This window comes from Gossypium hirsutum, chromosome A04, assembly GCF_007990345.1.
Source record: "Gossypium hirsutum isolate 1008001.06 chromosome A04, Gossypium_hirsutum_v2.1, whole genome shotgun sequence".
Taxonomy (NCBI): Eukaryota; Viridiplantae; Streptophyta; class Magnoliopsida; order Malvales; family Malvaceae; genus Gossypium; species Gossypium hirsutum.
Window position 1 is genome coordinate 86,707,442 of NC_053427.1, and position 59,526 is coordinate 86,766,967.

At 33.0% G+C, this 59,526-nt stretch overlaps 9 protein-coding genes, 1 long non-coding RNA gene and 1 pseudogene across 15 annotated transcripts; 8 read left to right on the forward strand and 3 right to left on the reverse strand.

The window, feature by feature from the left end:
• The first annotated feature begins 7,093 nt into the window (after positions 1 to 7,093).
• On the forward strand, positions 7,094 to 9,621 carry LOC107924423 (isocitrate dehydrogenase [NAD] regulatory subunit 1, mitochondrial). Of its 2 annotated transcripts, XM_016854869.2 has the most exons (5): positions 7,094 to 7,750; positions 7,850 to 8,089; positions 8,648 to 8,726; positions 8,869 to 9,178; positions 9,473 to 9,621. In XM_016854869.2, exons 1-4 carry the CDS (start codon positions 7,247 to 7,249, stop codon positions 9,141 to 9,143), a joined length of 1,098 nt encoding a protein of 365 aa, XP_016710358.1. In that variant the 5' UTR covers positions 7,094 to 7,246; the 3' UTR covers positions 9,144 to 9,178; positions 9,473 to 9,621. The 2 variants fall into 2 exon arrangements, with proteins under 2 accessions (XP_016710358.1, XP_016710357.1); XM_016854868.2 differs by lacking the exon at positions 9,473 to 9,621 and having other exon boundaries at positions 8,869 to 9,358.
• Positions 9,622 to 11,805: 2,184 nt separating this feature from the next.
• Positions 11,806 to 16,755, forward strand: LOC107923886 (ubiquitin domain-containing protein DSK2a). The gene is made up of 8 exons (XM_016854060.2): positions 11,806 to 12,354; positions 12,635 to 13,408; positions 14,704 to 14,915; positions 14,996 to 15,109; positions 15,702 to 15,757; positions 16,037 to 16,065; positions 16,229 to 16,318; positions 16,406 to 16,755. The coding sequence occupies exons 1-8, from the start codon at positions 12,114 to 12,116 to the stop codon at positions 16,555 to 16,557; spliced, it is 1,668 nt and encodes a 555-aa protein (XP_016709549.2). The 5' UTR covers positions 11,806 to 12,113; the 3' UTR covers positions 16,558 to 16,755.
• Positions 16,756 to 17,320: 565 nt separating this feature from the next.
• Positions 17,321 to 18,510, forward strand: LOC107923887 (short-chain dehydrogenase reductase ATA1-like; annotated as a pseudogene).
• Positions 18,511 to 18,821: 311 nt separating this feature from the next.
• On the reverse strand, positions 18,822 to 24,644 carry LOC107923885 (protein NRT1/ PTR FAMILY 8.3). 2 transcript variants are annotated; one of them, XM_016854058.2, is made up of 7 exons: positions 24,481 to 24,644; positions 24,228 to 24,297; positions 22,084 to 22,163; positions 21,809 to 21,914; positions 21,486 to 21,703; positions 20,128 to 20,684; positions 18,822 to 19,798 (listed from the first exon to the last, which is right to left on the reverse strand). In XM_016854058.2, exons 3-7 carry the CDS (start codon positions 22,132 to 22,134, stop codon positions 18,976 to 18,978), a joined length of 1,755 nt encoding a protein of 584 aa, XP_016709547.2. In that variant the 5' UTR covers positions 22,135 to 22,163; positions 24,228 to 24,297; positions 24,481 to 24,644; the 3' UTR covers positions 18,822 to 18,975. The 2 variants fall into 2 exon arrangements, with proteins under 2 accessions (XP_016709547.2, XP_016709548.2); XM_016854059.2 differs by lacking the exons at positions 24,228 to 24,297; positions 24,481 to 24,644 and adding an exon at positions 22,273 to 22,543.
• Positions 24,645 to 26,385: 1,741 nt separating this feature from the next.
• On the reverse strand, positions 26,386 to 30,314 carry LOC107922858 (pentatricopeptide repeat-containing protein At2g17140). Of its 2 annotated transcripts, none has more exons than XM_016853061.2 (4): positions 27,594 to 30,314; positions 27,008 to 27,292; positions 26,801 to 26,918; positions 26,386 to 26,691 (listed from the first exon to the last, which is right to left on the reverse strand). In XM_016853061.2, exons 1-2 carry the CDS (start codon positions 30,083 to 30,085, stop codon positions 27,178 to 27,180), a joined length of 2,607 nt encoding a protein of 868 aa, XP_016708550.2. In that variant the 5' UTR covers positions 30,086 to 30,314; the 3' UTR covers positions 26,386 to 26,691; positions 26,801 to 26,918; positions 27,008 to 27,177. The 2 variants fall into 2 exon arrangements, with proteins under 2 accessions (XP_016708550.2, XP_016708551.2); XM_016853062.2 differs by having other exon boundaries at positions 27,004 to 27,292.
• Positions 30,315 to 34,245: 3,931 nt separating this feature from the next.
• LOC107924622 (fructose-1,6-bisphosphatase, cytosolic) lies at positions 34,246 to 36,956 on the forward strand. Its single transcript, XM_016855150.2, has 11 exons — positions 34,246 to 34,702; positions 34,799 to 34,846; positions 34,961 to 35,035; positions 35,124 to 35,185; positions 35,332 to 35,398; positions 35,681 to 35,794; positions 35,907 to 35,993; positions 36,065 to 36,201; positions 36,356 to 36,442; positions 36,522 to 36,597; positions 36,684 to 36,956. Exons 1-11 carry the CDS (start codon positions 34,544 to 34,546, stop codon positions 36,795 to 36,797), a joined length of 1,026 nt encoding a protein of 341 aa, XP_016710639.2. The 5' UTR covers positions 34,246 to 34,543; the 3' UTR covers positions 36,798 to 36,956.
• Positions 36,957 to 38,085: 1,129 nt separating this feature from the next.
• Positions 38,086 to 39,241, forward strand: LOC107924623 (uncharacterized). The gene has a single exon (XM_041111671.1). It carries the CDS (start codon positions 38,086 to 38,088, stop codon positions 39,085 to 39,087), a length of 1,002 nt encoding a protein of 333 aa, XP_040967605.1. The 3' UTR covers positions 39,088 to 39,241.
• Positions 39,242 to 39,423: 182 nt separating this feature from the next.
• On the forward strand, positions 39,424 to 41,316 carry LOC107924621 (uncharacterized). Its single transcript, XM_016855149.2, has one exon. It carries the CDS (start codon positions 39,936 to 39,938, stop codon positions 41,184 to 41,186), a length of 1,251 nt encoding a protein of 416 aa, XP_016710638.2. The 5' UTR covers positions 39,424 to 39,935; the 3' UTR covers positions 41,187 to 41,316.
• Positions 41,317 to 43,386: 2,070 nt separating this feature from the next.
• LOC107923726 (protein TonB) lies at positions 43,387 to 44,392 on the forward strand. Of its 3 annotated transcripts, none has more exons than XM_041111673.1 (3): positions 43,464 to 43,780; positions 43,852 to 44,007; positions 44,050 to 44,392. In XM_041111673.1, exons 1-3 carry the CDS (start codon positions 43,601 to 43,603, stop codon positions 44,203 to 44,205), a joined length of 492 nt encoding a protein of 163 aa, XP_040967607.1. In that variant the 5' UTR covers positions 43,464 to 43,600; the 3' UTR covers positions 44,206 to 44,392. The 3 variants fall into 3 exon arrangements, with proteins under 3 accessions (XP_040967606.1, XP_040967607.1, XP_016709385.1); XM_016853896.2 differs by having other exon boundaries at positions 43,852 to 43,965; positions 44,008 to 44,392; XM_041111672.1 differs by having other exon boundaries at positions 43,387 to 43,780; positions 43,852 to 44,392.
• A 1,479-nt stretch (positions 44,393 to 45,871) lies between these two features.
• LOC107923758 (WAT1-related protein At1g25270) lies at positions 45,872 to 49,266 on the forward strand. Its single transcript, XM_016853923.2, has 7 exons — positions 45,872 to 46,213; positions 46,291 to 46,353; positions 46,432 to 46,548; positions 46,918 to 47,179; positions 47,271 to 47,429; positions 47,511 to 47,662; positions 48,892 to 49,266. The coding sequence occupies exons 1-7, from the start codon at positions 46,020 to 46,022 to the stop codon at positions 49,103 to 49,105; spliced, it is 1,161 nt and encodes a 386-aa protein (XP_016709412.1). The 5' UTR covers positions 45,872 to 46,019; the 3' UTR covers positions 49,106 to 49,266.
• A 422-nt stretch (positions 49,267 to 49,688) lies between these two features.
• LOC121228271 (uncharacterized) lies at positions 49,689 to 50,629 on the reverse strand. The gene is made up of 2 exons (XR_005925825.1): positions 50,454 to 50,629; positions 49,689 to 50,004 (listed from the first exon to the last, which is right to left on the reverse strand). It is a non-coding gene; the product is annotated as an uncharacterized lncRNA (long non-coding RNA).
• Between the last annotated feature and the right edge of the window lie 8,897 nt (positions 50,630 to 59,526).

The window sequence follows — 59,526 nt, forward strand, 5'->3', positions numbered from 1 at the left end:
TGAATTATTCTTGTCTCCAGTGCCATATATAATATGGACTTACATGGCTCAATCCTGTCTCCAAAGCCATATTTCTAATATGGACTTACATGGCTCATTTTTGTTCTGTCTTGTCAACCCTAATATCCTAATATTCCTAGGGTTCAACCGGGGCTTTTTAACACTTTTCCTCTGTCACTTCACCTTAAATTCGACTTTAAATATTTTCATAACATAAATATATAAATGCTGGAAATTGACAATAATAATGTAAAATAAAAGAATATTGCATTTATTTATTGTAACTTACCTTGATACAAAATGTGACTAAACTTTACAATTTAGTCCTTTACTTTTTCTTTTCCCTGATCTACTCCCGAATTTCGTTCTTCTTGATCTATAATAGCAAATTTAACTTATTTAATATTCACATTTATTAAAACAGTCCGTGACCCAAACTTTGGCAAAATTATATTTTTACCCCTAAACTTTCACATATTTGCACTTTTGCCCCAAGGCTCGTAAATTAAACTTCATCCTATTTTCTTATGTTTTATGACATGCTGATCATTTTCCCCTTCTATGGCAATATCAAAATCACACCCTAACATATACTTATGACTATTGGTATTTTTTCCCGATTTAAGCCCTTTTACTCGTTTTCACTTAAAACCGAGTAGCATAAATTGTTTAACATAATTTAAAACCTCATATTCTATCATAAAACACCAAAATACACAAATTTCAGCTATGGGTATTTTTCCAAATATGAACCCTAGGTTGAATTATTGCTAGAATAAGCTTAATCAAGTTACCGGGACTCCAAAAACGTAAAGATCATTAAAAACGGGGCTTAGAATCACTTACTATGAGGCTTGAAAGTTGAAGAAACCCCAGCTATGGAGGAGAGCAAAAATCGGCAGAAACTAATTGAGAAGATGACCATTTTTGTGTTATTTTTCCCTTTTTAATTCATTTAATATCCAAATGACCAAATTGCCCCTCGTTACTAAACTTTCAAAAATTCCTTCCATGTTCTAATTTTTGTCCATGAACTTAAAATTGGTCAAATTTTATTTAAACCCTCCTAATTAATATTCCAAAGCAATTTCATACAAAAAACTTCTAGAATGCAAGTTTTGCAAATTATTCGATTTAGTCCCTAACCTCAACTTAAGCACTTTATGCATAGAATTTCATCACGAAATTTTCACACAATCATGCAATCATACCATGAACCTCAAAATAATAATAAAATAAAATTTTCTACCTCGAATTTGTGGTTTCGCAACCACTATTCCGTTTAGGCCCTATTTTGGGATGTTACAGACTGGGTCTCAACTATTGATAAAGCAGCCATACTTCCTTCACCTTATTAAGAACTTGATTTAGCGGCTATTTCTAAAAGGCGCGAACAAGCTTCAGGACTCGGCGGTTTTCATAATAGAAAAGACATTTGGCAATAAGCCTATGCTTGCTTGGAAAGATCATCATAAATTATTAAGGTGTGTCGTTCACGATACATAAATTATTCAGCTAAAGCAGCACCTTATTTATCTATTTATTTTTTTGAACAATTTTATTATATGTTCTGATCATATTTGCTCTTTTTAATATAAAATCTAGAACTACTCATAAGATAATAATATAATGCATTTTAGCGCACTCAAATCCACGTCCTTTTGTATTGACAATAATGTCCATACCAATCGAGATAATACTCAATCCAACATTTATCTATTTATTTTTAAATTAATGCATATTAAGTTTAAAACTAATTGTGGGTAAAACTTTTATGTATGTAGTTTTTTAAATAATATAATTTTTTTTAATTTTATTTGTTTAATTAGCTATTGAAAGACTCAATTAACCAATAAAATGGTGTTAATTAGATAAGAATTATTTATCACTTAGGTAGAGTTTGGTATGATGGAAAGTGGAACGTTTAGTTTGTCGAATTTTATTTACTTTCCTTAGAACCTAACACTCCCTTAGGAGTTATTTTTCCATAAACATGACAATGTGATTCTCATGATAAAAAGTGAGAAAGTTACTTTCCCATGTAAATTAAAAAGTTAAAAAGAAATATTAAGATAAAATTAATCGTATTTTATATTGGGCTCTTCCAAGCTACAAATTTATATGAAATAGCACCTTAATTAGTTAATAAATTATTGATAACATCAATTACAAACTATTAATGCATTTATTAAAATATCATATATTCTCTGTTAAAATACATGCACTAACGCTACTAGCAAGTGGTTGAAAGAAGCGGTCATGGATTTCTTTGTCGGGCATTTGGAATGAATTCAAATCTTGAAATATTCGTTGTTAGAAGGGTTTTACTTAAATATTACTTTTCTCAAACATTGATTCCGGACAAAAAGTTATTATTGTTGGAAGATTTTTACCTAAATGCCACTTAGATACTACTGATGATACATTTAGTTATTTAAGAAAAACATTGATATTTTACCAAGCTTCTTAAAAATTGAACACGAATGATACCAAATTAGAAGTGTTTATAAGTTGAGTTGAATCGAACCGAAGTTCAGTTCAAAATAAAATTACCTCGAGCTCGAGTTAAGCATGCCCAAACTTGTTTTATCATTAAAAAATAATAAAATATTTTTTATTTGAATTTAATTATAAAAATTAGACTATGGAATAATCATGATGTAGGTGAAAGCGTTTATGCAATAGATTTATTAGAAATTGACACAAAAATTAAATGTAGCTTTGGTTAAAATAGTAAACTTGAGAGAGCGAACATTAAGGTGACTTGGGTTCAAATCTTACCATATCTATACTATTTATCAAGTGTTTTATTGAGTTTGTGTCACCCACAATCGGATCACCAATTCAATTAGGAAAATTACGAAAATATCATTACATAATTAAAATGAGTTAGGATTTGAACCCAAGTGAATTGGATTAGTAAAATTTTTAATTTACCACTTAATTAAAGCTTTATTTTAATTTTTTTATATACATTTCAGTTTTTATTAGGCACACTTATTATCTCCATCAATTATATATATTAATATATTTAATTAATTCTAAATAGTAAAATGAATTGAGTTAAACTGGGACGAGCTATCTCTCAAACCCGTAAATACTACCTTAAATCTTAAACCAGTGTTAATATATCATTTCCCTATCAATAACGCAGTAATTTCACAACAAGTAATCTCTCTTCCTTGCTCTAAAAGGAAAGTCAATCTACAACGTAATGAAAGATTGATATGTAAATCCAGGCCAAGAGGCCAAAGACAAGATTTTATTCCCACCGATCATAGAACTCTTAATGGGTTGAATTATCCTCTAACCATAAAGGTTTGACTCGAATTTTGAGAGGTTTTGAAAATAAATATTAGATTCAAAAAATTAAATAAAATATTAGATTTATTTAAAATACGAGCTAGACTTGAGTTTATAAATTCAAGGCTCTAGTTTGGCTCGGCCCATTTTCTATATTTTTTTAATTTATTGAAAGAGAATTTTTTAATATATTATAAGATGTTATTTTTATATATTATGTAATTTATAAAACAAAAAATTAAACCTATAGTAATATATAATATTATAAATATTAAAAAAATGTTTAAGATGTCTATATATAATATTTTAATAAATGAAAAATGTATGTAAATATTAAATTAAAAATAATATAAATAATTTTAAAAATTTTAAATGTGCAGGCTTAATATGGACTTGGGTTAGCCATTTACAAATATGCGTTGGTTTGGATAAAATTTTAAACCTATATTTCAGGCTTAGCCGGGTTAGGACAAGCATAAAATTTATTAAGATCGTCCTTAAACTCAAGCTGGCTCACGAACATCTCTACTGTCCTAAACTCTCTCGTATGTAGTGTGAACTTTCGATGTTGAGACAAAATAGAATGGATTCTAATAGCTTCATCTCTCAATGCTATCTCTCTGCAACTTGATTCCAATTTGTTTTTCGACTGTATCGAGTATGGTTTTGCAGGATTTGCAAGGGATCACCATGGCTGAAAACCAGGATCAAATATCTGTTTCAGGAGCGAAGTTAGAAATCTTTTTAGAGCGAACGAGATTAAATTATATATTTTTAAGAGAGTTAAAATGTAATTTCACCCTTACATTGGCTTATATCTTTACGATTTTAAAAAAAGACTAAATCAAATTTCTAACACTTTTATAAGAGGTAAACTATAATTTTACCATATATTAACTTATAATTTTATGGATTCTAAGAGATCCAAAGCAGAAATATCTCATTTTAGGAGGGTGATGGCCACTTTCCACTATCCACCCCCTCTCCCTTCGCTCCTGATTTGCTTCGAGAAAGAAATGATATTAACCTCAGATTAGGCTCGACATCGACATGATATCTATGATTATGTGAATATTGTTTACCTTTTTTATTTACCCTACACAAAACCTCATATGTGACAATTCCACCTTAGTTTGAGTAACATATCATTAGAATAACACTTTCACCACCTTGTGGCCTTTTGAATGGATCTGTTTTTCTTACATTTCCCACATTTCTTGATTCCGTCTATAAATTTCCTTCCTTTTTGGGCCCTTTTCCAGTTGCAACTGTAGGCATCCTATTCCTCTCCTTTTGCACTTTGCCTTTGATGCTAGATCCTATTATTTTGTAATATTTGGATAGTTATCGAGTCGAGTCAATTCAAATAGTAATAAATTTGATGTCTTTTGAGTAAAATTTTGAGTACAAACATTACAGACGAAAAGACAATATTAAAAAGGTATTATCTTTCGTTTAGATGTTTAATCCAACTTGATTAAACTAAATTTAGTGAATTTTATGTTTGTCCAGATTCGATTTACACTCATTTATATTATTTTTTAATATATATATTTTTTAATTTAATATTCTTAAATGATTTTTTAAAATTTTACATTTAGTCAACTTAATATATTCTTCCATGTTTACGTAGTATTATATTATTATATATTTAATTTAATTTAATATAAATTACATAATATATAAAAATAAAATAAAAATAAATTACAAGAGTATAAATCGAGCTAGGTTAAATTTGGGCCAGGCCAAGCTCGGGTTTAAATATTGAAGTCTAAGCTTAATTCATATTTTAAACAAGTCTAATTATTTACACAAACTAATTTTTCAGGCAACGTACTTTTGTCCAAATTATATCATATTTTGGACGGGCCTTTAGTTAGATAATCATATGATAAATGGGTCTAGCATGTTCTTGTTAATGATGTGTGTGGTAGTGATTTGCTCTTGCTAGTGATGATGTGTAATGATTTTTAAACCAAACAGATGGTCGAACTAGTTAGGTCATCGATTTATCGATCCGATCGGTTTAATTAAAAATCATTAAAGATCTCAATAAAATAAAATAAAATAACCCAATTTAACCATTGATTCAACCGATTTGTACCGATTCTCAATCTAATTGATTCAAAATCATTCTCTAAACCAATATCCGATGAATCTAATCCGGTTAAAACATTATGAAATTATAAATAAAAAAAACACACACATCTCATAAAAAAAATGATAGGTGATCAAATCAGTAGTATACTTTATTAGGAAAAAGAACAATTGCATATTATATGCACAATGTATTTCTAGGCAGTGGCGTATCTAGCACTGGCCTACCCCTCTAAATTTTTATTATTATTTAAATTAATAAATATAAAATTGTACTTTACTCTTCTAAATTGATAAAAAAATTAATTTATTATTTTAAAAATTATAAAAATATATGCTATTAAAATTATAAAATTATATTTTTATTATCATAAAAAATATAATTTAATTTCAACCACTAAAATAATTTTTTTTTGACTTCTTCCTGTGTTTAGGTTCAGTTGCATAATATATAAAAACGAGTTATTAAATTAATTAAAAAATTTGTAGAATATAAATGCAATGATAAACCTTTTTATTTTCGTGTTCTTAGCATAAAAGAAAAACAAATGAAGCGCCGACATTTTTTGTAGTAGATTTTATTGTTTGTAAAAAATTGGTGTAAAAACATAGAATCTTTAAAATAGAAGGGTCAGTTTGCAAAATTACCATTTCTCTTCCGTTACTTTCTCATCTTGTCGTCAATGGCATTTTCTGGCTGCCACCTTTTTTTTCTTTCTTTTCTCGAACATTAAAATCCTATTTGACTGTCAATAATAACTAAATATTTAAATAAAATCTATATCGGATTGGGTCGAGTCGGATCCAAATTTATGTATGATGTGAGAATATTTTATAATTATTCATATTTGATTTAGTCCGAAATATGAGTTTAAAGTTTTGTTCAAATTCACACATATTTGTAATAATTAACCTAAATTCATTTTATGTTCGTCCATACAAATATACATATTATTTTTAAGGAAGAGGTCTACTCACACCGGTATAAAACTTAAGTGATTTTATATTATTTCGTAATTTTTTATATGATTAATATTTTAACAATCTAATCATAATATTTCAACTCCATTCATACAGATTATGCACGTCAAGTTTGACATAAATTAAATTTTTTTAACTATTCGTTTTATATAAAAAACTTTCAATTGTTAAATATATATTAATATAGACAATATTTTATATTGATATAATAAAAATATCGAATCGACTAAAAATTTTACATAATATTTTAATAAATTCAACAATTGAATTGTTAAAATATTAATTGCATAAAATGATATCAAAAAGTGTATAACTACTTAAAGTTTATGCCGGTCAATTCGATTTGATAATAAAAAATCAACAAATGAAATCAATCCAACTCGAACTATAAACTAAACTAGAAATAAGTTGAACCTCAAACGAACCAAATTCAAAATGACTAAAATAGATATATCGAAATAACTTGAAACCAAAATTATTTAATCTAAAAACCTAAAAGAAAAAACCGAATGAGTTGACCCTAAAATGGCTCCAACTCGAAATAACTTAAAAAAATTTAATACATAATTAATTATATCCAAATTAATCAAGTCCAAAACCAACCCCAGCCATTTGAGAAGCAATTGTACATTAGTATTTTGTTTTGGTCATAATTAGACAGCCCACAAAATAAGGGATTTAAAAAAGATAAAATCTTCAAAATAGAAGGGCTACTTTGCAAAATTATAACTTTTGCTCCCTTTACCTTTTCCCCTGCTTGTCGTCAATGGCATTCTCTGCAACTTCTTTTTCTTTCCTTTTCCTCTCTAAAACCCTAATTTGATCTCCAAATACCTTCGAGATCTCCAAGCTTCGTCACCCCAAAATGGCCACGACACGCAGGTCCCTTCCTCTTCTGAGAACCCTCATAGCCGGAAAAACCCAAACCCGAAACGTGACGTACATGCCCCGACCAGGAGATGGAGCCCCAAGACCCGTAACGTTAATCCCCGGAGACGGGATCGGACCTTTGGTGACGAACGCGGTGGAACAAGTGATGGAAGCGATGCACGCTCCGGTTTACTTCGAGAAGTACGATGTTCACGGTGACATGAAACGGGTACCACAAGAAGTGTTGGATTCGATAAAGAAGAACAAGGTTTGTTTGAAAGGAGGGTTAAGAACACCCATGGGAGGTGGAGTCAGTTCATTGAATATGCAATTGAGGAAAGAACTGGATCTATACGCTTCATTGGTCAACTGTTGTAACTTACCCGGATTGCCGACCCGCCATGAAAACGTGGATATCGTCGTAATTAGAGAGAACACTGAAGGGGAATACTCGGGTCTTGAACATGAGGTGGTGCCTGGTGTTGTTGAAAGCCTTAAGGTAAGTAAAAACCCAATGTAATTCAATTGTTTTTGTTATGAAAAGTTTATGATTTTGGTATTGGGTAATTTATATTCTTTTTGGGTTGATTTTTGTTAGGTTATAACGAAGTTTTGTTCTGAGCGGATTGCGAAATATGCTTTCGAGTATGCTTATTTGAACAACCGAAAGAAGGTTACTGCTGTTCATAAGGCCAACATTATGAAACTTGCTGATGGATTGTTCTTAGAGTCTTGCCGTGAAGTTGCAACTAAGTATCCAAGTATCAAGTATAATGAAATCATTGTGGACAATTGTTGTATGCAACTCGTTTCTAAGCCCGAGCAATTCGATGTCATGGTATTGAAATTTTATATCCGAACTGGACTAGCTAGCTTTGTATATTAAGGGTGCTGCTTTGCTTGAATGATCTTTCTAGACTAGCTAGCTTACTCTCCTGCGTACTAAACTTGCTTCATAATTGAACTTGCAGCAGAGTCAGGACATCAGGGTGGGATATAATTAGATTGACTGTTGAAGCTCTCAATAACTTTTAGCTTTTAGCAGTTGATCAACTTAGGGTTTATCATGCTATTAACTTTAAAGATCGGTAATCTTCGAGTTAGCAGTTGACCAACTTAGGTTTTATAATGCTACTAACTTCTAAAAATGGGTTGGCTATGTATTCTTGTTGTGGTGATATATATATAATATCTTGAACTAGTTCAATATGAAGATATAAATAGTCATATATTTTGAACTGTTATCAATGTCAACCATAGTTTGTATGATTCAGAAAATGAGATAATATGGTTAACCATATGCTAGGAGAGATTGTTAATTCAGAAATTTCTTTTAATTTTTTTATGTTGCATTTTGATCTATGTTTTTAACCACTGAAGTCTGGTTTTTCTTTAGGTTACCCCTAATCTTTATGGAAATCTGGTTGCAAATACAGCGGCCGGTATTGCTGGAGGCACCGGTGTCATGCCTGGAGGTACCAATCAGTAATCTATGCATTCTTACTGATATTCAGTTCTTAATTATTTTTTTACAGAATTAATAAAATCTGGAAAATCCAGAAACTGTTGCGATTATGCTAGCTTTAATTAAACAATTTTTCTTTCTCTTACTCGTAGGCAATGTGGGAGCTGAATATGCCGTGTTCGAGCAAGGTGCTTCAGCGGGAAATGTTGGAAAAGAAAAGATAGTAGAGCAAAAGACGGCAAATCCCGTGGCATTGCTTCTCTCCTCTGCCATGATGTTGAGACATCTCCAGTTTCCTTCATTTGCCGATCGACTCGAAAGTGCAGTGAAACGTGTAATCTTAGAGGGCCAGTATCGAACTAAAGATCTCGGTGGGCAAAGCACTACCCAGGAAGTTGTTGATGCTGTTATTGCTAAACTAGATTGATTGCTAGTCTTCTTCTTCACTATGGGTTCTCCACGGTAAGATTTTCTTAAGTTGGTATATCTCATTCTTACATTTTCAGAATAATATTTTTTTTCGAAATACTCGAAAATCGAACTTATAACAAACAACAAACAACTGTTGAGTTGTGAACCTTTTTACATTTTTTGTTTTTGTTATGATTTTGAGGTGAATATAATATTGTTACCTGCCTCTGATATTTTTTTCTACAATTTAGTTTCTTATTTTAATTTGTTCATTTATTTTTAATTACATGTGTCCCTAAATATATTTTAATATTTTTTTTATATATTTTCATGTCTATTTTACAGTTCATGTTCGGGGTTCGTAGTTGTTCCACTCAATAGTATCGTCTCTAAGATTTGAATCTGGGTCCTCTCTTTGGGAGTACAATATATCTGACCATTAAAAAAAACTTGAATCAAAGATAATAACGAGGTAGAATGGATGTTTTTTTTTTTTATCACTTGATCTCGATTAAGTATACTCGATTTTGAAAGAAAAGACTATAACCAAAGATGGTAACGAGTTAGATTGGACTATTAATTATTTTCTAGCTATAATACAACCATGTTTGCTTGTATAGATAGCCTCATTAGAGACAACACATTTATTCACAAAATCAACTAATTTAAAATAAAATCAAAAAATTTTTTTTTGTTAGATTTACGTCTAGGACTGGGCAAAATTTATTTGTCTTATTGCTTGAAACATTTAAAAGAATAAGAATTTATTTGTTTTTCAAGGTTTATTATGAAAATCTGATGAGATTGTTAAAGTTTTTATTACTTGAACGAGATAATTTTGATCACACATAAGGGTGAGATAATTTGATGAGATTGTTTTTGTATCGATGATGTACTTCTATTCTGGGGGATCCTTTACTCAATAAATAGGTTCATTTACATATTGATCGGGCAATTAATTTGAATATAAGATTTAAATTTGCTGGGGGAGTGATGCGAAATTATCTAGGGGAATAGATTACGGGTTTTAATCACCTTTTAGGGGTGTGCTTAGTTTTTTAACGATATTTTTTTTAACTTATAAAAGTGTCAATTTTTTTAGGATACATATTTTCTTGTCGAACAAATCAATTTAATTATATTTTAAAAAGTATAAACAATTTAACAGTTAACAAAATTAAAAGCAAAAAAAAAAAATAAACTATATAGAATTAATTATTTCTTTCTAATATGCCAAAAATAAAAACTAATACTATACTAAAAATTTCATAAATTCTATTATAATTCCAAAAAAAAAAAAAAAACTTGGCATCAAACACCTTTCTTTTGCCTAAGGAGTCAAGAGGAAAATAATTTTTATTTTTTTACTCTGTTCTTTTAGTTTCGGCATCAAAATCTTTTTTTTTCTCGACAGTGTCGACACCTTAGTAGAGGAAGATAATTCCTTAGCAAACATACAAATCAAATACAAGAAACTCAATAACCTAATATGTATGGGTATGGGTCAAATCAATTAATTATGTAATTTAGTTTTAAAATTCATATTGAGCCTCTAAGTTTAGTCTTTTAAGGCCCATCATACATTAATATTTGATTATTATTATTAAAGTTATATAATTAAAAACTGAACAATACTTTGTTAATAAAAAGTATAATCTTATGACTTAAGGAGAGCGAATTATATGAAATACAATTTGATCAAGAAAGTGAATATTTTACACGTGTACACCAAAATTAAAGTACATAACAATTTATATTTCAAAAGTCTAAAAAATTCAAATGGGTGATCGCCCTTGTGCCCTTGGATCTATCCCTAGTCCAAGTCTATTCCCTTGAGCTAGAAGAGCTAAGAAGTCAGTGGCTCCCCATTCTAATAAGAGAGGAACATATCATTAAAATAAATATTAATGTCAGTTTCTGCAACACAAGACATGAATTATCGACAAGCATTGAAGTCAGAAACCAAAATAGATTGGTGATGGATGTATGAACTTATTTTAACTAGAATCAAAACCCAGCACTGTTAAGTCCCTAGCGGGTCTTCAAACTCTTCATTTTGCTAATGACATGAATCATAGTGTATTTGGTCGGGCTAAAACTCAATCCTATTTTTTTTTTTTGCCATCCCTAATTATGGTTATAATTTTGATTTAAAAATTACCCGATGCAAAAATCTTATCATATTTTAGTATATACACTTATTCGAGACAAAATTGACCAAACAGGGCCGAATCAGAACAAAGTCGGAGCCCATTTTCGAGACTTAAGTCTACATTTTTTGTGAAACGTGGCAAAATATTATTGGTTTACATGACAAACCTGTTGTTTTGAAAATGTTATAATATGATGTTAGTCCCTGTAGTTCTCCAAAAATTAAAATTTAATTTATATACTTTAATAGTTAAAATTTAATTTTCTTATTTTTTTAATTTAAAAATTTTAATTCAATCATTATTATTAGTATTTTTCATCAAAATTTATCAACTTAACATGTTCATTTTTGGAAAATTTACTCAACGTACTAAGTTGACAGGTTTTGATAGGTAATACTACAAGTCGTCTACTACTAATAATAATATTATTGAAATTTTCAGAGACAAAAATAAGAGGACTTAATTTTTAATATTTTAAATAAAGGGATTAAATTTATAATTATAAAAAGTATAGGGACTAAAAACATATTTTGACATGTTGAAAAAAAAAAGGAGAAAGGAAATAAACAATATCGCCTCTCACACAAACCCGAACAAAGCTCTGGTCTGTTAGAATCCCCAATTTTCTCCTCTGAAGAAATCCCCTTTTAATTTTTTTACAATTCTTTTTTACAAATTTCTCCGATTCTTTAATTTTTCGATTTTTTTAAAAATAATTTCGAATCCAAATAAAAATTACAAATTTTAAGGAAAAAAAGGTAAAAAAAGTGTTTTTTTTTGTTATTTGTTTAATTTTCTAGGGTTTTTTTGATCGATCTGAGAGAGGAAGGAATATGGGTGCGGGAGGCGATTCAAGTGAGTCACGACTCGGTGGAAATGGAGGAGGTGAAGAAGGAGTGACGGTTAATATACGCTGCTCGAACGGTACGAAATTTACGGCGAGGACCAATCTCGAATCCACCGTTGGATCTTTCAAAGCTCTTTTGGCTGAAAATTGCGATATCCCAGCTGATCAGCAACGGTTGATTTATAAAGGGCGAATCCTGAAAGACGACCAAACCCTTCAAAGTTATGGTAAGGTTTAATCGCAAAAAAAAACCCTCTTTTTGTTTATAAAATTTTTGGGTATTTCTTATTTTGATGGAATTATAAGAAAAATGTTGGAGAACGGTGAAATTTTCTAAAAGACAAAAATGGTTCTGATAATAAGTTTAGAAAGTAAGAGGAAAATGCCTGATTTAGATGGTTGGGTATTTATTTTGTTGAGCTGATTTAAATGGCATGTTTTAGAGAGTTGGGTATGATTGTGACACGATTTCTGAAATTTTCACTGTGTTTTAACCCTTTTTTGAAGGTTTGCAAGCTGATCATACCATTCACATGGTTCGTGGTTTCGCCCCATCTTCATCTACACCTCCTCCTTCAGCTACCACAAATGTTGCAACTGATAATACTATGCCAGGGGTTACTCGGGGTATTGGTTCGAATGATGGTGCTGGTCTTGGGGCATCTTTATTCCCTGGACTTAATCCACTTGGTGGTGGTGGCGGCAGCGGTGGTTTTGGTTTGTTTGGATCCGGACTTCCTGAATTTGAACAAGTACAGCAACAACTAACTCAAAATCCCAACATGATGAGGGAAATAATGAATACACCAGCTATTCAAAGTTTGATGAATAACCCGGAGTTGATGCGTAGTTTGATTATGAGCAATCCTCAAATGCGTGAGATTATTGATAGGAATCCGGAGCTTGGACATATACTTAATGATCCTAGCATTCTTCGACAGACATTAGAAGCTGCAAGAAACCCTGAACTCATGCGTGAAATGATGCGAAACACTGATAGGGCTATGAGTAATATTGAAGCCTCTCCTGAGGGATTTAACATGCTTAGGCGCATGTATGAAAATGTTCAAGAGCCGTTTTTGGATGCTACGACTATGGGTGGGAATAATGGAAATAGTCCGGCTACAAACCCATTTGCTGCTTTATTGGGCAATCAAGGTGGTTCTGAAGCTAGAAGTTCACCTATTAACACTTCTACGACTGGTTCTGAAACCGCTCAAGGCCAAACTTCCCCGAATACGAATCCTCTGCCTAATCCTTGGAGCAACACTGCTGGTGGTGGTAAGTATTATGTACTTCATTAAAGCATCTTTTTTTGTCTAGCCATACTCTTTGATCCAATATGTATATTTTTTAACCTAAACCATGATTTCAAACCAAAAAAATGGTACACGAGCAGTTTTTTTAAACCAAACCTTGATTTTAAACTGGATTTTAATCCAAGCTGAACAACTAAAATTTTTAGCTTTTGGCTTTTGGAAAGTGTTTTTCAATGAAATTACTTTTTTATCCCCTATTACTACTTTACAACATCATCTCTAAAATGGACAGTTTATCTTCTTAAAAGCACTTTTTGACAGCAATGGTTAACACTATCCAATTTTCAAAAGTTCTTTTTCACAGCACTTTCCAACCTTAATGATAAATTGGCTGCAAGTAATTTTGATTATGTAGACTTAATAATTGTTCAAAATAAAACATTTTCCCAAGTTTATTCAGTTGTTTTTTTTTTGGGGGGGTGGTGATTTGATTGAGATTCATGTAATTATAGTTTTGTTTAGAAAAAAACATTAAGCTAAATTGATGTGGTCTGCAATATTTTGCCACTGTATGAAACAAATATTGGCTTAACTAGGATATTGTAAATGTTTAAAATTGGATATTATACCGAGTTTATCCAGTTGTGGGATGAATGATTTGTTCGAGACTCCTCTAATCATTGCGTGTTGTCCATGTTGAATGCTGCATGATTATGAATTAATTTTAGCCTTTTGTTCTGTTTTCCTATATAAATGAGTGATTCTTTCATATTAGGAAAAGAAAGATTCAATGGTAAATTAAATCAACGTGTCCTACACTGTTTTGCGACAGTTCAGCGTAAAAGGGGATATAGGTAAAAGTACTATGGAGGCCCCTATAATAGGAGTCAAATTGTATTTTACCCCGTTTACTCAAAAAATGGGCAAATTACTCATTGTATGTTAGATTAAAGAGCAAACTAGTCATTTCTATTAAAAATTTCATCCATTTTTACTGTTGAAAACTGGCGCAGATGACAAAATAACTAGACATATAGGTTCCATTTTTTAATAGTAAAAATGGATGGAATTTTTAATAGAAGGCTCAATTTGCTCATTGATCTAACTTATAGGGATTAATTTGCCCATTTTTTAGTAGAAGGGGCAAAATATAATCCGATTTCTAGTACAAGGCCTTCCATGGTACTTATACCAGGGAATATAAAGTAAACTAGAGCATCCCAGTGTTTTGTTCACTTTAAATGGAATTTACTGCTCTTGTATCTGTGTTTTGTTGATGCTTTTCATGATGAATTACCGTGTGCCGCAAATTGTCAGGGGGTACCCAGACCAATGCTACTGCAAGTCCAAATCCTTCTGGGGATGCCAGGACACCAGGTGTTGGCGGTATGGGAGGCCTCGGACTTCCGGATCTGCCACCCATGTTGAATGGAATGCCAGATGCATCTCAGTTGACCCAGTTATTGCAAAACCCGGCAATTTCTCAGATGATGCAGAGCATAATGTCTAATCCCCAATATATGAATCAGGTATTTTGAGGAAGCACTTCAGTCAAGTGATATTCATTTTCTATTTCCGTTTCGCTAAGAATATGTTTTCACTTTTTTAGATCATGAATCTCAACCCTCAACTACGTGGTATGTTTGATATGAATCCTCAATTGAGAGAAATGATGCAAAACCCTGAAGTACTACGTCAGATGTTTTCCCCCGAGACAATGCAGGTATATTCTACGCCATATGTGTGGATGAATTCTCTCCTGATAAATGCTTACATGACTTATGGTTTTGCATCAATGTATCTTTCTTTATAGGTAAAAGGACCGATCTGGTCCCTCTCAAAAAAATTGGAGAAATTTAGTCCTTGTCTATTTTGAAAGTTAGCAACTAACAACAAGCAATCACTAAGTTAATGCTTTTCCTCAACTGTATATATTTATTAATATTATAATAACGAATTTAGTCATCAAAGTTTACACATTTTGTCAATTTGGTCTTGATTTAACAAATTTAGCTCTCAACATTTACATATTCTGTCAACTTTTACACAGAATATATAAATATCGAGAGTTAAATTTGTTATTATACCAATCAAATTATGTATAATTGATGGAAAACAATAACACTGTGATTATTTGTTCTTAGTTGCTCACTTTAGAAATTGACAAAGGTTAAACTGCAGCTGGTGTGGTCTTATAGGCATGTTAGGGCTACCTCACTGGATAATATCAAAGATTATTTGCTGCTTTTCGAGTACTATTTTGACAGTAAAGTCACCTATGTTCACTTTTCCTTTTATCCTTTTATTACTTGCAGCAAATGCTAGCTTTACAGCAGTCGCTTCTGTCTCTCAATCGGCAGCAATCAACCCTGTAAGTGATGGAACCTCCGTCTATTAAATTGGTAACAAAAAATCAGAATTGTTTCTAAAGTGACTTGATAGTTGTACCTTCTTAACTTTATTAGATAATTATTGGTACAGATTGGGACTATTTGAGGGATTTTAAAAGAAAAAAAAAAGAATCAAATTCTCTGATCATCTATGGTAATTTGACCGGAACATGATTACAAAACGAAATCAAACCTGCCTTTAGGACTCATGCTTGGATGATTATCGTTGCATTTTTTAACCACATTTGGCTTTCTTACAGGGACTCAGCACAGACTGGTGGTACTACAGGTATCGAAAAAAAATTCTGGATTTTCTTTATAAAGGGCATGAAGATTACTTCCTCAAACCGTCAAGGGCTCTCTCTACTTTGCTTTGCTACCCCTCCTTTACCAGCTATTCTTTCATATATCTTTTTATTTTTACCCTTCATTGTGTTCAATTTCATTTTCAGCGGCACCGGGAACTGCCAATCTAGACTTGTTGATGAATATGTTTGGAGGTCTGGGCGCTGGTGGCCTTGGTGTCCCCAACCAACCCGATGGTTAGCATTCTTATATCTTTCTCGATACTTTCACTAGATTTGTTACACATTTGGGTCACTAGTAATGTCATGTTCATCGATTCCCAGTTCCCCCGGAAGAACTTTACGCTACACAATTATCACAACTCCAAGAAATGGGTTTCTACGATACACAAGAGAATATCAGAGCATTACGAGCTACTGCCGGAAACGTCCATGCTGCGGTCGAGAGACTTCTGGGAAATTCCGGGCAGCAGTAACTCCTTGAAATTTCATGTTCATTTTTTTTCTTTTTTAAATTTGACCAAGAAAAACTGTCTCATGTAAGATTAGTTGATTTGGGTTGGTGCCTTAGCAAACCACAGATTTATGTTGCATATACATTGTTGATTCCTTGTTTTTGCCGTGTTTAATAAGCAAGTAAACACGATAAATATATATACCCGAGAACTTGTTGATATTAGGCTTTTTATGCATGCCTACATCGGATTTTTCCATATTTGGCACTTCCTTATGTACATACATTTTGAGTTACTGTTCTCTCTCTTTTGTTTTAAGAACTTTTAGTTACTGAATCTGTTTTTCTTTTAAGCACTTTTAGTTACCGAATCTGATTCAATTCGATTCGAGTTGATAAAAAAAAGTCCAAAAAAATTTGAGCTCAAAAACCTCTTTAAACAAAGCATACACCAGAAAGACAAAGCAAGCCATTTTCAAAAGCACAGAATTTCTATCAAAATTTCACATTATGAAGAAATGAGAAGGTATATTGGTTGTTAAAATATAGATAACAACCACAAAATAAAATGTATATTTTCACATGATTTTAAAGAAGAAATCTATCAACGAAACGTTACTAAGCTTCTAGTTTGGATGTAGTTGTTAAGAACGTAAAAACTGCCCTACTCTTTCTATATAGAAAGTAAGAAAAAACAAGAAAAAGCCTTTCAAAAGCCACTTTGAGTTGTTCCTATATACATGTACACACCATGTTAGCTTTTTTGGCGCATGCAATGGAGCAAGGTGTTGATAAGCATGTTGATCTACAGGGTTCATCTGCAAAGAGGTTGGTCCCAATGGCTACTTCAATTCATATCTTATATATGTAAACCCAAAATGTTTTTTTTTTTGGATGATTGGCAAAGTCACAGTTGTAACCGGTGGTGCAAGAGGGATTGGAGCTGCCACAGCTAAATTTTTTTGTTGAAAATGGGGTTATGTTGTTATTGCTGATATATTGGACGAACCAGGGACCCTGCTTGCCGACTCCATAGGAGCTTGCTACATTCATTGTGATGTAGCCAAGGAAAGTGAGGCTTGCCATCACATGGAAAGGCAAACTAGACATACTGTTTAGCAATGCTGGCATTGGAGGTATTGCAAGCAGCATAACCAGCCTTGACATGGAGCAAGTGAAACATCTGATCTCAATCAATCTACTCGGTAAAGTACATGCAATCAAGCACGCTGAACGAGCCATGTTGATATGCACCACAAAAGGTTCCATCATATTTACGTTGAGTTCCACAGGTATCATTGGAGGGTTAGCGTCTCGCTCTTACTCTTTCTCGAAAGCTGGTATCATCAGACTAATGTGAACAGGGGCATGCAAGTTAGGCGTGCATGGGATTCATGTGAACTGCATTTCTCCTCATGGTGTCCCTACAGATATGCTCGTTAGTGGTTATAGAATTTTCAGGGGAATGAAACAACGCCCGAACAATTGAAGACACTAGTCGGTGAAGAAGGGATTTTATTACGTGGGAAAGCTGCAACTGTTGAAGATGTGGCGCAAACCGCAGTGTTCCTCGCCTCAGATGACACAGGATTCATAACAGCGCATAATCTCGTTATTGACGGCGGATAAACTTCTGCTATTAGTTCAGAGTTTCATCTGCAAGTACTAAAGAATTAGGACAAGAAACAAAATAAACCAAAGACAAACTTACCTGATATGGATTTTGGAGCTTTTATTGCTGAAAACACCTTCAAATCAAACCAAGATAGTTGTACTAAATCGTAAATATTATCAAATATTGAGAATCAATACAGAAAGCAAAGACTATTACTTTAAAGGAAGTCTTTTCATCCAACAAGATACAAACAGCTTAGTCCAACATGGAAGGATGGCATATAATTGAAAACCATGTTGTATTTATGTACAATGTGTGAGCATCAGCTAAAAACAATAAAAGTACCGTAGAAGTTTTTGTACTAAGAGTTAAGTTACATTTTACTCCCTTTATTAGAAAAATGAACAAAAACAAATTAACTCTTGTACGTTAAATTAAAACGCAAATTGATGATTCTGTTAAAAAATTCATCAATTTCTACAATTAAGAACTAATCTCTTTATATTAACACATGACAGCCACGTGTAATTGTTGTGTTATTTTACAAGGCATACTAATTTTTAATAGTAGAAATAGATGAAATTTTTAACAAAAAAGACCTATTTGCTTTTTGATCTAACGTACAGAGATTAATTTTTCTGTTTTTCGAGAGCAAAATGCAATCTAACTCCTAGTACAATGGCCTCCATAATACTTTTACTACTAGAAACTGAATTTAATCCAATAAGATACAAGACAATCGTTTTTCAAAGTGGAAGGATGTCCTAGTATTGAAATGCATGTATTTTTTTTATCTTTAATAACATCTTAGCTTAAGAAGGAACTTCAAGAAGCCTTCTTTTGCTTGTACTTGGCAGCACATAGGGTATATATCAACATGTTTAAGAAGCTGAGACCGGCCAAGAGCCAGAAGAAATAGTCGAGATGACCCTCGTTAAGGTTGTCCGGTATCCAACCAATCTGGCCACCCTTTGTTGTGAAGTAAATTACAAGGGTCAAAATAAAAGAACTCAAGTAGTTGCCCAAAGATGTAGTTAGAAGTGAAAGCGCACTACATAAACTCCGCATGGCATCAGGGGATTGATCATAGAAGAACTCAAGCTGTCCGATAAATGTGCAAACCTCTGCAGCACCCAACAAGAAATATTGAGGTATTTGCCAAAGAATATTAATGGGTACGGCGACTTGTTTATCAACCAAATCTAGCTCTTTTGCGAGCTGCAATCTCTTGATCTCCACCAAAGCTGCGGCTGACATGCATAGGACTGAAATAAAGAGACCAATTCCCATACGTTGCAACTCTGAGAAGCCACGCTCTTTACGTGTGAACTTCCTTGCAATTGGAACAATGATCTTATCATAGATGGGAACCCAAAAAATGACACTGATAACATCAAAAGACGAGAGAGAAGCAGGAGGAATAGTGAAAGAACCGATTTTTGTGTCCATCATCATCCCTTGTTCCACAAACATAGTTGACATTTGGGCATATACAGCAGAGAACACAATTCCAGTAGCCCATATGGGAAACATGCGGATCAAGATTTTCAATTCCTCCACTTGTGTTACAGTGCAAAGCCTCCAAGGGTTTGAGAAGTCCCCACTTTTGGTTTCGGCATCAGTGACTATGGCAGCTTTATCTAGGCACCTACAACAAGATGCTCTCAATTTAACCATCTTTCTATACATAAATATGCATGGGTAAACACTAGTGTGTCTAATGAAATAACTAGATAGTTACACGTGATGTGCCACGTGTACATCATGTTGAAGTACAAGGATCAATTTTACTAAAACGGATGGAAAAGAAGGACCTGGCTCCTAGTACAAGGACCTCTATGGTACTTTTACCCAATTCCTCGTACTACATTAATTTTGTCTGAAGTGATAAAGAATTCTCAATTTCATTGGCTTTCACACAAATGAGACAGAGAGATCGATCATTCAAAACTTAGAGAATTAATTAAGAAAACTTACTTCAACTCTTCACTGTGCTCCAGTTTCCGACTTCCTTCTATGGCAGAGTGGTTGTCACCAGTTTCATATAGGAGACTACTATCTTCAGGAACCTTGAGGTTCCGGTTATGAAATGCTGCAACCAAAACCTGGCACATTCTTGTAATAGGGCTTCCTCCAGGTCTTTGAAATCTATAAAGAGATGTACCTGAGAAAAAACTTCCAATTGCAAGGCCCATAAATAATGCTGGAATGCCAAATCCGAGACCCCATCCAGCATTGTCTTGAATCCACACTATAAGACTGCTTGAGATCAAAGCGCCAATGTTGATGGAAAAATAGAACCAATTGAAAAAGGACCCTTTCTTCACCCTTTCTTTGGGATCAGTATCATCAAACTGATCGGCCCCAAAAGATGAAACACACGGTTTGATTCCACCCGTCCCTAATGCAATCAGATAAAGCCCAAAGAAAAATACAACATACTGAGCTGGAGTAGCTGAGGGACAAATAGAACCCACACATTCAGCAGGTTTCAGTGCAGGAATTGATGCCGAGAGTGTTAATGTACACATTCCCTATGTCAAATACTAAATGTGTTACTCAATGCATCAAAAAGCGAGATCAAACCGTATAATTAACTTGCTCACTTTGCCTTAATATAAGTACTAGAATTCATTAGTTAATAATATGATTAAAATGATGACAAATTGACGTCCTCACGCCTCACATAGCCAAATATGTTATTACTCTATGAAACCTTCTTTAAATCTTCGAAAAGGAGTCAAAGTGTTTACTCTATGATTTAAACACAAAAGATACTCACTAAAATTACTAGCAACAAAAGAGGAGAACCATGCATGGATTTATATCGCATGTGAAGGACCATGTAAAGAAAATCAGGGGTTAAAAGTACCATGAAAACCCTTGTGCTAGGAGTTGAATTGCATTTTGTCCTCTCTACTTAATAAAGGGACAAATAGTTCCTAAACCCTATATGTTAACATGAGGTACACGTGGCATGGCATATCTCACTATTTGGTTATTCTGTCAGCCATGCTAGTTTTTAACAATAGGAATAAATGAAATTTTTAACAGAAATAACTACTTTGATTTTTTTTCTAATGTACAAGGACTAAATTACCTATTTTTTAGTAGAGGGGGAAAAATGCAATTTGACACCTAGTATAGGGGCCTCAATATTATTTTTATCAAAATCAGGGTTAATGGTATAATGAAAACAAACAACAGCCAAAGACTCTACTGGAGTTGAATGCAAGATCAACTTCATGATAAGTACTTAAAAAAACTAATTAAAGCATAAAACAATAACATCTAAAGCAAAAAAAAAAAAAAGTAGTTAGAGTAAATTATATTACAATGAAGTAAATAGTGGAGAAAGCAGCAATTGTCCAATATCTTCCCCAATATGCATCTGCTAAAACAGCTCCAATGAGAGGTGTAACGTAACAAGTTCCTTGCCAAGTAGTCACATTCCTTGCAGCTGATGCATTTCCTTCATGTAGTTTCTTGGTCAAGTAACTTACGAGATTAGTTGCTATCCCATAATAAGCCAATCTCTCACAACATTCATTACCTATAATTCCATATAAGAAAATTGCAGAAATAAGAAAAGCTTTACTCGAATAAAAGCAAAACTCATTTAAATGAAGAGAAAATAGATAAATTTATAATAATTCACCCAAAATGAATGGGCATGCTTTCCAATTTCCCGTATTTTGCTTCAAAACAGGATTCCCATTAAAGTCAACAGAGCCATCCCCAGTGTAAAGCCCACTGTTTTCAGCCTAGAAATACAAAATATTTAAACATTAAATAACATAACCTCCAAGATAAAGATTTTTAACAAGAAAAAACAACAAACCCAGAATTTTTTTCAGTGTTAAAAGGTGTCCTTGAACAAATGATCAAAATCTTATGACCACCAAAAATAAAAGATCAAAGGGGGAAAATTACCCGATCAAGTTCAGCTTCCAACAGCGATCTCTCTTCATCGACTGATCCCATGATTGTATTGCAATTGAACCAATCAAAGACTACAGATTCAAAATCCCCATATTATAAGGCAAAGAAATATTATAATTGGTGATGAAAACGCTGGGTATTATTTATTTATTACGCTTATAAAATCATATACGACTTTACCTTGTTTGATACTTAATGTCAAGCGTCCTTTGGAAATTGGAATTTTATTTTATTTTTTGGTAAAAAGAAAAAGACATAAAACAACCATTATCTTTATCTTCTTGTAATAAATCTATTAGGAAATTGGAATCTTTGAACAAAAGAAAAAACATAGAAAAAGAAAGAACTTTTGGAATCTTTTAGCTTAGTTGATTAGAGCACTGGAATGTTAGGGGGAATCCTGGCACGTTTCCCTATCATTATAAGGCAGCAAATAGACCTCATCCTAAGTCCGACGTTTAAATTTGAAAGCCCATTTAAGCAGAAATATAAATGATTTGGATAAAAAAAAGTAAAAATTATTTTTTAAATAGACCGAATTTGTCTAGATTTTTTTCACTATTATTTTATTGTAATTTTCTATTATACTATTATTATTTTACTGTTATTATTTAGATATTGTGTAACTTTTATTTTATTATTAATTTTATTATTATTTTAAAAGAATTTACTTGTTAAGTTATAATTATTTTAGAGTTATTTAAGTATAATTTTTTTAATGTATTTTTAATTTCTTACGAAATATTTATTTTAATATTTTTAGTATATTTGATGTATTATATTTTTAAAAAATATTTTTATATAAAATATAATATTAAAAATGTTAATATGGGGTGGGCTAGGCTCAAGTTAGTTTTTTTTTATATGAGTCAAGCTCGAGTAGAATTATAGGCCCATTTTTCGAGTCAAGCCGAACCGACCCTAAAAAATTGGTCCAAAATTTTATATCGGCCTAACCCATTATTAGGTCTAGTGGTAAAGATTTTTAATTCACATATAGGTGTTTAAAGGTCGGGTTGAGTTTAGACTGGACTTAACCATAATATTAATATATTTTATATTTATCTCAATTCTGTTTAACAAAAAATTTGGACCTAAAATTTTATTTAAACCCATTGTAAATGATTAATCCAAACCTATTTTAGGCCTGCACATATTTAAAAAAATTTAAAATATTTATTTATATTATTTCAATTTAATATTTAATAATAATATTTTTTATATTTTAAAATTTTATATATAATCATCTTAATTTTTTTAATGTTTATATTATAGTATTATTATATATTACAATAGATTTAATTTTTATGTGTTAAAAATTATATAATATATACAAATAATGTAATACATCAATCTTCAATACATGAAATGCGTATGATATTAAAATAAAAAATTAAATTAAATTGTAAGTTAATCGAAATTTAAACACATAAATATGTCAGATTAAAAATATTAGATTAATACATTAATCCTAAATTATTGCCAAGTTAATTTGTGATATGAAATCATTCAACACCATTGTTAATATATACATTTAATGGAAGTAATAAAGTTTGTATAATAAAATTAAAATGTATGAAAATATCAAAATAAAAAAGAGTAAATTGGTTCTTTTCTATTAAAAGTTCTATCTATTTATATTGTTAAAAACTAGTGTGGCTGACGGAATAAACAAACAGTTAAATCTAGTATGCCATGTGTAGCTCGTGTTAACATATAGAAACCAATTTTAAAAAATAAAAATGGATAAATTTTTAACAAAAAGACTAATTTACTTTTTAATCTAACATATATATATATATAAATTAATTTACTTATTTTTTAAATAAAAAAGATAAAATATAATTTACCTATAATATTAAAACTTCCACGATACTTTTACAATCACGAAAACAAGTAAGTCAAAGCATTTTAAATACTTTTCTTGCTCTCTTTTCATTTGATCTTTCAGAATATTTCTTAGAACTGGTTAAATTAGTTGTACAAATCTTTGCTTTTAGAGAATGAACAAATTAAACCCACATAAAATCAATTCAAGTGTATATATATGTGTGAACAAATCAAAGCATCCAACCACAAGAATTTCCTTTCACATAAACCCTAATTAGTTAATTAAAGAAATTTTGGAACAGTACCTTGATCTTTTGAACTTGCTTGAGATCCCGCTTAAGCTCCTTCTATTGCTTAGATTTTTGAAGCTCAAAGCTGTAAAGCATAAACAGAGAAATTCGAAACTGATTTTAATTTATTTTGAAACTGAGAAAGCATAAACAGAAATTTAGAGCTGAGAATATACAATAAAAAAAAAAAGAAGCTTAAATCTTTCGTAAATAGCAAAAAGAAAGTAATAATTGAAAATAATTAAATAGAGATGGGCGTTGAAGTCACCTCGGGCTGCGGGAAGGAGATGGGATTGGATGTTTGAATTGTGAATATAGTTGCTCGTAGAACTGATTATGGGCGGTCAGGTAGGATTTGGGTCGAATTAATGTAAAATTTTAGATTTGTTTTTTAAATTTATGTTTGACTTAATTTAGTTTGAAATTGAATCTAAAATTTTGTTTAAATTCAAATTTGATTAAAAATGTTAAATTCAAACTCTAATTGTCTATTAATTTTTTAAATTATTTTGTTCTATAATTTTTTTTTAAAACACAATGCATCAAATACACTTAAAACATTAAAATAAAATGTTTTTCAATAAATTGAAACTACATTAAAAAAATATTTACACCTAAATAACTCTAATATAATTGCAACTTAGCAAGTAAATGTCTTTAAAATAATTTTGTATCCAAATAATAAGAACAACAGCAAAATGGCAATAAAACAATTGATTCGGGTCAGGCCAAGCTGACTCGAGCTAAAAAAATCCTACTTTAGGCCTATTCCATTTAACAAATTAACCTTATTTTTGTCTAAACTCATTTTTCGAACTTATATTTTTACCCAAATCCTCCCATTTTTCGAGCAGGCCTAGGCAGGTGACCTGATGCATGATTAGGTCTAGTTGCCTGTGTTAGAGATCGAATTAATTTTTGGATAAATTACACAAGAAGTCACTCAATTATGGTGAATTTTTTTTATCACTCAACTATTAAAAATTTTAAAATTAATCTCTCAACTAATTAGATTTGTCTATTTTAGTTCTTTTCCGTTTAGTTCTGTTAAATGTTTGATTGAATAAGGAGGTAGCAATTGAAATTGTATACTAACAAATATAATACATTGTCTCAATCTAGTTATAATTTTAAAAAATATACTCTCAATAATTACACTTATATCAATTATTTTTTATTTAAAAAACCTTGAAAATTTTAAAAAATATAAAATTAAAACTTTTTAAAATTAAAACAAATATTTTAAAAATATGAAAATTTTTAAAATTTAATGTTATCTAAACTAGACCAAATCAATTAAAGTAAAAATCAATTAAAGCAATTTAATAAAAAGTAAATAATTAATTAATTCGCGAACCAATATGAACTAATTCAACTTAAAACTAGCAAATAGATGAGCTCAAATGAACTCACGTCGAGCTTACTTTAAACTTGAATTTTTTCAGACTTGAATCTTGTAAATTGAACTATTAGTGTATTCTAATATTTAGATTCTTTAAGACAACTTTTAAAAATAATTTAAAAGCTTTGGCATAAATATTTCAGTTTCCAAGATAACATTTTGCTTTCCAAGACACATGAATGTTACGTCAACAAATTTAACATATATTAATTTTTTATTTATTTTGAGATGATTTGACATATAAGACGATTATAAGGGCTAAAAGAGACGAAAAATTGAATGAAAGATTAAAATGGTGTTTTTTAATTGAAGAGCCAAATAAATCATAACACCTATTTTAAAAAAAATATTTTCAACTTTAAATTCACAATTTCCATGAAAATAAAAATCTATAAAAAAGATAGTGGACTTTTTGCTAATAATCATAATTTTTAGTAATAAAAGAATTAATTCATCACTTTTATAACACTGGTAATTGTTTTCATTTTTGTTGAATGATTGTCTCTGCTTAAAATGACTATCTGGTATATCTATTTACCAATAGAAAAATAGAAGCAAAATGGTATGTACATACATTCTTTATTATCAGTTCATCTTGATAAAAGTACTATGTTAGGTCTTTGTACTAAGAATTAGAATGCATTTTATTCCATCTATTCAAAAAATAGATAAATTAGTTCATATAGGTTAGATCAAAAAGCAAATTGATCTTTTGTTTTAAAATTTTTATCTATTTGTACTGTAAAAAACTAGCGTGGTTGACGGAATAACTAGACAATAAAAGGTGACTTGTATCTCATGTTGTCGTACAAAGACAAGTTTTTAATGATAGACGGACAAAATTTTTACAGAAAGACCGGTTTACTCTTTGATCTAACGTTTTGTAAACTAATTTACCCAATTTTTTGAATAGAAACTCAAAGTACAATGTACAAATCCCTACATCAGAGACTAACATGGAGTTTGAATCTCTATCCATTGTAGTAATACATTCCTAATAAATTAGCAGTTTAGGATTAAGAACAAGGGTGAGGAGGTTACCAGACCCTGAAATTAACACAATTCCTTGTACGCTGGCTGCAAAAGAAAAAAGAAAGTGTTTTCATATTTTCTCTTTTTCTGTTTAATCTGTCGTTGCAGTCATGGTAAGATGGCATAATGAATATGAAATATTCAAGAGCTTTACCGATAAACTCGAGCATCAATGAGAGAACATCAGGACATCAGCATGTAAGAACCCTGCATCACTGATATAGAGCTTTACCAATAAACTCGAGCATTCAGCTTGGTAAATTGCTATCCATCTGCAGAAATATGAAAACAAGGTGCAATTTGGTATTCATTTCACAAGCACAGACAATTTACGGATATTAATCAGCACATCATGACCTACTGCGCATCATTTGCCCGCATTCCTGACTTCTGAAGGTGGTGAAATTAAAATGAATATTTTGCATGAGTGCGCTGCCTAGCAAATCCTTCGTGAATGACAAATTAATCCTTGTTTAATCATTAGTAACCTATAAACTCATCTCCAGACAAATGGGAATTTAACGACCGACTTCACCAGTAATCAAGAAACTCAGTTTTCTCGGTCTGCAAACTTGGTATGCTTCCTTGACCCCAGCCTTTCTGTACCCGCTTAAGGGTTTTCAAAGCAATTCCACTGCCATCATCTCTGTAAAAGAATATAAAATAGAAGCTATGTCAAGTACACCAAACAGTATACAGAGAACCATATACTACTACACCAATAGAAAAGAACGTGATGGGTAACTAGGCAAAGACATTATTAAAAATATATCACATATAGGGGTCCAGGATACCAAAGACTTTACTGGCAGTGTCATGACATAACATATGTGATTTTATTAGATAATGGTTCTTTAATACTTTTTTGAGGGAAGACTACAGTTCACTACTGTCTATATTTGGCAATCATCATTTAGCATCAAACAGAATTACTACTTTAGCCATACCTGTGTACTATTGTTTGCCAGTCATCTCCACCATACTTCGTTTCTTTTCTATGGATCAATTCCTTTGGTTTTCGAGATATCTTATTCTCCACTCTACCATCTGAAGCCATCTCCAACATCTTCTCTGCAAGTTCATCAGCCTCATGCTTGTTTCCTCTTTTACCCAAGTCATCAACCACAGGCATGAATGATGCAGGGTCAAATTTGTATCCTTTGATAATCAACTTGTGCAAAATACCACTAGCTTCCTCTAACTTCCCATCTTTACAAAGTTTTTCAATGAGATCCTTATAAAGGAAGTTTCCCAGATGAAAAGATCTATCTAATGCAGCTTCAAAGATCACTTTAGCTTCTGAAAGTTGCCCACCAGAAAGCAACTCATTGAACATTAAACTATAAAAAGCTTCCTTGTGACCACATATACTAAGACCAATCTCGAATAACTCCTTCACTACTCCAAAATCACTTGCCTTGCAGAAAGCTTCTATTAACATCCTGAAGGTAGAAATATTAGGATTTATACCCATTTGCAGCATGTCATCCAAGATAGAAGTAGTGTCCTGGATTTTCCCATTTTTGCAAAGAGACTGAATAATATTATTGTATATGCAAACATTAGGAGTAATCCCTCTTTCTCTCATCTCATCGACAAGTCCATAAATTTCAAATATTTGATTTTTACTTCCTAAGCCAAGTATCAGTGAATTATAAGTCTGTATGCTCTTATTACATCCTTTTTTCTCCATGTCCTTGAGAACTCGAAATGCAGATGAAATCTTTCCTTCTTTACAGAAAATATGGATGAAAGTATCAAAAATAACCGCATCAGGTTGCAAGTTTTTACCCATCATCTCTCTGAATTTCTTTTTAGCTTCATCTATCTTTCCGGCTTTGCATAGAGCACTAATTATGATCGAATATGTAACTAAGTCAGGAATACATCTCATGCTACGGCTAACATCATCAACTAGGCCAATAAATGAGTTCCCAAGGTTACCTAGAGCAGCACTTCCATGTGTCCACATCTCATGTGCAATTTCCATAGCTTTGTCCAATTTCCCACTTTTACACAAACCATCAATTACAATATTGCAGGTCACAGTATCCACACCATAGCCTTTTTCATTCATCTTTTGCAATAACTCTTCTGCCTCCAATATTTTACCCTCTTTCCATAGGCTATGCAGCAAAATATTACAAGTATAAGTATTAGGGACACAACCATTTCTCATCATCTCATTTAGAATAGCATTTGCTTCAGATAACTTCCCTTTACGACAGTAGCCGTGCAGTAAAGTGCTATAAGTTACTGTATCAGGGGAAAGACCACTCCTTACAATAAAACCCATCACCATTCTTGCATCAGAAAGCATCCCATTCTTGCATAGACCATCCATCACAATGTTATAAGAGTAAATATTAGGTTCTACACCTTTATCTACCATATCTTTAAGTACCAACTGAGCCTCTATTAACTTTGTATTTCTTAGCAAACCCAACAACCAAATATTATAACTATCTAAATTCATCAAATCACCATTTTTCTCCATGGACTCAACTAAGGCCTTTGCTTCCACCAACATCCCTTGCTTACAAAACCCTTCAAGCATTACATTATAGGTTATAACATTAGGCCGAGGTAGCCCCAATGCTTCATCTATTTGCATATCCCTAAAAATCCTTGATGCTTCAAGAACTTTACCGGCACTACAAAGAGCTGATATTCTAGCATTGAATGTCACAACATCAGGAAATAAACCATCCTCTCTCATTCTTTCCACCAATTTTTCAGCATCACCAGTTTTACCTTCCTTACAAAAACTTGAAATCAATGTATTATACACAACTCTGTTAGGCAAAATCCCAGAACTTCCCATCTCATCCAAAAGCTCCAACCCTTTATTAGCGAGGCCAAACCTACAATACCCACGAACCAAAATCCCAAAACTAAACTCATTCGGCAAGCAACCTTTCTCAGGCATTTTATCAAACAACTCTCGGGCATCCTCCAAATGACCCAAATCACATAACCCACAAATCAAAAGATTAAAAGTATAAGTCTCCGGAGAAACACCAGCGAAGACCATATCTTTATACAACCAAAGCACACAATCTGAACGTCTTTCTTTAATACAACATCCAAAGAGAACATTGTACAAACAGATGGAAGGCGGGTTTTGTGGAAACATTTTTCTTATAGATTGAAACTGGGAAAATGCTTTATCAAAGAAACCCGATTTGGCCAAGAGATTAACAAGTGAAATGAGGGAAGGAAGGGACTTTTCTTGAGGCTGTGAGGATACGAGAAGGAGGTGAAGATGATCGATTTCTGGGAGCATTTTGGAACGAATAAGGATACGAGCAATGGTGGGTACTGATGAAAGAAAACAAGGATTGGATGGTGAAGATTGAATGCGCTTGAAGAGTTGCCATGCAAGCTTTGGGTTTTTGGTGTTTTTGAGGAGTGCTTGGGTAAGCTTCGTTGTTCCCATGTAATGGTTTTTTGATCAACTATTGATTGCTAAACAAAGGGTGAATCCAAGCCGGGTGAATCCAAGCCTTTAGAGGGGCAAGCATTGCTGCATCCCGCCTGCTTCCTCAACCTTGCAATCCTTGTCTCGCTATGTTATCAATATAGCATTTTGAGCTGCTCGTTTGATGAATCAATGCTCGATTGCTGACAGGTGACACCGTTTTGAGCTGATACACCAAAACAAGTCACTTTAGTCCAGTTATAAACAAAGTTAAGGACATGTTTGGTTGGGTGTATTGGCTATGCCAATACACCCTTAATCAGTGGGCCCCACTTAATCCTCCTTTAATCGGTTGTTTGGTTGGTTGTATTGTCATTACGTCCCAAATCTGTTCCTTCCCTAATACACCCGGTCCCGTAATAGGTATTCCCCCATCCAGCGCCGATTAGAGAATCCTTACCCTTTCTTATTTTCGTTTCCTTTTTCTGCCCTCATAGATTTCTGCTTTTTCTTCCATTGGTTGAATCTCACCTTGCTGCTTTCACTTTCTTTTCTACCATATTTCTCTTCTGCTTTACCCAAACTCTGTTGAATCTCACCTTCTTTCATGGCTTCTTCTTTTTGTGACACCGCCTTGAGATTGTTACTATCCTGCGCTAAAGCTATTGAAGTTGGGGATCTGAAAAGTGCCGATGCGTTCCTTCACGATATCTTGATTCTTGCTGATCAGAGATACTACTCATGTCATACTTGGAAGTATGGGTGGAAGTGCAACATAGATGCAGGGGAAAGTAATAATATAATTAGGCGGCACCCAGCTTTGACAGAATGGCAACATCTCTTTTCAATGGCTGGTTTTAGTCAAATTCCATTAAACCACAGCAAAGATAATCTTGGCGTTGAGGATGATATTTTTTAGAAATAATGGGGGAGGAAGAAGAGTGTTTGATTTTAGGTTACGAGGGATGTCCAATGTTTTTCTTATCGGCATGGAAACCCAAAGTTGAATATGGACACTTCAACTCCCATTCAGATAATTAATTTTCTTTCTCACGATACCATTGTTGACGTAGCTTTAATTTTAGTATTTCTTGTTGTTTTTCTCTCTTAGAAATTGAAACAGAGAGTTTAGGATTTTGAGAGGTTTGGATTCTGGTGGAAGAGTTGATGTCAGGTTGTTATGCTGTTTGGTTCTGTGTTTTTGCTTCAATAAGGTAGAGAAGAAAATGGTGATAATTGCTGTTGAGTGAGAATATCAGATGAAAACTGGAATAAGAATAAACTTTTAATCCTAACAGGATTTGTAGTTTTATATCTGTAATTCAACACTCGTTTTTCGGTATCAATTCATGGCAGAGTGTTAACTGGTGCAAAATTGTTGCTTTAGATGTTTATGTTTCTTTACTTTGTTATGCAAAGTTCTCATTTCTTTTGTTTGAAGTTTCAAATTGTCTGCATCTCTTTAAGTTTGTGAATTTAGAAGATGGCAGCAGCTTTAGATTCTTTTGTTGACAGTCACTAAAATGCTTGGTTCTGAGGTTAGCAAAATTACATTATGTTATTGTTTAGCTATGTGATATTTTTTTCAGCATCTAGACTTGCAACTTTTATTTCTTTTCCTGAAGTATTCATGGCTGGCCTTATTGTGATTATATCTATGGCACCGGCAAGGTAATCAAGCAATGCATGGTTACTTTTTTTTTTCTCTTTGATTTAGTGCTATCAGCTGATAGTTTAATTTGGTAACAAATTTCTTTCTTGTGTGATTAGGGCTATCGATACCATAAGAAGGTCCTAAGGAAGGTAAGTTGCCCACTTCTCTTGTTTGTGTCCTTTGCTACTTGCCAAAAGCCATCATTTCAACTTTGGTTTAGCAAAAGGGAAATCATGGTTATCTAGAAAATATACTGTAATAGGATGTGAATGGGTTGATTGGTTTAAACCGAGCTATTTCTAACTTGCTTCTAAGGATACTGATATATCTTTGGAGGACGATATGGATAAAAGTTAAAAATAGTTTACTCTTAAGCATTTGATGGTTACTCATAGAGCTTGACTGAAAGACAAGCATCATCCAGTTCAATCATCAAAAATTATTTTTCATGCTTACTATATACTTCACCTAGAGTCCATTTTGAACGCATGGCCTTGTGTTCTGTTCCTTAGTTATTGTAATGTAATCACACATCATGATTTCCAAAATGAGAGTTAGACATATACTTAGCTGGTTTCGAATTTGATTTTGCTGTTCTTGGATTGCCTATTATCCTGCTAGATTAGAATTAAGAAGTTTGGTAAATGGGAAGACTGGATTTGCACTTGATCTGATGGAAAATATAGATTAGAGTCCAACAAATGTTTTTCAATATGTGTTTGAATTATACATGTATAATTAGTTTTGTTTGAGACCATAGATGATAATATAGTTGAAACTGGGATTCCATAGATCTGTTGGGAATTGAGATCATAGGATTGTATTGTTCTGTGACAATTCATTCATTGATCCTTTTAGTTTAAAGTTTCTGAGTCAAAAATCTTTGAAATTTTTTTGCAGTGGCTACTCCAAAGCAGATTAGGGAACTTATGCAAGTAGATAGCTTAACCAATGATGAAGTTAAGAGTCATTTGCAGGTGAGGGTTATTTCTTGTTATTAATGGTTTTCTTTTCAAGTTTTGATATCGAGTATTGATGTAAGAACTTCCCTGATTTCCAGAAATACCGGCTACACGCACGAAGACTTCCAACTACCACAACAACAACAACCCCTGCAAATCAATCAGGCCTTGTTTTGGGTGGTGGTCATGCATGGATGTGTCAAGATCAGTTTGGAGAATCCTCGAAAGGGAGCAGTTCGCAGTCGGGTATCGGATTCATGTATTTATACATATAAAAGGAGAAGGATCTTGAGAATTGAGAGAGACATGTAAAATTTTTACAGGATTTAGCTTTCCTTGGATATCGGATTCATGTTTTTGTTTTATTGCAACTAGTAAAGAATTCCTGTTATCATCAATTTGGACACTTTGGCTGGAGAAATTTTCATTTCTGAATTGAAGGACTGCAATTATTGTTTATAGTGGTATTCTAGCAATTAGTTAGAAGATGAAGGGCATGTTGATGGTAACCAAGATGAGAACAAACATTTGTCAACATTAATTATTTAATATTAATTATTTCAAATTACATTTTATAGTATCATATATTATGATTTTAATAAATTCATATAAGAATATTAATTATTAAGAATTTTATTAAATTATATATTTTAATTATAATATATTTAATAATAATTATGTTAAATTATCTTTTATAGTATCATATATTATGATTTGAGTAAATTCATATAAGAATATTGATTATTAAGAATTTTATTAAATTATATATTTTAATTATAAGATATTTAATAATAATTATGTTTAAATATGATTAAATTATTTATTATTAATATTAATAATCTTATTAAAATTTAAATAACAATAACAATAATCATTTACCAAAACAAATTTATGCTAAGGGTATTCTAGTCATTTTAGTTTTTTCCATTATGCTATTACACCTCTATTCCATTCAACCAAACACAAGATTACTATTACGCCTCTATTCCATTACATTCAACGAAACAGTTGATTTGCTATTACACCTCTATTCCAATACACCTCTAATCCATTACACCTCTAATCCAATACACTTCTAATCCAATACAGCGAACCAAACGTGCCCTAAAGCTCTCCAAAGATAAACTAGAACGGTAAATAAGGTGGGTTTGACCCGGATTGATAATCGGTTCAAATGATTCAAAAGAAAAATAAGTTAGAAAAAAAAGATCGGTTTGAATCGGATTTTTAATTCAATTTATGTACAAATTTCAAAGGTCATTTGATTTAGCCTTTTTGTTCCAGATTATATCCTACTTATGAATGTTCCCTTCCAAAATGTTAATTTAATTTATTTTTTAATATATTTCTTAATGTATATATACTTAAAAATATCAATTTATTTTTTGATATATTAAATTATCTATTTTTAAATATAACTAGTATCTGCCATGCTACTACCTTTTACTTTAAAGGAAAAAGAAAACGCCATTGTTGATCAAAAGGTAACAGCTTGCAATAGTAGAAACAGTATAGATGGAAAAATAATAATAAAAAGATCTGACCTTGATTCTTGATGACTCACAGCCAAGTGATCAAAGGGTACCCCAAACGTGTCATCCCAATCCTCCATTGACTCGACCTGGTTCTGTTCATTTTGGTTATATTCTTTGGTATCATCATCACACATTCCCAACTTGTTATCCTTAATTCGTGGAATATTATATATATTCCTCTACTTCACCTTCATACGCAACAATAACAGAAGCAAAAAAGAAAAGGGTTCTTTGCTCACTAAGTTTTATTCTTTTATCATTTCATTTGATCGCCAAAAAAGGAAAAGCTTAATCCAAATTGAAGAGGAAAAAAAAAGGGTGCACCATGGATCATGCAGCTGATGCCCATAGAACTGATTTGATGACCATCACTCGCCATGTCCTTAATGAACAAACCAAGTACCCTGAATCTCGTGGTGATTTCACCATCTTGCTCAATCATATTGTTCTTGGCTGTAAATTCGTTTGCTCTTCTGTTAGCAAGGTTCTTACTTCTTACACTTACCTTTTCTCAATGATCATTCCTTCAAATATATGTATTTGACCCCAAAATCCTTTTTTCTTTTTTGTGCGTTTATAGGCGGGTCTTGCCAAACTATTTGGACTTGCTGGAGAAACCAATATCCAGGTATGGTTTAAATTGTTTAAAAAGCTTTAAAATCCCATTTTAATGGCTTCCCTATTGATCTATATTGTATTATAAAATTTGGGTTTATTTTGTTTTTGTTTTTCAATGTTTCAGGGTGAAGAACAAAAGAAATTGGATGTGCTTTCTAATGAAGTTTTTGTTAAGGCTTTGATTAGCAGTGGAAGAACAGTAAATAATGCCTGAAAACCATTTGCTTAAATGCTTGATTGAATAAAAATTAGTGCTTGATTTTTCTGTATTAAACATTTTTATGTAGTGCCTCCTGGTTTCTGAGGAAGATGAAGAAGCTATATTTGTGGATCAATCAAAGCGTGGAAAGTATATATTCAATCCGACATGAATATGTTCAATTCTTTTTTGAAAATTTTCTATATACTTGAAAGATCATATTCATTCACTATATTTATCCATGTATGAAGTCTAGGCTAACTTATCATGCCAAAATTTTGTGGTGTTTTATTCAGATACATTGTTGTTTTTGATCCATTGGATGGATCCTCAAACATTGATTGTGGTGTTTCCATAGGAGCTGTATGGCCTCCTTATACACCACTCTCAAGCTTGTTCTTTTGCGGTAAAAGTATGTAAAAGTCTTTGTACTAAGTTTGATTGCATTTTACCCCTCTACTAAAAAAAAGGGCAAATTAGTCCCCATACAAAGTCAAAGAGCAAACAGGCCCATGTTTTTTTAGTAAAGGGGGTAAAATGCAATCTAACCCTTAGTACAGGGTCTCCATGATACTTTTACCTTCTTTTGCTTAATGAAACTGGTTTATGAATGGTAACATGCATGTTTTCCCTCTTGTAATTTAGATATTTGGGATTTATATGGTGAAACATAAAGACAATCCCACCATTGATGATGTATTACAACCTGGAAATAATCTCGTAGCAGCCGGTTATTGTATGTACGGAAGCTCCTGCACGGTTAGAAAACAGTCTCTCATCACCATTTATCAGCATTTGTAGAAACTTGAATCGGTTTTGCTTTTTGATGATTGAAGCCTAAAGGAAGTGTTGTTTTCTTTTGATTTTGCAGTTAGTGCTAAGTACTGGGAGCGGCGTTAACGGTTTCACTCTCGATCCATCTCTAGGGGAGTTCATATTAACTCATCCCGATATCAAGGTATTAATACTTACTCCATTGATCAAGTTGTCATGATGTTATAGTTACATTACCTGTTTGCTTTGGAGCAGATACCTAAGAAAGGAAAGATTTATTCAGTAAATGAAGGAAATGCCAAAAATTGGGATGAACCAACTCGAAAGTTTGTTGAAAAATGCAAGTTCCCTACAGACGGTTCACCCCCAAAGTCCCTTAGGTACATTGGAAGGTATTTACTATTAGCTACGCTATTCGAACTCAAATATGAGCATCAGATATGATCATATTCTTATATTATATCCGGATACTGGTCAAATACGAGTGCTAGACACGAAAAAAAAACTAACAAGTTACTTTCAACTAATGACATTACACTTTTGCAGCATGGTTGCAGATGTTCACCGAACATTGCTTTATGGTGGTATCTTTTTATACCCTGCAGATAAGAAAAGTCCTAATGGGAAGCTACGGTAAAGTATTGTTTCAAAAGCTTCATTTTTTCATTACAACTTTATACAAATAAATCGAGCTTTCGTGTTTCGAATATAGTGTTCTTTACGAAGTTTTCCCTATGTCATACCTAATGGAACAAGCTGGAGGTCAAGCTTTTACTGGAAAGCAAAGGGTAATGTGATATCAACTCACTATTCTTTGTTCTCATATATACATACATATATTTACATATGTTGTTGATCTTTGATGGAGTTGCAGGCCCTCGATTTAGTTCCGGGGAAGATACATGAACGATCTCCGGTTTTCCTTGGTAGCTATGATGACGTTGAAGAAATTAAAGCACTCTATGCTGCTGCTGATGCTGCAAAATAGGAAGAAGAAAATGCTGCATAAACTTGTAGACTTTGTATCAGTCTTTTTAAGCTTTTTAACATGTGGTTCCTTAAAGAGTACTAATAATTTAATCCCTGTACTATTGAAGAATCAAATATGACCAAATTAAAATAAAATAAATATTTATTATTTAAAAAACATAGTTTTATATATAAAAAAAATCAATAAATAGCAGACAAATAAACTAACTACATAATATTTCGACCATATCTCGAGTGAGCAATAGAAGAAAGTATTAGCACCTCTCTTGGAATCTCCTCAAAAAGTCTTCAATCTTTGGTTTGTTACCAAAGCCATTTTAGCCAGTCAGTAGTTTTGTTATATTCTCTAGGAAGATGTTTAATTATTCAAGATCTTACCTTTCCCAACAAGTGATGAATTCATTTAATGAAGGCAAAGTTTGAACTTATCGGAGAAGAATTCTGAATAGTTTTAACTGCCTCCACATTATCATATTAAAATTTCACACCATCATAGCTCCTATTTTGAATGAGGGTCAAACCATCAAGTATACTCCATAATTTAGCATCAAAGATTGAATATTTGCCCAAGTTCCTATTATACCCCATAATCTACTCTCCATTTCTATTCCTTATGACCCCGAAAAAATATAATTTTAAGACATTTTTATACAACAAATATTAACATTTACAATTTAAACTTTAACTAAATTGATTCATTTAATAATAAATAGACTAAATTAATTATTCCCTATTATACAAGGACCTTCCATGTATGTTAACCCTCGTATTTGCAGCCCAAATCATATATACAGGTGTGGCATGATTTAACCGGGTCGGACCTGACCCAACCATGCCAAATTGGACGCATGTAGTAGCACAACTGCAAATTCGCAAAAAAATAATTAAAAAAATGGAGTTTTGGAGCCAAAATATAAAACTTTCTTTGTTAAGGAAAAAAAAAAACAAACCTTTATGAATATGACGAAATGGGTTTTTACTTTTGTGCCAGATAAGTCTCTTTTTTAGCTAATATTATTGCTTTAGAACTTGCTTTTTTGCATTTGAAAATAATCCCAAAAAAAAATGAATGAAATTGAGGGTTATATTTGATTTCTACAATGTTGCATGCAATTTAGGTGTTTAATTGTTTTCTGATTTTCTGAATCTTTGTGCTTGATTTCACTTTAATTGCTGTATCCACTCAAAAGGTTCTGCTTTTAATTTACCATCTATATTAGCAGAATTTCCTTTTCTGGTTTTAAAAGGTTTAAAAATCTTGAAATTTTCTTTTTGTTTGGTAAACTATGGAGGGAAATCCAGTATTAGATGATAATTTGATTCAAGGTGATGGCTCATTTCAGGTTCATGAAGGGTTAAACCCGCAATTTTACCAATTTCAAGATGTTATGAAAGAAGTTGGAAAATCTTGTGATGATAATTGGAATACTTTTGATGAAGAAGGTGGTGGTGGTGGTTGTGATGGATGTTATGGTGGTGGTTGTAAGGGGAAAGGCGAGTTCTTGTGGCGCCGAGTGAAATGGACGGTGCAAATGGTTAAGCTGTTGATCAATGCTGTTTGTTATATCGACGAAGATGCATCTTCTGATTGTCAAGGTGGTGTTAAGAGAAAACTGTCTATGTCGCATAAGATAGGGAAATGGAGATGTGTTTCGAAACTTATGGTTAAAAGGGGTTATCGTGTATCGCCTCAACAATGCGAGGACAAGTTCAATGATTTGAATAAAAGATACAAGAGACTCAATGATGTGCTTGGCAAAGGTACTTCTTGCAAGGTTGTGGAGAAGCCGGAGCTTTTGGATGTAATGGACGTATCGGATAAGGTAAAAGAGGAAGTGAAGAAGATTTTGAGTTCGAAAAATTTGTTTTACAAGGAGATGTGTTTGTACCATACCAGGAATAGATTGTATCTTCCTCAATATCCCAAGTTGCAATGCTCCTTGCAGTTGAGGCAATACAATGGGGATGATGAGTTCGAGAAAGAACTGCACGATGCTGAACCGGATGATGTGTTTCGTCAGGGAAACGACGTGAGTTTGAACAGTGTGGAGTATGGCAAAAGCAGCGCCTATGGATTGCAAGAGCAATGGATGGCATTCCGTTTACTCGAGCTGCAAAAGCAGAAGTTACAAATTCAGGTACAAAAGCTTGAGCTTGAAAAGAAACGGTTTAAGTGGCGAAGGACAAATTGGAACCAGGACAAGGATTTAGATAAGATGAGGCTGGAAAATGACTGCATGAAGCTTGCAAATGAGCGTTTGGCATTCAAGTTAGTAACAAGGAAATGAGTAGTTTCTGAAACTGAGTACGTGTTGTGATTCGGGTACTTCTTGGAATTGTATTTTAAGTTTAGTGTAACGAAAGACTTACTAGGTTTGTTTACGGTTGTCAATATCGTCACCTCATGTTTTCTTAAATGATACGTTATGGTATTTTGTTTCATCTGTTTTCAGGCTATTGTTACGAATTTTGAACATAAACCTGTTGTGAGCTGTGTTTTCTGTGTTACCTGTATGTTTTGTAAGCATTAATGAACCGACAAGTGGCACTTAGATATTGTGTTTATGTTAAAACCGAAGCTACATGTGCCCAAGTTGCCTTTCGGCCGTTTCAGTTTTATCGTCCGTTTTCACTAATTCCCAAGCATTCACATATTGCACCAACTGCACTTTAAATCTGAATTATTATCTGTCGTTGATGTTTGCACATTGCAGTTTTGTAAAGACAGAGCAAAAGGTCAGATGGAGGAAATGGCCGTTTTTGCTCCATGCAACAGATAAGTCCCATTTGGCTATTTGAGTTTGTTATATTCATTTTCTTTCTTGTTCACAAATTTATGATTTGGCTCTCGTTTGGATCTACTTTCGTGAAATCAAGTGTTGTTTCTTCCAATCGGTCTTAGAAATTAGACGGACTTTGGCTGTAAAGTATTGCTTTGCTTAAGCTTTTACTGATAAATCTCCTTCTAGTTACTGCTATCCATGGAAAGAAAATCATTCTATGGGACTTCTTGAGCTTGGTGCTAAACCGAGAATGACATTTAACTGCTTATATCTGTTATTGTGCTCCAATGGCATCTAGATACTAACTAAGCACACGGATTGTATCCCGACAAGCTTATTTTTTCTTGGAAACAATGGAAGGTAAACCATCAGCAGGTGGTAACATGCTGCAGGAATGGGAATACGATTGTCTAGGCCTACAAGGATCGATACAGCCTCAAAACGAACAACAGCCATGCATGTCCAGACTTCCTTCTGCTTTTGGTTCAGTTGAAAACGAGAGACAGGAAATCATTGTTATTGAGGATGATGTGACAAATTATCCCAATCAATGCATGCTCGAGCACAATGAAGCTGGTAAGAATGAGGACGGGTCGCCATGGCAACGCATGAAATGGACCGGAAAAATGGTGAAGCTTTTGATTACTATTCTTTCTTACATCGGAGAGGATCCTTCCACCGATTGTGCAGGTAATCAGATAAAAGTTTCTTCTCTTTTGAGGAAACTTGGGAAATGGAAGTGTGTTTCGAAGGTGATGCTCGAACGAGGTTACATCGTCTCTCCACAACAATGTGAGGACAAGTTTAATAATTTGAACAAAACATATAGGAGATTAAATGATTTACTAGGGAGAGGCACTTCTTGCAAGGTTGTTGAGAACCCGAAGCTTTTGGATATAATAAACGTATCGGAGAAAGGGAAAGAAGATGTACGAAAACTTTTGATGTCAAAACATTTGTTTTTCGAAGAGATGTGCTCGTATCATAATGGCAATCGATTGTATCTACCTCATGATCCTGATTTGTTGCAGTCTTTGTTGTTTATTCTAAAGAACGTAGATGATTACGAGCTACTTGACTCGAACCAACCCGTGCCTGATAAAAAAGCTGGTGTCACAGCTAAGGATAATGAGGATTTTGCAGAGTTCTCAGCAAAGTGGTTAGAGCTGATTAGCGAAAACGGTATTGCCCCATCGGGTTCTAACCAAACTTTAAATGCTGAAGGTGATGCAACCGAGTACAATGGGGCAAATTCCGGGTTTTCTGCGGAGATCTCAACAATGTGGTTCAAGCCAATGAACAATAACGAAGTTGTAGGTCCCACGAGTTCTTTGAAACCGTCATGTTTCAACCAAATTCCGGACACTGAAGACAATGAAGCAGATGGATCACAATGGATGACACGCCGGGCATATCAACTAGAGAAGCAAAAGCTACGGCTGAAGTCCAAGGTGCTCGATTTAGAGAAACAGCGGTTGAAGTGGAGGTGTCGAAGCTGGAAACAGGACATGGAACTGGAAAAGATGAGACTGGTAAACAAGTGTTTGAAACATGGAAATGAATGCATTGCATTGCAACTTAAGGGTAAAAAGATTGGATCTTGAAAGGGTTTTAAGTATATCAAAGTTGGTTCTTCTTCTTTTTTTTTTTAATCAATGGCTGCTGTTTGTAATAGTTTCAAACATTATCTATTGTTTTTTTTTAATGATAATGTATAAAATCACCTCTTGAATCTTTGGATATGCATGTCAATTTCCATTGCCATGGATTCAGGTTTTTGGTTTATCAACTTTCCATATACTATTGATTTTATTCTAAAAATTGACAAAATTGTATATTCGTTATCATTATAAATTTATAAGATTTTGATCTAAATCTTGGTAAAAGTACCATTAGTCCCTCATACTAGAAGTTAGTTGCATTTTGTTCTTTTTACTCAAAAAATTGATAAATTAGTTCTTGTATGTTAGATCGAAGAACAAACCGGTCTTTTCGGTTAAAAATTCCATCTATTCCTATTGTTACACTAGCGTGGTTGAACCAAGAATGTTTTATAAAACTCTTGGACCCTCGAATTTGGAGTATCTTACTTTCACACAATTCACAGGGTTCAACAAGCAATCAATATCTTACGATCAATGGTGTAGTACTATTTGTAGCAGCGGTCTTTATATATTGTATTAACAATTGAAATATGGTTGAAAGAAAAAAATCTCTATTTGACACGACTTCCTCTTATACCTATGAATTCCATTGGACCCAGAAATGATACATTGGAAGAATCTTTTGGGTCTTCTCAATAGATTGATTGTTTCGCTTCTGTATCTTCCAAAAAGAAAAAAGATCTCTGAGAACTATTTCTTGAATCCGAAAGAGAGTACTTAGGTTCTCTCAATAACTATACATGACGTGCCATGTGCACTTTATGCTGATATACAATAATCAATTTTTAATAGTAAAGAATGGATCGAAATTTTTAACATAGAAACCCATTTACTCTTTCATTTAACTTATAAGGATTAATTTGTTCATTTTTAGTAGAGAGAACAAAATAATTTAGTTAATGTTTTAAATTATTATAAACTAGAATATTTGAATTAATAAAATGTTTAATAAATAATTAGTTTATTAAAAATAACATTTACATATTAATAATATTAAAAATGTTTTAGTAAGTAATAAATTACATAGTATTTAACAATTCATAAAAAAATAGTAAATTATTAATAAGACCATAATTATGTATTTCATCTTTAAAATGTCAAAAATTGCTTAAATTATTAATAAAAGTTTATACATTTACAAATTTCATCATTACTCTAAGTTTAAAATTATATCAAGTTTTCGTTTAACTAAAAAAAAATATTACATCATTAAAACAAGATTGTATACCCTTTTGAAATAAAGTTATTAGTTCAAATATTTTGATAATTAACAATTAATAAATAAATATAAAAGCAAATATTGATTGTAAATTTCATAATTACAAATATTAATAATAGTAAGATAATAATGCATCATAATTAATATTAGTAGTAAATAATTGGTTAATTTTTTATCATTAAACAATTGATTAATTAGTAGTATATGATTGATAATATAACACCTTAGGCAAATCCCACATCAGCAAAGCACGGGAGAGACTTGGGTTATATAAGAGACTTTTTGGGGTGTATAGGTGCTCCCAAGAGCAAAGTCGTGAGGGCTATGTGTACTCAAAATGGATAGTATCCTATTGAGTTGGGTATTGGTTATGATATTTTTTGGAGCAATTGTCACGTACTTAGGATTTTGCCTCACAATCTGTGTGGCTTTAGGAAGTTTCTTGCTCCAAAAATACCTAAGTTAAAGAATTTCTCCTCGAAGCCAAATAAGATGAATGAAGAACAAAACAAGAACAAGTCACAGAAAAATAAGAGGGAGGAGGCCTCTATTTATAGTTGAGCCTCCCCAAATCCAAACATACAGATCAAGTACACCAACGGCTACGATTAACGGGTATCTACAAATCAAATCTCTAAGATATGGAAACATAAACCGGATTAGATGTGAGCCTCCTCAAATCTTACGGTATAGATCAAGTACATCAACGTTTACGATTAAATGATATCTACAAATCAAATCTTTAAGATATAAAAACATAAACCGGATTAAATATTGGTTATGACAGATAATAAAAATATATTTTCTTACCATCTCATTTAACTTCAGTAATTAAATTTATATGAGAAGAAAATTTTAAAAAGCCTAACTTATTTTTCAATGATTCCAAGATAAAAATAGATTGTGAATTTGGCAACCAATGGCTTTCCTTAACTCATTCTACACCACTCAAAGATCCCAAAACCAAACCTTATAAAAGCCACTCAATGTAACCCTAATAATCTCATCACAATAAACTCCATTTCCTTCCATTTTGGCTTCCTCTATCATCTTCTTCTTCTTCTTTCAACCTTTCTCCTGCATATATATAAAAAAATCCCAAGAAAGAGAAAGGTAAAAGAACAAGAAATCGATAATGGGTGCTTGTGCTACTAAACCAAAGGTTTTGAAAGATGAAAACTCACCGGCCACCGTCCCCGCACCAGAACCGATCAAGGAAGAATCCGTTCAGCCGGTTGAAACAAAAGACGAACCGGTGGTCGTGAAGGAAGCTGATGAAACCAAGCCGAATTCTCTTGGTTCATTGCTTGATAATGTAATATCTTAACACTCTAATATATCATACATGAAAGGCTTCCCATTAACATACATTTTTTCTTTGTACAGGAAGAAAAGAGCAATGAAACTAAGGTGGAGACAATAACTCTTGAAGAACCAAAGGTTAAAGAAGAAGCCGCCATTGTCGAGGCGCCAAAGAAAGTGGAAGAAGCCATTGTTGACGCTCCAAAGGAGGCCCCAAAGAAAGAAGAAGTCATTGTTGAGGCTCCAAAGGAGGCCCCAAAGAAAGAAGAAGTCATTGTTGAGGCAAAAACAATGGTTGAAGCTGAAAAGCAAAAGAAAAAGGAAGAAGAAGAAGAAGAAGAAGATGAGATTATTGTTTTGGCTGAAAAGAAAAGTGAAGGAGCTAAGAAAGAAGAACCCATTGTAAAAGAAGTGAAAACTGAGGCACCCATTGTTTGATCATAGGGAAATGTAAGGGAAAGTTTATATATATATGTATGTGAGAACTAAGGATAAAGAAGAAAAACAGGAGGAGGAAGAAGCAAAGGAAACTAGCAACATATGTAATCATAAACTCACAATATTTTATGTTGTTTGATTTTATGTTTATTTGGGAAATGGAGGGAAAATGTGTTTATTTTTTGAATTTTTTAACTTAATTTAATTTTTTTTAGATTACTTAAAATTAAATATCTTTTATAAAAGAATTAAGAAAAACACATTGAAAATAATATGAAAACAAAATAAGCAAAACAATTGAATTTGAAAATGTTTAAATCTAATTAACTAATAAAAATAAAAAATCATAACCAAAAATTGAAAATGAATTTTTTTTTGAAATTAACAACCAAAATTTACGAAAAAAAAAAGCATTTAGCAACAAAAAAAAATTAAAAATTAATAAATTTAACAATTATAGCTCAATGAGGACCTAAAAGTTTAAAATTTTAAAAGTTTAAATACTAAAAATAACCAAATTAAAGTATAGAAATTAAATCCACAACTTTTTCAAATTACAGGGACTAATTGCAAAAACCTTATAAAAATTATATATATAAAGAGACAGAGGAGGAATCCACTTACACTGGTTTTACATTTTTCTGTAACTTTTTAATTTTTAATTTATGTCAAACTTGTCATGCATAATCTATATAAATAAAATAGCAAATATGACGTTAATTATTAAAATATTAATTATATAAAAACCACTTAAATTTTACACCCGTCTAAGTGGATCCCTGCTATATATATTTCTATAAATATTCTTGCAAATAAGGAAAATTTGCTTGGTTGGTATAATTTTTATTGTGCAAGTGTACATGCTTTAATATGGAAAATTTTAAATTTTATTAACTTTAATTAAAACAATCCTAAATGTTAATTTTTTTAATTTATCAAAGTTATAATTAACTTTAATTACTTATATTATAAATTTTATAATTGATTTTATGAATAACCAAGTAAATTCTAAATATTATTTTAAATCTAAAATAGTATCATTTTATTATATTATATACTTTTACGTTTACACCATTGTTATAATTCTACGAATTAAAATTCAATTAGTTTTAATCTTCGATCTTCGATACTAACTATCACATTGACTTAGATTTAAAGAATGTTCTTCTACTTATCAAAAGATATCAATCCACTATATCAATTGTCGAATTGTCACTTAAAACTTACTAGCTAGTTTAGTGATCATTTTGTAACTTTTTAAAATTAAATGTCCGAAATGCAAACTTACTGTTAATTTAGTAACATTAGGTGTAGTTTACCCAAAATATTTATAATAAAATATCACATTTACTAATTAAAAAATATTTTCTACATTATTTGAAAATATATATATATATATATTACCATTTATTTTTGCATGAGAATCCCCAAGAGAGAACATAAATATACTGGATATCTTTTTAGTTTATCTGATAAGTTTATTAACAACTCCTACGCCTAAGACCCGTTCTACTTTTGGATTCTTTGGAAGTTAGAGAAAATTACTATCTTTTTTATTTTAATTTAATTAATTTAATTTTTCTTCAAAAAATTAATGATTATTAAATCATTAAATAACAATAATTATCTGTTATAATTTACATTTGGAAAAAAAGAGAAAAGCATTTATACAGATTCCTGGGTTTTTAATTTTTCAATTTTGGGTTCTCTTCTAGCTTAGGATTAAGCGAAGAAAACAAGAAAAAACCAACAAAGATTTCTAGGTTTTTTTTTCTTTGTTTGGTTTTCATATTTTTGAGGTTTTATACATAAAAATGGGTCGAATTGAGAATATTTTTCATAGTATAAAGCCGCCATTGTTAATGGTATTGGTACAGATCATATTTGCTGGTATTAATGTAATGTATAAGTTGGCTGCTGATGATGGGATGAGTTTAAGGCTTATTGTAGTTTATAGATTCATGTTCGCCACTGTTATCATGGTTCCGCTTGCTCTTATTTTTGAAAGGTTAAAGCTTAATCTTTTTTTGTTTCAATTGTTCTTTTATCAGTTGTTTTTTTTTTATTTGTGTTCTTTTTTTACAGGAAGAGCTTGAAGAAAATTAATAGAAAAGTACTGCTTCAAGCGTTTCTTTGTGGGTTATTCGGGTATGTATAACTTAAATTTATTTGTGTATATATGTATATATACAAAAATCTGTGGCTAATTGTAAAGATATTTAACAGAGGATCATTGGGTCAAAACTTGTACTTGCAAAGCTTGGTGCATACATCTGCAACATTTGTTGCAGCCATGATCAACCTTGCTCCAGCCTTTACTTTTATTTTGGCCATTTGTTTCAAGTACACTTCTTAACCCTTTGTTGATTTTGATTTTTTTTGTCTGTTGGATACTTCCAATGGATGTGGTATTGAGTTCTAGGTGTTTATGTTGGATTTTATCTCTAGTTTTTGTTCTGACTCTGTTGAGAGTTCTAGTGGATTCAGTGACACTGTGAAACGCTCGAGGAGTTGACAGGCAGCAGGAGCACCCTCACCCACTAAGGGCGTTGGTGAGTGAAAATTTGTGGATCGCCATTACCTCCTCGAACTCTCAATAGAATCACAAAATTCAGAGATAAAATCGAATATAAACGTGGAACCCAATTCCAACTGTCTCTAAATTTTTGCTATTTTTAACATGTATTGAAACAAAGTTAATTATGATAACAGGATGGAGAAACTGGCAATAAGAACAAATGCAGGGAAAGCCAAAGTGTGTGGGACATTAATAGGAATAGGTGGAGCAATGGTATTCACATTTTACAAAGGTATAGACATAAACATCTGGTCAACAAATGTAAACCTTTTAAAGCATCATCATCATCAACAAGTAGGTCCTGGACCTTCATATCATGGCACTGGTCACTTCATTATCGGTGCTTTTTTCGGTCTTTTGAGTTGCATTTCTTTCTCTTTGTGGTTGATCAATCAGGTAAAACTTGGGTTCTTTTCCTTTTCCTATTCCATCAATTTCACTCTACTTACATGGTCTTTTTTTGTACTTAATTTTTGAACTTTGTTAGGCAAAAATGAGTGTGGGGTTCCCTTACTTGTATTCAAGCACTGCTTTGATGTGTTTGATGGGATCAATACAAGGAGCTTTGTATGCAGTTTGTACTGTGAGGGATTGGAATCAATGGAAGCTTGGGTGGAATGTTAGGCTTTTAGCTGTTGCTTTTGTGGTATGTTAATGGCTACATGTCGGGTTTTTCTTTTGGGGGAGAATTGAACATGTTGACATTGTTTTTTTGCTTATGTTTCAGGGAATTATGGGGTCTGCTTTGTTGGTGTTTTTGGTATCATGGGCTGTTAGGTTGAAGGGACCATTGTATGCAGCTATATTCAATCCATTGGGGCTTGTGTTTGTTGCTATTGTGGGATCTTTGTTACTTGATGAAAAGCTGCATTTAGGAAGGTATATTATGTCATATTTGCTTTACTATTTTATTATATTCTTATAGCACTAACATGGTAATTATAATATGGATATAGAAACAATGGTGGCAAAATGAGACCGAATCTCCAAAGATCAAATTTTAAAACTTGAAAAGATTTAATATACTAAATTTTTAGAACTTGAAAAGATTTAATATACTAAATTTTAAAGAAAACAAACTCAAGCTTACAACAAATTGAATACGAAAAAGAAAACTCCAGATTAGTACCTGAAACGTAGATAATAATAAATAATAATAAAAACCCGAAACTCAAAATCAAAATTTAAGTTGAGATTAGCTTGGATATGAATTGAATTTAATTAAAATAGTTCAAATCTTTATCTAAACTCTAAAACATTTAGAACATGTAAAACTCAATTATGCCTTGAGATTGACTCAAATTTGAATTACACCGAAAACAATTCAAACTTGAAAATATGACTTAAAAAATGCAAAGGTATTATTGAATATAACGATTAGAACTTAAAACTCAAATAGAAAACCCTAAACTTAAAACTCAAAATAAAAAAATACCCTAAAATTGACTCAAATCCCAGTTGAATTCAAAGAAATTTAAACTCAATAAGGGTTGAACTCAAATATATCTTAAGATTGTCTTGAACTCCAGCTAAACTCAAGACAGTTTGAACTTGAAAAGGATTGAACCATACAAAAAAAAACTTAAATCCAAAAACAGCCGAAATTAAAACAATTAGATCCCAAAATTACAGGATCTAAACCCGAATTAAGTTTACAAAACAGTTACACCCAAACTTTGAACTTGAAAAACTCAAACTCGAAAACCTCCAAAATTATAAAACAAATAAAACCCAAAATTACATTATATAAACTTAAATCAAATTGTTATCTTTATACCTATATATACACAACACTCAGACTTAAACTTTGAACTACAAAAAAACTCAAACTTAAAACAATTAAAAACCAAGATTAAATGATCTAAACCCGAATCAAATTCTACCTTTATACTTGCCCAACACTAACACTCAAACTCTCAACTATAAAAACATTCAAACCAGAAAACACCCAAATTTAAAACAACTGAATCCCAAAATTACATGATCTAAATCCGAATCAAATTGCTATCTTTATACCTATACAACACTCACATCCAAACTCGAATAACTTAGCTGCAAATGGTGTTTTAGTTTCTAATTGTTTCTCTTTTTTCCTGGGAAATCAACAGTATCATAGGGGGATTAATGATAGTATGTGGAGTATATGTGGTACTATGGGGCAAAGCCAAAGAGATGAAGCAAAAAACACAGTTAGTACCAGTACCAACAGTTGATGAAGAATCAAATGAAATAGAAGAAGATAAACAAAGTGAAAATAAAGAAACTGATGAAGAACAAGAGCATGAAGGAACTGAAACTCCACCTGTAATAATTTTAGCTTAAAATTGTCTTTTTTTCCCCTCAAAACTAGAAAAAAAAAGAAAGAAATTTGGCCATTCGCAGCAACTTACAGTTTACTGCCAGATATATTTGTTGCATAAGACACTGTTTGAAAGCTCATCTTTGGTGATTTATTACCTGTAATTCAAAGGCCAATTTGTACACCTGATATGATATTAGATCATTTATTATATATTATTATAGCTATGTAGCAGCAATATATAGCTAGCAATTTATATGTTGTTTTTATGAGTAGAATTATCCAATGAAAGGGTTTTCTTTGTGTTGTGTGCATTAACCTATGAGAGCTTGCCATAATCATCATCTCATCTCTTAAAATGGTTTTGATGGTTGAATTTAATATATATTTTAATTTAATATAATTATTTAAAAATTGTTATTAATTTATTATGTGTAAGTGGTGGATCTAATTTTTTTTATTTTGGTAAAAATATTTAATATCTATGAGCAATTTGATTCTTCTTAAAATAATTAGAGCAATGTAATCTTTCAATTTTGAAAATAAATAACTAATTAAGGATAATGAATCATGGTTTTTGTTAATTATATATAATTTTGATTGATATAATAATAAATTTAGTGCTTAATGTTTATATATATTGTACGAGCCCATTTTGCCCGGGCCCATACCAGCAAACCAACCCAAACAAACCAGACTAATAAAACACTTCCAGTCCATTACAACAAAAATTAACCCAAAAATGCCCAAACCCAAATTCAAGCCCAAACCTAATAGCCCATAACAAACTTTCAGCAACAGCAAACCCTAGCCCCAACTGCCCATGAGCGCCGCATGTGTGCCACTCCACCTCCTCGTCTGCCACGCCTCCAGCCCACACCTCCACTCACACGTTTCTGCCACCACTGTCGGCCATGGCCACCTGCAAGAAGCCAAATATCAAAGTGACAAAAAAAAATAGAAACTAAAAGGCTGTAAATCGGCTATAAAAGCCGAAAATCAGATGATTGTAAGGGGGCTTCCTCTCTTTTACGAACACTAGAAAATCAAAAGGAAACAAAGAAATATTGAAAGGTTGATTTTAATCTTCAAACTGCTTGCTATCCATTTATTTACTTATTCATTCTTTTTTATTTCTCAAGATCTCCATTTATTTACTTATTCATGCTTTTTTTTATTTCTTAAGAATCAATCTCAATCAGACAATTGTTTTGTGAACAAGACATACCAAAAGCAGAACGATTTTTAGGGGATTTTTCCTTTTTGTTTTTTTTTGCATTATAATTTCAGCATATTTTATTTCACCTTTTTTTCTCTTCTTGTGCATTCAAAAATGAAAAATGTAAGAAAAGAGAAATACGAGAAACTTACCTCCGTGGTCGCTTGTCGTCGGCCACCGGCGATAGTGGTGGTGCGGCGAAGTCGGCGACGGGGTTCGTAGTCTTGGAACCTTGGAACAGAAAAGGGAACCCCCTTCATTTTTTTGGGATTCTTAGATTGTCTGAAAGAAGAGAGAAAGAAGTGGGGGCTAATTTCTTTTTTAGGGTTCTATTTATTTATTTATTTTTTGTTTTATATTTATAATATTCCATAGGGTGTCGTTAATGGAAGAAAGACCTGTGCACTATTGCCCTAATGGGTAATTTGTGCCTTTGGTCCCCCCAAATTCTGCTGCACCCTCAATGAAACCTTTTGTTTCCTTTAATTTTGGCCATCGAATTTTGCGCCCTTTTCAACCTGGTCCCGCGCAAAACGATGCGCATACGGGACGGGAATATTCGCAATCGATCCCCCATATCCTCAATGCCTTTTATTTCAGCCCCTTAGCCACCTGTTATATTTATTTACAGTTTCAATCCCCAGATTCTGTTCCGTTTCCATTTTCATCCTTAGTTCTTTATTTCATAAATATATATATATATATTTACTTTTCTTTCAAATTATTTTGTTTATTATTATTAGTCTCCTTGCTCATTTTGATTTCATCTTATTTTCTTTTTTAAATTGTGTAGATTTTTATGTCATTTCATCTAAGCGGTTTTATTATTATTATTCTTTCTTTCTCGTATCATTTATATTAGATAATTTTATTTACATATATATATATTATTTTAAGTTTACTGACATTTCAAATTTTTTATATGTATATCGATTTGCTTTTATTATTGTTTGTTTTATTTTATGTTTAAGATGTATTATATATGTTAAATATTATAAACTGCTTTCTATTGTTTCCTTTTAAATTGTCATTTTTATCTTCATTTTGAACCCATTTTATGTATTATTTAGTTAAAATTGTTTTATTATTTACACTTGTTTTACATATCTTTTAAACGCAACTTATTTATTTAAAAATGTTTTATTTGTTTTTCGTTTCAAAGATTTTTCTTTTCCTTCGTATTACTTTATATACATTATTTGTTTTATCTTATATATATATACCATTTTTTTGTGTACATTATTAACCTTAAATCTCTTGTTTTGCATTATCTATTTTAAACTCATCACTATCATTTTAACATCGTTGTTATTTTTATAATACTCACCGATTTTTTTTTATATATGTATACATTTATCTATGTTCTCATATTCTGTAATTTACATGCATTTCTTATTTTATGGCTTTAAATCATACATGCATACACATTTTTACATAATTGTATTTATTGTCATCATTGTTATTTGGTGTTTGTTTATTTATTCATATACCCTTGTGCTTTTTCTAAAATGTTAGTTCTATTTATTTATTTGTATGCTTTGTTTATGTAATCGCCTCGTCATTCCATTTTGCCTATTGTATTGTTGTTACTCACTTTATTTTGCTCACTTTGTCGCATTCGTTATTGTTTTGTCAAGCATTGACACTAAACACCAAAAGGAAAATTTTTCTAAATAAGGCAATATTTCGCGTTTGGAAAATCGAGATAACGTACCCTAACGTGCTGGGTTTCGATTTCTCGTTTGACTAAATAGCCAAATATCCTCTTAAAGCTTCAAAGTATGGTTTCATTAAACTATAAGGTGATCTTGGTTTCGATGGTTTAGAGTATCGTGTCCTAACGTGCTGGATGTGATATTCCTTCGGAACAAGAGAATCTTATATTTCAATTCATGTTATCAGAGTTTCTTTTAAGGATCGTATTTTTAAAACTCTTCAAATTTTCAATTTTCGACACTAAGACACTAATTAATCAACTAGGTACCAATTTTGGGCGTATCGAGGGTGCTAATCCTTCCTCGTGCGTAACCGACTCCCGAATTCATTTTTCTGAATTTCGTAGACCAAAATCGTTGTTTCAATAAAATTAAATCATTTATTAAAAACAATCACTTTTTGAGGTGACCCGATCACACCTCGTCAAAAAAGGATTGGTGGCGACTCCCGTTTTCATTCTTTTTTTTAAAATCCAAGTCGACCCCGTTTTTCAATCAAAAAAATTGTGTCAACAGCTTGGCGACTCCACTGGGGACAATAAGAGAGTCAAGCCACGTGTTGATTATTTCTTGTCTTTTTGTTGAAAGTGGAAAATTCGATTTAAATTTACGATCCTTTCATTGCATCTCTTTTGTTTTGAGTTATAATCGTGTTCTGTATTTTATTTTATACCTCTGCACATTCCATTGCATGACCGTTGGTCACACCTTTTAAGTGGAAGTGAGAAACTACGCCTTCGTGAGGTTTTCACCTCCGCATGGGATAGTGAATCGCTTCCGGGATACATCCGTACCTATGTCTTCATGAGATTTTCATCTCCGCATGGCCATAGGGAAATGTATTCCCCTGAACTGAACTCGGTCCATATGAGCCTATAATGGGTGAGGATCGAGGAATCTGCTGGTTCAGGTACCCTTACTCTAGAACCAAACCACATATAGAGAGACCTAGGAGCCTACCCTACGTAGAGCCACTCCAAACCCCTAGTGGTCACCCGAATTGCTTTATTTGTTATTTATTCTGCACTAACGTGTTTGTTTTTTGTTTATAATTGCATTGTATTACATCATCCTAGGAAGGAGGTGTTGATTCATATTTGATTGCTAAATAGAACAGTTTGTCATAAGAAAACAAATTTTTTGATAAAGTGGATTATAACACGGTTGTCTAAATATGGTCCAAGTGAATACATGAAAGAAGGCTGATAGTCCGTGAAGAAATACAAGACTTTGCTTCATTGCCTAAAGACAGAAACTAACAAAGATTATTCGAGAGCTGTCATGTCTTGACTTTCTTAAAAGAGCTGAAAAGTATCATAGAAATAAGTGAGCAACGAGTCGCAGCCTGGATCAAGCAAAAAAAGGAGTTAATATAGACATCTCTTGGAGAATTCGTCAGACTCGACCATAAGATCCAGATATGAAGAGGAAGAAAAGTGTCTTCACTTGGAATATGAGAGAAAGACCGTGTATGTAGTCCCTTTTATGTAAAGGAATTTGTTTTCTAGAAAAGTGTTCCAATGAAATTAAATTCAGAATCAATGTCTTCCTTTCTTTTTGCATTCATGCATTTGCATTACATTACATCAAAGAAAAGAATGTGTTGATTCGAAATTCAATTCCTAAATAGAATAGTTTGTCATAAGGAAGCGAATTTCTTGATAAAGTAGATTATAGTGCGGTCGCCTGAATATAGTTTGAGTAAACACGATGAGAGAAAGCTGGTAGTTCACGGAGGAATACATAATGTAATTTCTAGAGATTCAAGCCAACGAAGGCATGACGAGAGAAAGCCGGAAGTCCACGAAGGAATACATGACTTGATTTAATTGCCAACGAAGATTATCCAAGAGCTGGCACTTTTTGATGAGTATCATGGAGATAAGCGAGCAAGAGATCGAGGCTCAGATTAAGCAGTAAGGAGCTAGCAAATGCATCTTTTGGAGAATTTACAGGGTTTAACCATGAAGAAAATATCAGCGTTTACTTGGACTATGAAGGGCAATACCACATATGTAAACTATTTTCATGTAAAAAAATCTGTCTTTTAGAAAAATTATTCTAATAGAATTAAATTTAGAATCAACGCCTTCCTTTCTTTTGCATTCATTTCATGCATTTGCATTGCATTGCTTTATTTTGCATTAGACTTTCCCTAAAATGACCCTAATTAGGTAAAATTATCCCAGTTAACTTGGAAACTGACAAAAGTCAAATGACTAGGCATCTTTACGTTACACGATAATGAGCAAAGAGTTGTAATGCCTTGAACAAGTCAAAAGCCTGAAAGGAATATCGAGGAATTTCAATGATATATCCGAAAAGGGAACTGAGGAATAAAAGTCTCCAAACTTTTGCATATTTGGGAGTGTTTTGAACAATGGGACTGTGGAAGAGATCCCTGTATTTTTAGAGCTAATCTAGAGTAATATTCAGAACACTTGTTGCCCTAAGCCTGGGGGTGATAAGAATCTTTTGTAAAAGGCACATGTCCAAAATCTAATTTTAGTGAAAACTTATCATTCAGTTTCATCTTGAGCAAATATTCTTTCATTCTTTTCATTCCCTTTATAATCATACTATGCATACAAGTATTCTTAGATTCTTTTATTTGGGCCTCCATTTGTTCCAATAACAGGTCTTCAGATATCAACGAGATGAGCGACGCTGTTACGAATTCAGAGTCTCTATTTGAACAAGACATGAGTATAGATGATCCTTAAGATTTTGAAGGTGACCAAGACAGCGTTTTATCTCCGGATTTGTTAAGAATAATGGAAGAAGAAGAAAAACAAATTTTACCCTATAAGGAATCAGTAGAAGTTGTGATCTTAGAAGAGGGCAGAGAGGTAAAAGTTGGCGCTTGCATTGCCAAGGAAACAAGGCAAGACCTTGTTGAGTTGCTTCAAGAGTTTAAAGATGTCTTCGCATGGTCCTACCAAGATATGCCAGGGTTAAGTACTGATATCGTGGTACACCGATTGCCTATAAAGGAAGAATGCAAACCAATCTAACAAAAGCTTCGAAGATGAGGCCTGATGTCTTGCTAAAAATAAAGGAAGAAGTTAAGAAGCAATTTGATGCTGGTTTCTTACAGGTGGTCAAGTACTCAGAATGGGTAGCCAATATAGTCCCTGTTCCTAAGAAAGATGGGAAGGTGCGAATGTGTGTGGACTACAGAGACTTGAACAAAGCCAGCCCAAAAGATAATTTCCCACTGCCTCATATCGATACCTTGGTAGACAACACGGCCGGATACTCACTGTTCTCTTTCATGGATGGTTTCTCCGGGTACAACCAAATTAAGATGCTTTCTGAAGACAGTGAGAAGACCACATTCATAACAATGTGGGGGACGTTTTGTTATAAAGTAATGCCTTTTGGGTTGAAAATGCGGGAGCAACGTGTCAGAGAGTCATGGTAGCATTATTCCATGATATGATGCATAAAGAGATAGAAGTTTATGTTGATGACATGATCGCAAAATCCAGAATAGAAGGGGAACACGTGCAAGTTCTGAGAAAACTGTTTCTAAGGTTAAGGAAGTTCCAGCTAAAACTTAACCCAGCCAAGTGTACTTTCAGGGCAAGATCAGGAAAATTGCTAGGATTCTTAGTCAGCGAAAAGGGAATTGAAATTGACCCAGACAAAGTTAAGGCCATACAAGAATTACCTCCGCCAAGTACTCAGAAAGAAGTTCGGGGTTTCCTAGGAAGACTAAATTACATCGCTCGATTCATTTCACAATTAACTAAGAAATGTGACCCCATATCCCGTCTTCTTAGGAAACACAATCCAGGTGTATGGGATAAAGAGTGCCAGAAAACTTTCGAAAGAGTTAAACATTACTTGTCCAACGCCCTAGTACTGATGCCACCTTGCCCTGACAAGCCACTGATACTATACTTGGCAGTATTTGAGAATTCCATGGGGTGCGTGCTCGGCCAACATGAAGAGTCAGGACGAAAAGAAAGAGCGATCTATTATCTCAGTAAGAAGTTCACTGAATGCGAAACGAGATATTCGCCAATTGAAAAATTATGTTGCGCATTGGTTTGGACTACTCGGAGATTGAGACAATACATGTTGTACCATACGACTTGGTTAATCTCAAAGTTAGACCCTCTGAAATACATGATGGAGTCAACTGCTCTAAACGGAAGGATGGCCCGATGGCAAATTCTACTATCTGAATTTGACATAACCTATGTGAATCAAAAGGCTGTAAAAGGGAGCGCAATAGCAGATTTTCTAGCAAGTAGAGCCCTGGACGATTATGAGCCTTTGAACTTTGATTTCCCAAATGAGGATCTGATGTATGTGGCAACTACTGAAGCAAGCACACAAGAAGGCAATACTTGGAAATTAAATTTTGACGGAGCCTCAAATGCCATGGGCAACGGGATTGGGGCAGTCTTGGTATCTCCAAACGGTGATCATTATCCTTTCACCAGTAAACTAGATTTTGATTGCACAAATAACATGGCGGAATATGAAACATGTATCATGGGAATCCGCGCGGCTATGGAACGCAAAATCAAGGTACTTGAGGTATATGGGGATTCGACATTGGTAATTTATCAGCTCAAAGGCGAATGGGAAACAAGAGACCCTAATTTGATTAGTTACCGAAGGATAGTCCTAGAATTGATTGAGGAGTTTGACGACATCACTTTTTGTTATCTCCCACGAGACGAGAATCAGATGGCCGACGCTTTAGCTACATTGGCTTCCATGATCAAAGTAAATAGACCAGAGGATGTGAAGCCTATCCAAATGAGCATTTATGGTGCTCCAGCCCACTGTTGTAACATTGACGAAGAAGAAGAAAAGGACGACAACCCTTGGTATCAGGATATATTGCGATACGTGAAAAATCGTGAATACCCAAACCAAGCAACTGAGAATGACAAGAGAATGTTGAGGAGGCTGGCCAGTGATTACGTCTTAGATGGAGAGATCCTGTACAAAAGAGGAAAAGATCAGGTGCTGTTAAGATGTGTGGACGCTGTGGAGGCCAAGCAGATCTTGGAAGAAGTCCATGATGGTATTTGTGGAACACACGCTAACGGTTTCACAATGGCCAGACAGATCATGAGATTTGGATATTATTGGTCTACCATGGAAGGAGACTGCATCAAATATGCTAAGAAGTGCCATAAATGCCAGATTTACGGAGACAAAATTCATGTGCCTCCATCACCTCTTCACGTCATGACTTCCCCATGGCCTTTCTCCATGTGGGGCATGGACGTCATTGGGCCGATATCGCCAAAGGCTTCAAACGGACATCGTTTCATTTTTGTAGTGATTGACTACTTTACTAAGTGGGTAGAGGCTACTTCTTACGCCAACGTCACAAAGGCAGCTGTCAGCAAGTTTTTAAAGAAGGAAATCATATATCAGTATGGAATGCCCGAAAGGATTATATCTGACAACGCATTAAATTTGAATAATAGCACGATAGCAGAGGTTTATAGTCAATTCAATATCAAGCACCACAACTCATCGCCATATCGTCCAAAGATGAATGGTGCGGTGGAGGCAGCCAATAAAAATATCAAAAAGATTGTGGGGAAAATGACTGAGACCTATAGAGATTGGCACGAGAAGTTGCCATTCGCCCTCTATGCTTATCGAACGTCCGTCAGGACTTCTACCGGGGCAACACCATTCTCTTTGGTTTATGGAATGGAGGCAGTGCTACCAATTGAGGTTGAAATTCCCTCTCTTCGAGTTTTTTCAGAACTAAAGTTAGACGAAGCAGAATGGGTCCAATCCCGATATGATCAGCTGAACTTGATTGAAGAAAAGAGGTTAAGAGCTATCCGTCATGGTCAAATGTACCAGAAACGAATGATGCGAGCTTACAATAAGAAAGTTCGTCCTAGAAACTTCCATGAAGGGGACTTGGTACTGAAGAAGATCCTTCCCATACAAAAAGACTTTAGAGGAAAGTGGATGCCAAACTAGGAGGGACCTTATGTAGTAAAAAAGGCCTTTTCAGGAGGGGCATTAATTTTAACTGGGATGGATGGCAAAAGCTTGCCCAATCCTGTGAATTCGGATTCAGTGAAGAGGTACTTTGCCTAAAAAAAAAAAAAAGGGAGAGGCCAAGGCGAAAACCCGCAAAGGGCACCTTGAGACCAAAGGGGCTTTGAATTGAAAACCCAGGAATGGGCAATTCAAATTTTCGATCAAAGATGAGGCATAGAGTAGTTTTGTCTTCTCCGAATTAACAAGAAGGAGAGACGGTACATCTTGGGGCATCAACAAAGTCTTTTAGGATTTCTAAACACAGAGTTTGTGCAGAGAAGCTCATGCTGCGATATCTGGGGCACCTGTTTTTATCTTATTTACATCTTAGCAAAATTTGCTATTTGTTCATTTAGAGCTCTGCTCTCAATAAAGTTCCATCTTATTCATTGTGATAATCTTTTTCATCATATCTTAGCAAAATTTGCTATCTTGATTGATTTATTCATTTCGAGTTTTGCTCTCAGCAAAATTTTATCTTGTCCATCTTGATAATCTTTTTCAAGCATTTTTCATTAAAATAATGATTACTGGACTGGTAATATTCAAGCAGAAGGAGTTCTACATATTACTCTGAAAGCTTCTAAATAGTACGAGGACCTGAAACAGGACTATTGTTTAGAACTGACCAAACTTAAGAGTTAGAAGCATTGGAGGAAGAATAGTCTAAATTGCAACTATTTCCTTAGTTTTTTCTGTCAAAGATACCAGCTGAACGAGAAGGGGCGGTGATAGAACCGTTAATAAATTTCGAGTAATGATAACCTAAGCATTTAAAAAGGGATCATTCTCATGACATTCTGCAAATATCATTCATACACATCTAGTTAGGAGCATTTGATCCACTCTGATCATGTCATCCTAAACACTAGGCGTAAATAGGTCCATAAAATTGATTTTTTAGGTCATATTCCCAGAGAACAGATCAAAGATAACAGGTCCTATCTTCCTATAATGATTGGAAGTGGATCGACGACGCAGATCTTGTCTTCCCATATTGGTGGCGAAGTAGATCGCAGAAAGCAGATCTTGTCTTCATGTATTGGCGTGAAGTAGATCGAAGATAGTAGGTCCTATCTTCCTATAATGATTGGAAGTGAATCGATGACGCAGATCTTGTCTTCCCATATTGGTGGCGAAGTAGATCGCAGAAAGCAGATCTTGTCTTCATGTATTGGCGTGAAGTAGATCGAAGATAGCAGGTCCTATCTTCCTATAATGATTGGAAGTGGATCGACGACGCAGATCTTGTCTTCCCATATTGGTGGCGAAGTAGATCGCAGAAAGCAGATCTTGTCTTCATGTATTGGCGTGAAGTAGATCGAAGATAGCAGGTCCTATCTTCCTATAATGATTGGAAGTGGATCGACGACGCAGATCTTGTCTTCCCATATTGGTGGCGAAGTAGATCGCAGAAAGCAGATCTTGTCTTCATGTATTGGCGTGAAGTAGATCGAAGATAGCAGGTCCTATA

Excerpts from the sequence above, each read along its gene's own strand:
- LOC107924423 (XM_016854869.2), top strand. The coding sequence starts at position 7,247 with ATGGCCACGACACGCAGGTCCCTTCCTCTTCTGAGAACCCTCATAGCC. Across the intron at positions 7,751-7,849 it reads GTGTTGTTGAAAGCCTTAAG|GTTATAACGAAGTTTTGTTC; the intron begins GTAAGTAAAAAC and ends GATTTTTGTTAG. Across the intron at positions 8,090-8,647 it reads CCGAGCAATTCGATGTCATG|GTTACCCCTAATCTTTATGG; the intron begins GTATTGAAATTT and ends GTTTTTCTTTAG.
- LOC107922858 (XM_016853061.2), bottom strand. The coding sequence starts at position 30,085 with ATGGGAACAACGAAGCTTACCCAAGCACTCCTCAAAAACACCAAAAAC. Across the intron at positions 27,293-27,593 it reads TGGCAAACAATAGTACACAG|AGATGATGGCAGTGGAATTG; the intron begins GTATGGCTAAAG and ends ATTCTTTTACAG.
- LOC107924623 (XM_041111671.1), top strand. The coding sequence starts at position 38,086 with ATGGAGGGAAATCCAGTATTAGATGATAATTTGATTCAAGGTGATGGC.
- LOC107923885 (XM_016854058.2), bottom strand. The coding sequence starts at position 22,134 with ATGGGATCAGTCGATGAAGAGAGATCGCTGTTGGAAGCTGAACTTGAT. Across the intron at positions 21,915-22,083 it reads TGGAAGCTGAACTTGATCGG|GCTGAAAACAGTGGGCTTTA; the intron begins GTAATTTTCCCC and ends TTGTATTTCTAG. Across the intron at positions 19,799-20,127 it reads GAGCACAGTGAAGAGTTGAA|GTGCCTAGATAAAGCTGCCA; the intron begins GTAAGTTTTCTT and ends ATCTTGTTGTAG.
- LOC107924622 (XM_016855150.2), top strand. The coding sequence starts at position 34,544 with ATGGATCATGCAGCTGATGCCCATAGAACTGATTTGATGACCATCACT. Across the intron at positions 35,036-35,123 it reads TGATTAGCAGTGGAAGAACA|TGCCTCCTGGTTTCTGAGGA; the intron begins GTAAATAATGCC and ends ATTTTTATGTAG. Across the intron at positions 36,202-36,355 it reads TCCCTTAGGTACATTGGAAG|CATGGTTGCAGATGTTCACC; the intron begins GTATTTACTATT and ends ACACTTTTGCAG.
- LOC107923886 (XM_016854060.2), top strand. The coding sequence starts at position 12,114 with ATGGGTGCGGGAGGCGATTCAAGTGAGTCACGACTCGGTGGAAATGGA. Across the intron at positions 13,409-14,703 it reads GAGCAACACTGCTGGTGGTG|GGGGTACCCAGACCAATGCT; the intron begins GTAAGTATTATG and ends GCAAATTGTCAG. Across the intron at positions 15,758-16,036 it reads AATCGGCAGCAATCAACCCT|GGACTCAGCACAGACTGGTG; the intron begins GTAAGTGATGGA and ends GCTTTCTTACAG.
- LOC107923758 (XM_016853923.2), top strand. The coding sequence starts at position 46,020 with ATGGGTCGAATTGAGAATATTTTTCATAGTATAAAGCCGCCATTGTTA. Across the intron at positions 47,180-47,270 it reads CTTTGTGGTTGATCAATCAG|GCAAAAATGAGTGTGGGGTT; the intron begins GTAAAACTTGGG and ends GAACTTTGTTAG. Across the intron at positions 47,663-48,891 it reads GAAAAGCTGCATTTAGGAAG|TATCATAGGGGGATTAATGA; the intron begins GTATATTATGTC and ends GGAAATCAACAG.
- LOC107924621 (XM_016855149.2), top strand. The coding sequence starts at position 39,936 with ATGGAAGGTAAACCATCAGCAGGTGGTAACATGCTGCAGGAATGGGAA.
- LOC107923726 (XM_041111672.1), top strand. The coding sequence starts at position 43,601 with ATGGGTGCTTGTGCTACTAAACCAAAGGTTTTGAAAGATGAAAACTCA. Across the intron at positions 43,781-43,851 it reads TTGGTTCATTGCTTGATAAT|GAAGAAAAGAGCAATGAAAC; the intron begins GTAATATCTTAA and ends TTCTTTGTACAG.